Source organism: Myxine glutinosa, chromosome 5, assembly GCF_964187855.1.
Source record: "Myxine glutinosa chromosome 5, kmMyxGlut1.1, whole genome shotgun sequence".
Lineage (NCBI taxonomy): Eukaryota > Metazoa > Chordata > Myxini > Myxiniformes > Myxinidae > Myxine > Myxine glutinosa.
The window spans coordinates 73,390,702-73,462,790 of record NC_136265.1 but is presented as its reverse complement, the minus strand read 5'-3'; the positions used below and the strand labels follow the sequence as shown (position 1 = coordinate 73,462,790).

The following is a 72,089-nucleotide window of genomic DNA, read 5'->3' as shown; positions in this document are numbered from 1 at the left end:
TTTCCTCACAATAACCATTATTTATTTATTGAAAAACTTCACGTAGGTGAATTCTGATGGATATAATTTCATCATTGAAAGAAATCATCCGATTATCTTGATCGGTTATCCTAAAATTTACTCTGTATATGGTTTTTCATGACACAGGTAAATAGACAAGATTTTTTGGTTCCATATTAAATTTATAACCAATCGGGGTTGAGTATGCGCTGAATAAAAATATTGTATTTGTTCTTATTCCATCGTTATAAGCACCATCAATCAAATCACAATGAATTAATACCGAATTTATACCGGAGGATATTTGAATGACATTATCACTGTAAACCGTCCCGTTAGTTTCAATCTTTTTTGAAGAGAAACCCAATAGCTCTCTGAACGAATTTTCAATCGTGAAATCAACTTTATAATTATTTTTAAGTTTAATAGTTGATTTTGAAGTGTGTTTTTGAATAACTATTACAATATTTTTTGGTTCATCACCTTCTTCTTTCATAAGGCGAGAGACTTCAGAAGATATTTGAGAAATCTCGTAAGCTCCGGGTGAAACGGTTATAGTTTTATATCCACTTCCTGGATTATAACTAAACTTGTTGTTTTTCTCTGTGATATTAAAAAGGGTATTGTAAGTTTCCATTGACAACAAAGAAGCCTCATATTCTTTTGTGGGGTCAAGTTGTAGTGGGTAAGGGAATGAAGCTGTTTAATCGCTCGTTGTGAAATTAAAACTAAGAATTGTGCTTCTCATCTTATTTAATATCTAATAAAATATCTTTGTATTGACATTTATTAATTATTTTCATATTCATCAACTGATCTAAAATGGCTGAGGATTCATTAAAACAATTGTTGTTTCCAGCCTTCTTACTACCTAACAACAATAATAGCCTATTAACTAATTGTGATGGGTCATTTGGAAGAAAACTAACACCTGAACCAAGCTTACTTAAAGCATCAATAATATGTTTCTCCTTCTCATTCTTCTTACTTTTACCAGCAACAGAAACTCCATAATCAAGTGCATTTAGCAACTCAATATATACCCTATCTTCCTCTCTTTCCAGATCAAGTGGTTCCTCAAAATATTTTGAACCGCTGAATCCGGGGTTTGTTAGAAGAAACATTAATCTTGGAGTTAATTTGACATTTGGTTGAGTAGAACTCAAGAACATCAATTCATCATTAAATACCAATACCTTTTCTTTCACAAGATGAAACACTGCTGGTTCTTCTGTTGGAATGAGACCTGCTCTGGTTTTTGAATCTGCCAAATATTCATTGTTTTGAAGAGCTTCCACTACATAATTAGGGGGTTGATTTACCTCCTCAAGTTTCTGAAATAATTCTTCATCATTATATTCTAATTTTCCAAGTTCTTGTTTTGTTATCTGACTAAAATCTTTGAGCATTTGAAGTTTTTTCGGAGTAAATTCTACCATGGGAACTGTAGGGTGTTGAGTTTTTAAAAGCGGTTTAAAAAATTTCTCTTGTTTTCTTTCAAAGGCTTCTTCACCAGTTAGTTTCTGTCTCCGTTTCTTCTTTATCTCTTCCTGTTGTTTTACAACTTTTGAAACCAACTCTTGATGTTCTTTAAACTTTCTTGCTCTTTCTTCAGTATTCATTTTCTGTATTTATTTATTGAAAAATATCATTTAATGAATTGTAAAGGTCAATGGGAAAATTTTCCTTTTCTTCATCATTATAGTAAATGTGTTGAAATAAATCCTTTTCTTTAAATATTTCATCAAATTCTTTATTGGTATTAATACGAGTTGTTATTTCTTCTTCACTAATACTTGTATCTCTGCTTTTCATACGTTTGCGTTGAGTCTCCTCATCGATATCAAAACCGAATGATAAAATCTTAACTCCATCACCACACAAATGTTTAATAATTTGTCTCATTCCTTCAGGATTAGTTTCTAAAATCCCAAGACCATTAGATTTTACTTTATTTAACTCACTCTTACAATGTGAATATTTTGTAGAACCAAGAGAGACCTCCTCAAATATTTGACCTTCGTTCCTCAATCGCATATGTTCCTCCATTGAAATGTAGTAATAATCTTTCCCTTCTACTTCTCCTGGTCGCTTTGCTCTGGTTGTAGTACTCACAAAACGAATCATAGGGTGTTTTTAAAAAAAACTTACAATCTTTTCATTTTTACTATTCAAGAGTTTAGATTTATGAAAGTTCTTTCCTGAAGCAGATTTACCCACAAGATTAATAATAATAGTTATCATTTATATATGTAATTATGTTTAAAATAAAAATACATCCTTTAATATCTCATCTTGTTTCACAACAATATATACACAAAGAATTAAGTTAAGCACCCCTACACAACGAATTAAGGTAAGCACCCCCTAATATATATTCTTTGTGTATATGTATACATTGGCATATATTCTAAGGTATGTGAGATCAAATAATGATTGGTATGACATTAGCAATTATCCATTGATGAAATGCAGATGAGTGCACTCATCTGTGACGCCCATCGCTCGTGCAGCACGTGTTATCATCCACGTGGTCGTGATTTTCTGTAAATGCACTATCATCACGGGTTATTGCAAGTCACGCCTGAGCTCGTGTGGGGGTTACATGGTCATTTTCTCGTAATGGTGGCTCGTAGACGGTTGTCGGACGGAGAACGATGGCGGATAATAGGCATGATCGAGTCCGGAATGTCCAGAAAAGCTGTAGCTCGAACGTTTGGTTACCACCATTCGGTGATCAGTCGGTTGGTGCAGAAACACCAGGAAACGGATGCGGTGAAGGACCGCCCAAGGTCTGGAAGACCTCGCGTGACAACAGTCCGCCAAGATAGAGCGCTTTTGAGACTGGTGCGACGATATCCCTTCGCCTCGAGCCATTTCCTGAAGGACAACTGGCTGCCCAACAGAAGGCTATGTCACCGTACCGTGAGGAACCGCCTGAAATCGGCCGGTTTAAGGTCAGGACGAGTGATCAAGCGTCCAAGGCTACTCGAACGACATCAGAGGGAGCGTTTGGCATGGTGCCTAGCGCGACGTGGATGGAACATCCGGTCTTGGAGGCGAGTTCATTGGTCGGATGAAAGCCGGTTCTTGCTGTACGTGACAGATGGGCGTGTTCGGGTGTGGCGCCACAAAAACACCGCGTATGCACCTAAAAACATTCAACCAACGGTACCCTTTGGTGGTGGCTCGATTATGGTCTGGGGATGCTTCTCCCATGACTGTAAGTTGGACCTGATAACTGTGCGAGGTAACCTCAACGGAGAGCGATATGCCGAGGAAATCCTGAATACCACCGTAATCCCGCACTTCGATGACCACACCCTCGCCAGCAGACCCATCTTCATGGATGACAACGCCAGGCCTCACCGTGCTAGACGCGTCCGAGCCTTGCTGGAGCAAGGTGCTGTGACAACCATCCCCTGGCCTGCGTACAGTCCTGACCTGAACCCCCTCGAGCACGTTTGGGACATGTTGGGACGACAAATTGCGAAGATGGTCCCTCCAATAGCCAATCTGGATGAATTGGAACGTGCATTACATCGGGAATGGAACAACCTGCCACAGCAACGCATACGACGGCTTACAGGGTCTATGAGACGTAGGGTTGAGTCAGTGATCCGATCACGTGGGTCCTACACACGTTATTGACGCAAAGATCGCTAGAGGTCTTCTCAGAACAATGACTGTACGTTAGAAAACATAAACGTCATCCACACTGTCCGTGATGGACCTATAGCTCCATACTTAAATTGAGGTGAAAATATGCCTAAAATTCCCAAAAATTTTCACCTTAAATTATTCAGAATAAAATATTGAAAACGGCATGATTGTTATGTTTTTATGTGACCATAATATCACTTCTCCAGAAAATATAGCAATATCATGGGTATATTACACTGTTTTGACGACAACAAACTTGTAATGTGCGAGGTTGTAAAAAAACGGGGGGGGGTGCTTAACTTAATTCTTTGTGTATATTTATATTTTCCAATCGTGTTTCATATAATTTTCAAATTCCTTCTTACTACATAATGTAGAACAATTATCTCTCCAAAAATTATTTACATCTATTGAATTTAACTTAAATAAAATAAAAGTATTAGCATTGTTTCTTATTGAGCGCCGGGGGAGTTGAAAATATGACTGACTAAGATAAATACAATTACAAGAAGAATGTCTCCCTCTTGTATAGTAGCTATCCATTACTGTTTGGTTTCTCTCATTAACACAATCATCAAAGATAACGAGGTTCTTTTTTGATTTATCTAAATCTTGAGGTGAAGGTATATCATCCGTATTATCACTGAGAATACAAGTAATGGGTTTCGATTTTGATTTCTGTGTATCACAAAATAGTTGTATTATATCCTCAATGTTATAATCATTTAGTTTGTTTTGAAGTTTAAATAAACCGATAATGTCTTCCTTTTTAAGACCCGCATTAAAACCTTGTGATAGTAGTTGATACTCAGGTTGAAAACTTGACTTTGTAAAAATTATTAAATTATTATAATCCAAAAAGTTTGGGGTAAGGAGCATCTTTAAAAGTAAACAGGTTTTTCCACATCCACTTGAACCAACTATTAGACATCTCAATGAATTTGGAATGTTTTTATGGTTATTAAATTTTATCTTATTTTCCCAAACGGGTAAAAAATCATTCATTTATATATTTGGAAAACAAGTCATCTAACTTTTTTTGAGCTATTTTAGAAACTTTATATCTTAACCTGAGTTCAGGTTTAATTTTATAATAATCCATTATTTTATTTATATAATATCTTGTATTAACATTTCCATTAAAACCACTTTGAATAATAAATATCATTAAACCCTTATACATTTTCTCAATATAAATATTATCTTCCCTTGAAAGAAATGGGGTTTTATCACCATAATACTTAATATTCATTCCTCTTATTAATATTGTAAAGTATTTCATTTTTGGCTCTAATTTTGAATTGTTATATATATTTTTATTTTTTTTATTATCATTAATTTGAAGATAATCACAGAAAATACATTGTTTATATGAATCCTCATTATTAAGTCCGTTTCTATCACAAGCCGGACATTTCTCAAATTGATCATATGGTGAGTCTGGAAATTCTAAAGGCCCTTCAAAATCTTTTTCTTCCATATATTTCTCTTTGTTTAATTTACCATAATGAAAGGCAGGAAATTTTAACTCTAGTTTATGATTTTTCATATTTATATAGGAAATCTTTTCTTAAACTAAAGTACAAGTTTATTACCTAATAAATATAATGTTTCAAGACACAAAAGACAAATTTCAATCAATCTCTACGTCAGTGGAAGATATAGAAAAATATGTTAAAGATGTTAAATTAAACAAAGATAAATATGGGAATTTTTGGATAAAACCAGTTATGGAAAACAACATGAGTTCGTCTATTTCATTTAAATGAAGAGCTCTAACTATGATTGGAAAGACATCCATTAAAGTAAACCTAACGAAAGTTTCCCCACTACTCCTAGCGATTTATTCAAAGCTTGAAAGTGTAATTGATCATGATATTTTGAAAAAGAATGATAAGACTATCAACAGCTCTAGAGGAAACATTTGTATATTCTTTAATAACCCAAAGGATGTAGATCTAAGTAAAATGAATGATGTTAATATTTCTGGAGAAATGTTATTTCGTTCCATGATAGTTAGAGATTATTTAAAGATAACCTTTGATATTAAAAATGTAGAGATTGAATCTGTTAATGAAAAAAAATATATTGATATTGATGGAAATATTTTTCTTGATAACTAAATATGAGTCATTACAGCAGTTTAGGTGATAGTATAATGGACTCAGATAGTGATTATGATGATAGTATAATGGACACAGATAGTGATTATGATGATAGTATAATGGACACAGATAGTGATTATGATGATAGTATAATGGACACAGATAGTGATTATGATGATAGTATAATGGACACAGATAGTGATTATGATGATAGTATAATGGTCTCAGATGACGATTCTATTCTTGAATTTTATAATGATAATGATTTTATAATTAAAAAAAGTGATTTACTTTAAGTATAATTTTCCTATATAAATATGAATAAAGCAACGTATTGCGACGTTTGTGAAAAAGAATATAAACAATACAAAAAACATCTTAATACTGTTAGACACACGGTTAAACTACTTCACCTACTATCTCCTATTCAAAAGGAAACAACGCACTGCTCTACCTGTAATAAAGATATCCTCAAGAAAGGCTTCAAAATACATCTTAAAACTAACAAACACTTGTCAAAATTGTTTACTATTAAAAATACTGATGGTGCTTTCAAAGGACATATCAGGATTCGAATCTTTAACTTTCATCCTCCTCAACCAAAGTCTATAGTTGATGCTGTAGAAATAGTTAAACCCGCTGTTCAAACGTTGATTGAAAAAACACTAAAAGAAATGAAACCACTTAAATTTTATATGGGGGTAAAATTAGAAATGACAAAGGATGAAGGAGTTATAGATACACCATACATGAGAACTGAGCCACACTTTATATCTTCATATCAAGATTTTAAAACATCAGGAGTCTATGATGAACTTATTAAACAAGAGCAAGATGTGGATAATTCAATCGTAGGAAGTGGATTCAATATAGGAAAAATTATTTACATCGATATTCATATTCTTAAATCAGATCCTCTAAAAGCTTCTTCTTACATTGATTTACCCAGTGTTATCAAAAATAGAAAAGCAGTTATCAATATCAAAAATAAAGACAATAAATGTTTTCTCTGGTCTATTCTAGCACACTTACATCCTCCACATTTTCATGATGAAAGAGTATCTCATTATAAAAAATATGAGAATACATTAAATACGAAAGATCTAAAGTTTCCTATGACTTTAAATGATATTCCTAAATTTGAAAAGATGAATAATTTATCAGTTAATGTTTATGGTCTAACAGAAACAAGCAACATTCAGGTTTTAAAGCTTTCTGACAATTGTAAACAAACTCATATTAATCTTCTATATTTTAATTCAGAGAAAAATTCACATTACACATACATCAAAGATATTGCTAAATTAATAAAACCACAAGTATGTAAAAGAACAAATAAAATATATATTTGTTTACGTTGTCTTAACTTTTTCCATTCACAAGAAAGATTGGATAAACACTCAAAGTATTGTGGAGAACATAAATCAACGGTAATCAAAATGTCTAAAGAAGGCTCAAAGATCTCATTCAAAGATGAAAAGAAAACAATAAAACATCCATTTGTTATATATGCTGATTTTGAAAGTATTTTAGAAAAAATTGATACTGCTTCTCCAGATCCAAAAGAATCATACACAAATAAATATCAAAAACATACTCCTTGCGGATTTTGTTATTATATCAAATCATCCGTTGGTGATGAATATAACAAGTTAAAGGAGTATAGAGGCTCAAATGCCCCAGAGGAGTTTGTGAAACGACTAGAAAAAGACTGTGTTCGATTAACCACGATAATGAGAGAAACCAATAAACCAATGTACTTGACGAGTGAAGAGAAAAGGGAATTTAGAAAAAACAATGTTTGTCATATTTGTGAGAAGAAAATTGGTGAAGGTCTAAAGGTTAGAGATCATTGTCATCTCACTGGTAAATATAGAGGACCGGCACATCAAAGTTGTAATATTAATTATAAACTCCCCTCTTTCATTCCTGTCTTTCTTCATAACAACGCTCATTATGATACACACTTGTTTATTAAAGAGTTGTCAAAGACTCCTGGGAGTATCAGTGCTATTCCAAGTACAGATCAAAAATACATCTCCTTTACAAAGATCATTCCAACAAGACCAACTACAAGAATTCGATTCTTGGATACATATAAATTCATGGCTAGTCCTCTTGCTAACCTAGTTAAAAATTTGAAAAAATTCCCATGTTTGGAGAGTAATTATGAGGATACGGAACTCCTAACACAAAAGGGAATTTACCCGTACGACTATATGGATTCATTTAAAAGATTTGATGAAAAGAAACTTCCTCCAAAAGAAGATTTTTACAATATTCTAAATAATAGCAATGTTTCAGATGATGATTATGAACATGCTAAGAAAGTTTGGGACTTCTACAATATCAATAATATGGGTGATTATCATGATCTCTATCTCAAGACTGATGTCCTTCTTCTAGCAGATGTATTCGAAGCATTTAGATCCGTGTGTCTTTCTGGATATGGCTTGGATCCTGCTCATTATTTCACAGCACCGGGTCTTGCTTGGAGTGCTATGTTGAAAATGACTAAACAAGATTTGGATTTGATAACCGATGTTGATATGCTCCTGATGATAGAGAGAGCAAAGAGAGGGGGAATTTCACAAGTCTGCTCATCAAGATATTCAAAAGCAAATAACAAATATCTTCCAGATTATGATCCAAAGAAAGATAGTTCCTATCTCATGTATGATGACGCAAACAACTTGTATGGCTGGGAAATGTCTCAAGCTCTTCCTTATGGTAAACTAAGATGGGTAAAGGAAAAAGACTACAAAAAGGTTTTACAAGATGTATGTATCTCTACACAAAAAGAATTGGATGATTCAAAGGTCGGTTATTATTTTGAGGTCGATTTTAAATATCCCGAAGAACTTCATAATAAACATAAAGATCTTCCATTTGCTTGTGAGAAAGAAATTCCAAATAAAGAATGGTTGAGTGATTATCAACAATCGTTTGATGTAAAAGGTGAATCAACAGAAAAATTACTTACTACATTATATAACAAGAAAAATTATGTTCTACACCAAAGAAATTTGCGACAATATTTATCAAAAGGTCTAAGAGTAGAGAAGATCCATCGGGTTCTAAAGTTCAATCAAAGTCATTGGTTAAAGGGGTACATTGATTTTAATACACAAAGAAGAACAGAGTCAAAAACAGATTTTGAGAAAGACTTTTATAAATTGATGAATAATGCGGTCTTTGGTAAGACCATGGAGAATGTGAGGAAAAGACAAAATATCAGACTATCAACATCTTGGGAACAAGCATCAAAATTAATTAATAGACCGAGTTTTATAAGAGCCGAAGTCTTTACTGAGAACTTTTGTGCGATCCATTTGGTTAAAGAGAGTATTGAAATGGACAAACCTATTTACATTGGTACCTCAATACTTGATTTATCAAAGTCCTTGATGTATGATTACTTTTACAATAACTTGAGGAAGAAATATCAAAATGATGTTAATCTACTTTATATGGATACAGATAGTTTTATTTTGAAAATTAATACTGATGATGTTTATTCAGACATGAAAAAGGACATTAATATCTATGATACAAGTAATTACAGTCCAGGGAGTGAGTTGTTCTCTTCTAAAAATAAAAAGGTGATTGGAAAGTTCAAGGATGAATTAGGAGGAAATGTTATGAGTGAATTTGTTGGATTGAGGTCTAAGGCATATGCTTATAAATACATTGTGAATAACGTTGAAAAGACTGATAAGAAGTTAAAAGGTGTAAAGAAAAATGTTATTAAAGAGACAATAAACTTTAAGGATTATTATAACTGTTTAACAACAAAAAAAGAAGAGTTTAGAAAGATTAATGGAATAAGAAGTTATAAACATCAATTATATACAGAAGAGATGAATAAGAAAGCATTGGGGGCTTTTGATGATAAGAGGTTTATTTTAGAAAATGGAATTGATAGCCTCCCTTATGGTTATATAAGATATATAAGTGATAAGATATATAAGTGATAAGATATATAAGTGGTAATATATATACACAAAGAATTAAGTTAAGCACCCCTACACAACGAATTAAGGTAAGCACCCCCTAATATATATTCTTTGTGTATATGTATACATTGGCATATATTCTAAGGTATGCGAGATCAAATAATGATTGGTATGACATTAGCAATTATCCATTGATGAAATTGAGTGATCAAAGTGAAAAAAAGTGATTGGTTGAGTCAGTGATCCGATCACGTGGGTCCTACACACGTTATTGACGCAAAGATCGCTAGAGGTCTTCTCAGAACAATGACTGTACGTTAGAAAACATAAACGTCATCCACACTGTCCGTGATGGACCTATAGCTCCATACTTAAATTGAGGTGAAAATATGCCTAAAATTCCCAAAAAATTTCACCTTAAATTATTCAGAATAAAATATTGAAAACGGCATGATTGTTATGTTTTTATGTGACCATAATATCACTTCTCCAGAAAATATAGCAATATCATGGGTATATTACACTGTTTTGACGACAACAAACTTGTAATGTGCGAGGTTGTAAAAAAACGGGGGGGGTGCTTAACTTAATTCTTTGTGTATATATATATAAGTGATAAGATAATGGGGTTAGGGATTTTAACGGGCTACCGCCGCCTTTTTTACTATTATATAAATGATAGAACCAAGTACCAACCAGACTAAAGAGTGGAGGTGTAATCAACCTTGGTATATAAATGGTAAACATAACGAATGTGAAAAATATCAAATAGGTATAATTGAAAAGGCAACTGGTAAAAAAGTTCACAAAACAAATAAGAGAATTAATTTAAATACCGGTGAGTTGGGTAAAAAGGATGGAAATATTTTTGAGTGGACTGAAAACTTTGATGGTTGTCAGGAAAATATATACTTTAATTTAAAAATGGTGTGTGGAGCGGGAGGCGCTCAGACAAGAACATTGAGGGAGGTTTATCATTTTATCTTATCTCAGTTAAAATATCTTAATACAGAACCAAACTCAAACATCTTCTTTGTCAATATATTGGACGGTGAGGAGAGTTGCAGGAGAATTAAATTATTTCCCACACATAAACAAATATTCGTAGGGTCGATGTTTGAGTGGTCTAATGAACAACATTGTGGATAGGTGCTATAGTCAAAAGGTTCGTGGGGAACAGGGTGGGAGAAATAGAGGTTCATAAGGGATCATAGGTCTATAAGACCAAAGGGTTTGTAAATATTAGGGTGGGAGAAATAGAGGTGTTAATGGACAATGAGAGTGAGAGGAAATTAACATGTAAGTCAATGGGAAAATGAGGTGTCCCAGAAGCAACATATCTCTCCTACTTATATAGTTTAAAACTTTACTACAAAATTATATATAGTTTAAAACTTTACTACAAAATTATATATCGATGAAAACTTCAATACAAAATTATATATATTGATTAAAACTTTACTACAAAATTATATATACGTAGTTTAAAACTTTACTACAAAATTATATATACGTAGTTTAAAACTTTACTACAAAATCATATATAGTTTAAAACCTTACTACAAAATTATGTATAGATGAAAACTTTAATACAAAATTATATGTAGATGAAAACTTTAATACAAAATTATATATATTGATTAAAACTTTACTTCAAAATTATATATACTGGACATTAAAACTTTAATACAAAATTATATTTGGTTTAATACTTTAATACAAAATTATATATGGTTTAAAACTTTACTACAAAATTATATATCTTACTATAATTCACCAAATGTCTGTCCGTCTGTCTGTTCGAAGGTACCACAAAAACAGCTGAACCGATCGCAACGATATTTTGGGTGGGTAATCCTGGGAACCCCAGGAGTAAAATAGGCTATTTAATTTTTCCAATTTCAGCTTTGGTCTCCAGCATTCTCAGGTTTGGACTCCGCATAACATTCGCGTTCGCATAACGCTCATTGTGACGATGTTTTCATTGTGACGATGTTGTTTTCCCGGGTGCCGCACAAACGGCTGCACCGATCGCTGCACAGCTGCACTGATCGGACTCGGTGACCTCGGACAAAGACCTTTTATAAGGACACGGGTTGAATCCCTGCTTGTGAGAATTCCAACCCCCTCCCCGCCATCACGGCCGTCTCTCCAAGTCACATTCCCACGACATATGCGAAAAGGACGACCCAAAACCAATATAAACATCATTAAAAGTAAATAATGACCTCGGCCAAAGTTCAAACAACGTTTAATCTCCACATGAGAATTCCACATAGCTATTTGGGTGGTGTATACGCTAAAAGATCGCTGTCTCCATCGATCTTGCCAAGGCCGTAACACCTATCAGCTCAAAATCCTTTTAACTGTTGATTTGGTAGTTTTTACAATGAAGGAAACACGTATCGGGAGTGCATACAACATCGGGAGTACGAACTGCACGCTTCTTCAGTATCAAGCTTCAAACTCTCGTGGTGGATCTGAAGAGGGGAATGCTTGGAGAAGTGGTGAGCCCTCACCCCTTTTGAAGATATAATTAACAGACTCATTAAATTAAAACAAAAACAGGTTTTATCCTTGGTCAGCTTGTGTTCACACAAAAACAGGCTTTATCCTTGGTCAGCCTGTGTTCACCTCAGTGGTCTCAATCTGCCATTTTGTTTCCACCTACAAAAAAAAGCCTTACTTTTGAAGAGGTCGTAATGGTTTCTGTACAATAAAGAGCTCATCGGATACCTAATCTTTTGAGTGCTATTGTTCGATGTTTCTTAGTTTTCACCTATTTGTGCAATCTGCTTTCATTTACGATGTTATTTCATTCATTAGGAGCTTGGAACAATGTTATCTTGTAAATAAAAGCAAATGAGACATTATCATTATATTTTAATACTTTTAAACAGTCAATTTCTCGTAATTCATAACTTTTGAACACGCAAGCCACCTGTTTTGGAGCAAGGAGGTGGTTTGAGGAGGGAGGGAAGGGGGTTGTTGGATAGGAGATAGGGGAGGGGTGGGAGTTTGGAGGGGGTGGTGTGGGAGTAAGCATAGGATGAGGAAGGGGAAGTGGCGGGAGGAGGGAACCGGCGTTGCGGGTACGTTTGCTTGTCTAATATATGAAGTAGAAAGTGTGTTTGTTTGTTTATGCCTTCAAACCCTGCAAGAACCAGTGAAACCAAACTTTGCATTGCCCCATCTTTCATCTAGAGAAAGGCCACAGGGCTATATGTTTGGATGAAAAATTGATGCCAGATAAAACCAGATAATTGGCTTTCAGGCCTCGATCAGGTCTTGTGCTTATACACTGCGTGGATTTTCCCAGGAATGATCGAGTAATATGTATTGTGAAGATCATATGTTGAGTTTGTTGTGATTTGTTGTCAACACAAATTCAAGCAGCGTGTTTACATGTGCACCTGTTACTAAAAAGATTGCTTTCCACACTGATAACACCTCCATATTCAGGCCTCGAGTGTGTATGTTGCTTATACACCACCTGGATTTTCCTTGGAGCGATCGAGACGTATGTTTTGTGAAGACTGTACATGGAGGTTGTAGTGATTTGTTGTCAACACAAAATTATTATAACATTTCACTGAATTTCTCAAGGCTTAATCTCAGCTCTCAGGGCTGGTTAATGAAGCTAATTGGAAATATTCTTGACAAAAGAAAAGCTTCAAACAATGAAGGAAAAAAATGATTTAATGCAAACAACCAACACATTTGTTAAAAGGAGTGTCACAATAGCATCATAAAACCAAACGACAAGTTTGTACGAAGAACTAAAAAAACCTTTGCTTCAGTCCGGTTTGCTTTGATAAGGGAACAAGTGTAATCTTAAATCTTTCATCACACATCACTTTAAAACCTTCATCCCCATTCCCCCCTAAAAAAAAAAAAACCTAGGCCTCACGTGCAACACAATACATGCAAACACCAACCTCAAACAGGGTACAAACATCAGTGCATGGGAATCATTCGCATTACAAGCACATGCAAAATAATCACTTCAAGTGTGGTTTTTCAATTTTTGCTACAATGTTATGTTTCGTCAAGTACATGTCACCTGCTCCTAGAAAAGTCAGGCCAGAACATAAGCAAATGGGAGGGGATAGCTATGAGCATGCATAAGGGACCGTGATGGGTCTCCGTGGGTGATAGCCACAAGCGCCGCCGGTTCTGGTCCGGTCCGACACAAACAAACCAAAAAAATGAGGCTTGACTGGAACTGACCGAGCCAGGCGCCGTTCCTTCAGGGCTGGACAAAAAAAAAAAAAAGTGAAATTCAATCAGGTAATTCAAATAAGACCCAACAATCTGGATCATCGCATACTATCATGCCTAAAGCCCGGCAAACCAAACACAGCGAGGCCCCAGCCGGCCCAGATACGGCCACAGGCCTGGGTAGGAAAGTTGGACGCCCCGTTCGCTTCACCGAGGCCACACTGCACCTGCAGTCGTCGACATCGTGGAGGCCTGCCGGAACTGCAGGAACGCCCGGGTGTCGCGTGGCAGAGCCTGACAGCACCATTAGGCTACTCGTGCTCGGATTACAGGCCCTCAGGTGTGGGTATTTGCCTTGCGACGTCGAGTGCTACGTTTCCCATGTGGAGCAGGTACCTGGTCACGTCCTCTCCTGTGCTGGTTGTTATCTGTAACGGGCAAAGGAGGATTCATCATTGCGGTCGACAGCCTAGATTAGATTACATCTCCAAGAGCGCAGTCAAAAAAATTCACGTGCACAAATTATTAACGAAGAAAACAACAAAAACTAGTACGGCACTTGGTAGGGTGCATACCTCCACCAGGCTGTACAGTTTATGGGTTTGTATACTACTGATAGACTGGATCTGCATCCAGACCTGAACCCCAAATCTAATCGGCTTGTTCTTGTCACCGACCCAACTTATCCACCAAGTTTTGTCATAATCCGTCCACAACTTCTTGAAATATCATGTTACATACAGTCGCATTACTCAATGGTGAACAATGACTTTAAAAAATTATTGCATCCGGATCCAGATATTCACCAAAATCTAATCATTCGTCGATTTATTGTGACCAGTGAGGTACCTGTGCTACGTACGGGTGGGAGGCCAGAAGCAAACAGACAATGCAGAAACGGCGAATGCTAAAGCATGAAACCAATAAATTCCACATTCCTGTAGCAACTTCAATCGCACCTCAGACATGGACAGCAAGTTCGTGAAGGACTTCCATGAAAAACGTACCCGTTGGCACACGGGTACGGTACGTTTGTTCTCTACCCAGTCAATGGCGAATTTGCATATGGTGATCCACGAATTCACGTTTAGAAAGTAGAAACCGTCACGTCATTTCGTCATTAACTTGAACTCGATATCTCTCTTTCCATTCCAAACAGCCTAACTCCAATCACAAATTAAATAACTAATATAAAAAATAAACTTTTAACAACATTCGTGACATAAACAAATATTTAAATCCTGATGTGAAGTTCCGTACGATTGCGTGAATACAATTACGAATTCAAAATCGTAATTGTATTCATTGAATTCCAATCATCAATTGATACTTCAACAAAACGATTAACATGATTAACGTTTAAAGATTTAACATTACGATTGAATGATGGTTGTATTTGGATATTTTCAAACCCGCGCATTGCCGTCATCTGTCCACTTCCGCATTCGCGGCAGGTTCATAATTGTCATCAAAATCTAAACAGTATTTGTAGAATTTCAATAAAAGCCACATCACTGTTCATATCGGTAAATATTATTCCATCGTGTTTGGAAAAACTGGAAAATTGGAAAAGACAATATAGCCTATTTTACTCCCAGGAGTCCCAGGAATACCCACCCTAAATATCGTTGGGATCGGTTGAGCCGTTTTTGCGGTACCTTTGAACGGACAGACGGACATTTGGTGAATTATACAGACTTGGCATTCAATATAGAATTTTTTTTTTGTGGGGGTGAACTTCCTTTTCAAGATGTCTTAGAACCAAAAGTTCATAGGAATTATGTTGAAATTATTCTAGATTTTGTTAATGTGACCTTTAAAAGGAACAAAACCCACACTTGACATTTCGAAACAAATAAATTGATCCTTGAAAGTGATGTAAACTGATATCGAGTCTGTAGTAAGATACACCAAGTTTCTTCCGTATCCGTCATAACCTTTTGAGATGTGCTCACAGACAGACAAACAAACAAGACAAACAGGGGTGAAAATATAACCTCCAGCCACCTTCGGTGACGAAGGTAATAAATGACCGGGGAAAAAAATCACATTGTTAATCCACATTTCATTCTCAATTGGTTGTAACAAAGAGAGGTGCACCGATAGCATCTGCAGTTTTGTAACTTTGCATGATGAACATTTAACCAAAGAAACCGATTACGGATGGTCTCGAACCAAAGTAACTCTGCAATTTGCCAACAGACGTGGTCAGTGTCCTTTTGCAGTGTTCCACAACAATTTTCGGACATGTTCCAGCTTCTACTCATTCTGTCGCATTTGGTCCGAAATCTCGGCTCTCTGCTCACCTTCACTCTTTCATTCCTCTTTTCTCCCGCCTCTGGAACAAACTCCCACACTCACTTCAATCACACTCCTCCCTCCAGGTCTTTAAAACAGCTGTTCACCACCATCTCTTATCTTCCCCCATCCAAAACCTTGATCTTTTCTACCCCCACTAATTCACCCCAGATCCACCTTGTTTGAAATTCCAACTTCTTTCCTGGAAGTCCTGGCAGTGTCCATATGTTTTATACCTCTCCCACCCCCACCCTTCCCATGCCTCCACCCCAAAGCCCTCTCCCTCCCACAGTTCTCTCGATGTCTCCATGTCTCTCGGTCCCTGCTCTCAAATGTTGTGTTTGTGTCCTTCCCTCTCTCTCCCCATCTTGTCTACCGCTCCCGATGTTATTTGTTTTATGTGTCGGTTTGTCTTTCTGTGTGATTAATGTTCGCTCTTTCACGAGCCTCGATCTTGTATACAAAAAAAAAAAAAAAAAAAAAAAGAGCCCAAAGACCCCAAACACCCAAAATACCCCAAAGACCCAAAATACCCCCAAAGACCCAAAATACCCTGAAAGGCCCTTAGGATCCAAAAGACCCTGAAGACCCAAATGGCCCCGAAGACCCAAAAGACCCCAAACACCCTGAAGACCCAAAAGACCCTGAAGACCCAAAAGACCACAAAGACCCAAAATACTCTGAAGACCCAAAAGACATCGAAATGATCAAAGATGCCTATCCCTCTGAAACGACGTTTGGTGAGGTGCGCGGAGTGTGTCGTGTCATGCTGGTCATGACAGTACAGCAAATCAAATTCAGTCAGGTAATTATTCTCAGTTTAAACAAGCCCGTGCCTCTGTGACGACGTGTGGTGAGGCGAGCGTAGCGAGTGGATTCACGCATGCATTGCAGGGTGGGGTAACCGGTCAGAAGCTGAGGCACGAGATCGAGCACTCGATATTGCACCAAAAGGCATAAATGGAGAGCATTTCAGGGATACGGATAAAGACGTCGGTGGACGCTTCAATATGAGGTGCCCGAGATCGGCGTAATCGGCGTGCTTCGATTGACACCGTACGATAAAAGCCACACTTCGTCGGAGTACATACGTGTGCTAAATGCAATTTTAATGGATCAGGATGGTCATGGCAACATGCAAGTGGATTCGGTTCTGGAGAAAAAATACGAGTTGTTGCACGACTTCAATATTTACACTGACAGGATATTACAGGCACGAAGACCAAATGTACTGTATTAAAAGCGGACAAAGAAAGGAGGTGCACAACAAGAAGAGATATCGCGTGTATCTGAAAGGCCATGAATCTGAAAGGAAAAAAAGACTGGGGATGGCCAAGTTGTCGGATATCAAGACAGAACTACAGAGAATACAGTGATCATCAATAGACATGAGCACTCACCATGCACGTGTGTGCACACACACACACACACACACACACACACACACACACACACACACACACACACACACACACACACACACACACACACACACACACACACACACACACACACACACACACACACACACACACCGAGCTATAACAGGTAACGAAGGACCCACGACACCAGGTCGCAACCTACTTCGCAATTCTTGGGTCGGTGGTTCTGGAGACGAGTCGGCGTAACTGGGAACGTCTTCACACTCTGAAAGGAACTGCATGGGTTGGTGAGACAGAAAAATGGGTGTTAGGAACAACTTGATGGACTTCGATTATTTTTGTCAATTGATGAACAAGATAATTTTGTGGTGGGGAGAGGGCAAGCTCTTCGGTGTGGTTTCAGGTGTTGATCATCTTGATCATCATCAACATGATCTTGATGAACGACACCTGTTCAATCACACTTATGGCTTCAGCTTTGAAAATGACGGAATGTTAAATGTTCACCAGAGTAGTTTGGTCAAAGGTGCACACAGTTCTGGATCATGCGTTTTGGGAGTGAAAGTGACAGTTAAGTGATGAATGCTACATTTGTTCCGCATCACGGGTTTGCGGGGTTCTTACACAGGAAAGTAAATAAATCCCCAAGTCCACGAACTGCCTGTAGTTGGTGAAGACAACGCAAGCACACAACGGTGGCTGGAGCAGAGCTCCAGCGGAGTCGTCCGCCAAGAGATTTTCAGCAGTCACGTCGTTGCGTCGAGTACGCACACACACGCGAGAGTCAAATTCCGTTACAAACAACCACGACCTGGCTTCAAATGATGTGCGTGCACTACGCAACGTACGCGTATCTGTCAGAATGAAGTTCTTCAGTCAGGATGAAGAAAGGAACGCCGATTGGCAGATTGCATTACCAGCATAAGCAACGCGAGATCGAAGCAGCACCCGGTTTTACGATCTCCATCCGAGGATGAGTTCGTGTCGGGTTCGGTAAGGCTCGGAGGGAGAACGAGGCGTTATTTGAATGGGGAGACTGACGTGTATCTCGTCGTTGATCGCAAGCCTGTGGGGCATGCCCGAGCGTTGCAGTCCAGCGTTTTAGCATATCGGGCTTTAATATAACTTCAGTAGGGGTGTGTGGTAGGTTGGGGAGCAGCGGGAGGGAGCTGGGGGGAGAGAAGGGGCCGATATGGGTCCGCAAGGTGCTCGGTAACTGCATTACTATTAGATACCGCATTTTGCATTAGCCTTGATGTTACTATTCCAAAATCTCCTTTGTTACTGTTGTAGTGCAGAAGGTGCAATACCTTATCGCGGGTTGGGGTCCAGCGAGCATAGGCCACCATGCCATACAAACACAAGAGTGTGATCACTGCCTGTGGAATGAGCACAAACAAGCAAAAACAAAAAGAAATTAACGATCAACTCATTTTTACAAAACCCGCTTGCTTACCACCTTACCCGCTTGCTTACCACCTTACCCGCTTGCTTACCACCTTACCCGCTTGCTTACCACCTTACCCGCTTGCTCGTCTTCTCCAATAAGATAAAACAAAGTGATGGAGAACGTTACAATAGGATAACATCCTCCTTACAAACCCTAAATAGACTCGTTACCCACCCTGAGAATAGCTCGGGTGTCTGGTCTCCCCTCTGGGCTGCTTGCTCTGGTTTCAATTCCCAAACTAACTATAAACTGCCACCCTGGTGGCCCAGCAAGCAAGAAATTGTATCAACGACGGCCTTTGGAGGGAGGAATGCTTAAGCCGACTGAACCGTCTACTGACAATCGCTTATGGAGGTTAATGATGCCACCGGACATTTCAAAAAGACTAGGCCTTTATGTGCCGGTATCCTGGCCAAATGTCCAATTACCGTCTGGATCGAAAGGGCAGAAACGGGGGTTTCAGGTGGCATCGTGGTAGCCACATTAAATTATGCAAACCGGTCAGGAGTTGCATTAGCCTGGGTGAATAGCCGAAACCGCCCTAAAGCATTTAGAGCCGCTTGTTTCTGGCTTGATTAAATTTAAATACATCTTCTTCATCTTCGTTTTAAGAAGTAACAATGACAAGTCAACATTTGCATATGTATAAACCACCTTTAGAGGTTTGCATATGTATAATGAAGACAAAATAACAATTCATTTTTCAAATCTGTTTTTAAGTTTTTGCACCGACTTTGTGACCAAACATTACAATTTATACATGTACTCCAATACAACAACTACAGCACTTCATTAAACTGTAGAGTTCACAGGACACGATACCCGGCCGCGCGGTGTTACTTAAATTTTAATAAAATAGCGATTTTAACAATTGTTTGAAAAAAAAAATCTGAAAATTTAGTGCTATTGAAGTAGTCCAGAAGCAGTCCTGAACACCACCCTTATACACCTCCCTATTAAACGTTTATTTAAATCGAGGAACTGCAAAACTGTAGGGTGTTGGAAGTATTATGAAAGACGATTTGCGTTCTACAGTGTTGAAGTACATAAAAAAAACCACCTTTAGAGGCCATTTTTCCCCGCAAGCGGGGGTTGGCCTTTTTCGGGAACCGTGGTAGTTGTTGTTTTTCGGTCCCCTTTTTGAAGCAATGTTTTACGGCCGGATGCCCTTCCTGACGCCAACCCTTTTTGCCGCCTTTAACGACAAGCAGGGAATTACCAGTGAACTGGTACTCAATTAGCCGACCTCGGAAGGATGACAGGCTGAGTCAACCCCCCTGGCGTTAATTCAGCAATCGACCGGGTTTCGAACCCAGGATCCTAGGATCCTAAGCTGACACCCTAGCCGCTAGCCCAACACCAGGGTTAACACCAGGGTTTAATTATGTTGAAGTACATAATTAAATTTAAATAAAATAAAGATTGTAAAATGCGTATAAATAAATTAATTCCAGAATTTACTGCCATAAAGCGAGTAATAGTTAGGCAGTTAAGAGGAAGCATCGTTCATTTTTTCAGGAAAGCACCAAATTTGACACAGATGTAGTATGGACCTATACAATTGTTTTCCTGAGGGGCGCCCAAAAATTCAAAAAACTCAAAAAATCCAAACAAATGTCCTGGATGCCGTGAAAAATGGGAGAAAACGGGTATTGATTCGAACTGCAGATTCTGATATTGTGGTCTTGGCAATAGCACACTACTTTCCCTACCAGTCACACGGTGTGGAGGAACTCTGGATTGCCATTGGCATTGGTAAAAGCTACCGCTACCTTGCCATCCATAAAATTGCCACCGGCCTTGGCCGCAGGAAGTCCGAGTCTTTGCCATTATTTCATGCCTTCACTGGCTGCGACACAGTGTCATTTTTTGCCCAAATTGGGAAAAAGACAGCCTGGAAGGCTTGGGAGGCATACCCCAGCATCACGCAGACCTTTCATGCTCTCGCTTACAGGCCATCTGTGGACGCTATTACTATGGAACTACAGAGCATAGAAAGATATTGTTGCGAATATGGAATTTGGCCTCCATATCCGCTTGTAAATATTCCCCTATTTCTCCAATACTCCCCAACTTTCCCCAATCCCCCATTCCCTAGTCCCATTGCATGTAAATAACACTCAGTAGAGCCGACCTTCCCCTTATTCCCCCATTAAATGTCGTGCCCAGGTCCACCGCACCACACGTAGACAACTTTCGGACATCTTGCTAGTTATTCTTAATCTATGTCAGTTAAGGCCTCGTCTCCATTAATTATGACTCTTCGTTGCACCAGAATGTGATTATATGGCATCAGTAGTGAGTTTAGGACCTTTCCCATACCTCCTTCCATCTTCCCATACCTCCTTCCATCTTCTTCCCCAACCAACTATGGCTGCAGCAACGGAGGGGATGGGGGCGGCGCGGCGGCGCGGGGGAGGATGCGTCCTCACACCGGCTCGATTAGCGCCATTGACCACGCGCTCCACGGGGTTACCAGAGGGGCTGGCTGTCAGCTCCTCGTCAAGGGCGGAGCCTGGTAACCCCCCCCCGCACCCAATCAGAAGGGCGGACCGATTCCATCTGGGGCGGAGCTAACGAGCCGAGGGCGTGTCACTCCCCGCCGGATATACGTGGCGACTTAGCGGACGTGACGAGAGATGCGCCCCCAGCTGGAAAAAGAAGGACCTGTGAGCGCTGAAACAGATGCGCCTGAGTTTGGAGAGGCCTGAGAAAGACCCGCCTGAGAAAGAACGTCACCTTTGAGCGCTGCGACGAGACCTCCCCGCATCTCTGGACCGAACCGTGTTGATCCTGCCCCGAGCCCAGGTGCACCTGGAGCCATCGCTACCTGGCCTTTCCTAGCCATCAACCCCCGTGTGAGTCAGCCTTGTCCCGTTTACCTGTCGTCTGTCCGGGGATAATATAAGATTGTGTCTAAGTGCTTGTCTTTCTATGTTGTACCTCTCGTCCCTGTAATCTGACCTTCCGTAACGAATATAATCTCCTCCGGAGGTCTTGAGAACCGTATCCCTGGTGTCGTCATTTTATAACCCAGCCGGGTGTCTTCTTTTTCTTATTGAGCCAGCGTAACGCGACTTCGTCAACGTCGAGTATAGTCGGGTAATTTGTGCGGACACGACGGCCATTCCGCTCGGCCCACTTTAACATCAAAGTCGTGTCTGTAACAATATGTTGCCATCCTCTATGACCGGACTACCGAGATAAAGACAGTGAATTACATGCGCCGACACTTGTTCACGAAGAAGGCAAGAACAATTGATCACATTCCTCCAACAGCAGACGCCTTCGAACAACACCTAAAACGTGCATGTTTTCAGGCTGGACACGTATGGAGTCAGGCACTTGTGCCCTACCCAGAACTTCCATCACCAGCTGATTGGGGCTGGATGAAAACAGGGACTTCTTGGACACCAATTTGGACCACAATACCACTGATACAGGAGGCATGTTCAGAGCTTACAAGCTGCCATTGTAAGTCGGCCTGTAAAGGCAACTGTAAATGCTCCAGGGAAAATCTGCCCTGCACATCACTGTGTGACTGCGATGGACAGTGCTTGTAGTACTACGCGTCTGTGCGAGAGCCTCCACCTTTCAAGTGCCCACAATATTTTAAGTTAAAACTGCAACTGTGTGTAACTTTGATTAATTAATACCATTCCATTGTTATCAGAGACCAATAAAACAATGTGTTAAAACAACTTGGGATTGAAATTTTACCTAAAATACTATGAGAGATTCAAGGAAAATGGAAACACCATGGTGGCCATCTTGAAATTAAAGATGATGGATGCCAATCTTTATGCAATTGATCCCATTGGATTCAGAGACCATGAAAACATGGGGTAAGACACTGGAACTGTGCTGTTATCGCTCATAGTATAGAGGTTATTGAGGGAAATAGGTCACAGAGGGCAGTCATGTTGAAATTCAATATGGCGGCCACCAGGGGTTCTGAATTTTTGGGCGCCCTCAGGAAAACAATTGTATAGGTCCATACTACATCTATGCCAAATTTGGTGCTTTCCTGAAAAAATGAACGATACGCCCTATTTTTCGGCCTTAACTGCCTAAGTATTGGGCCAAATTCAGAGACAAAGTGATTGGGCCAAATTCAGAGACAAAGCGATTGGGCCAAATTCAGAGACAAAGCAATTGGGCCAAATTCAGAGACAAAGCGATTGGGCCAAATTCAGAGACAACGCGATTGGGCTAAATTCAGAGACAAAGCGATTTGGCCAAATTCAGAGACAAAGAGATTTGGCCAAATTCAGAGACAAAGCGATTGGGCCAAATTCAGAGACAAAGCGATTGGACCAAATTCAGAGACCAAGTGATTGGGCAAAATTCAGAGACAAAGCGATTTGACCAAATTCAGAGACAAAGCGATTGGGCCAAATTCAGAGACAAAGCGATTGGACCAAATTCAGAGACCAAGTGATTGGGCAAAATTCAGAGACAAAGCGATTGGACCAAATTCAGAGCCAAAGCGATTGGGACACATTCAGAGCCAAAGCGATTGGACCAAATTCAGAGACAAAGCGATTGGACCAAATTCAGAGCCAAAGCGATTGGGCCAAATTCAGAGACACAGCGATTGGACCAAATTCAGAGCCAAAGCGATTGGGCCAAATTCAGAGACAAAGTGATTGGACCAAATTCAGAGACAAAGCGATTGGACCAAATTCAGAGACAAAGCGATTGGGCCAAATTCAGAGACAAAGTGATTGGGCTAAATTCAGAGCCAAAGCGATTGGGCCAAATTCAGAGCCAAAGCGATTGGACCAAATTCAGAGACAAAGCGATTGGACCAAATTCAGAGCCAAAGCGATTGGGCCAAATTCAGAGACAAAGCGATTGGACCAAATTCAGAGCCAAAGCGATTGGGCCAAATTCAGAGACAAAGAGATTGGACCAAATTCAGAGACAAAGCGATTGGGCCAAATTCAGAGACAAAGTGATTGGGCCAAATTCAGAGCCAAAGCGATAGGGCCAAATTCAGAGGCAACGCGATTGGGCCAAATTCAGAGACAAAGTGATTGGGCCAAATTCAGAGACAAAGTGATTGGGCCAAATTCAGAGACAACGTGATTGGACCCAATTCAGAGACAAAGCGATTGGGACAAAGTCAGAGACAAAGTGGTTGGGACAAATTCAGCGAGAGAGCGATTGGGCAAAATTCAGAGACAAAGCGAATAGGTCAAATTCAGAGCCAAAGCGATTGGGCCAAATTCCGAGCCAAAGCGATTGGGCCAAATTCAGGGACAAAGCGATTGGGACAAATTCAGAGACAAAGTCTTTTGCTCAAGGTCATCTGCCAGCATCCTGGAAATCAGCTAACATTACCGCTTTACACAAAAAAGGTGCAAAAACAGATCCTTGCAACTACAGACCAATCAGCCTGCTCCCAATTATCAGCAAAGTCATGGAATCCATCATTGCTTCGGATATGAAATCTTTCCTCTTCTCCAATGGCTTGATCTCTGATCATCAATTTGGTTTCAGACCAGGTCACTCTACTCTGGACATGCTGCTTCTGCTGTCTCAACAATGGATGGAGGTCCTCAATGCCAAACAGGAAATCAGAGCCGTCTCCCTTGACATATCACATGCCTTCGATACGGTCTGGCACCCAGCTCTGCTCACCAAACTCTCCTCCTATGGTATCCATGGAAATCTCCATGCATGGCTTGCGGACTTCCTCTCTGGTCATAGGCAACGCGTGGCCCTGAATGGATTTCTCTCATCTCCCCTTCCTGTTCAGGCTGGAGTTCCCCAAGGCAGTGTGCTGGGCCCTGTGCTTTTTCTGGTCTTTATCAATGATCTCTCCGACTCTCTGGAAAATCCTCTCTATCTCTTTGCTGATGACTCCACTCTCTGCCGCTCCATTCCTCTTCCCTCAGATCGGCAGTCTGCAGCCTCCTCACTCTCTGAAGACCTGGACAAAATCACAGACTGGTCAAACAAGTGGAACATGTCTTTCAATCCTCACAAATCTCACTCTCTTACTATGTCTCTCCGAAAAGATCGACTGGACAACCCTCCCATCTACTTTCTCAACAATCCTCTCCAAGAAGTTCTGTCGCTCAAGCTTTTGGGTCTCACGATCTGCCATGATCTTTCTTGGGAAAACCACATTTCCAAGCTGGCCTCCAAAGCCAGTCGCCGACTGGGCATCCTCCGTCGTGCGAAGTCCTTCCTCGGCACACCTGAGCTCCTCACCACATACAAGGCTTTCATCCGCAGCTCAATGGAATACTGTTCTCCCCTATGGGCTGGTGCTCCTGCCTCACATCTGGCTCGGCTTCACGCTGTTGAATCCAAAGCTTTCAAAATCATTGGAATCTCCCGCGATGAAGCTATCTCTGAGGGCCTTTCACTCACTCACCGCAGGCAGGTCGGTGGTCTTTCTGTCTTCTACCGACTCCTCTCCGGCCTTGCTCCCCCAGCTCTCTCTGTGCTCTGTCCCCCAAATATTCCTACAGGTCGCACAAGATCTGCCAGCAACCCTCTGATGGTTAAACTGCCGAAATCTCGGCTCTCTGCTCACCTTCACTCTTTCATTCCTCTTTTCTCCCGCCTCTGGAACAAACTCCCACACTCCCTTCAATCCCACTCCTCCCTCCAGGTCTTTAAAACAGCTGTTCACCACCATCTCTTATCTTCCCCCATCCAAAGCCTTGATCTTTTCTACCCCCACTAATTCACCCCAGATCCACCTTGCTTGAAATTCCAACTTCTTTCCTGGAAGTCCTGGCAGTGTCCATATGTTTATACCTCTCCCACCCCCCCGCCCCCCCTTCACATGCCTCCCCCCAAAGCCCTCTCCTTCCCACAGATCTCTCGATGTCTCCATGTCTCTCGGTCCCTGCTCTCAAATGTTGTGTTTGTGTCCTTCCCCCTCTCTCCCCATCTTGTCTACCGCTCCCGATGTTATTTGTTTTATGTGTCTGTTTGTCTTTCTGTGTGATTAATGTTCGCTCTTTCACGAGCCTCGTCTTGTATACAAAAAAAGAAAAAAAAAGAAAAAAAAAAGTGATTGGACCAAATTCAGAGACAAAACGATTGGGCCAAATTCAGAGACAAAGTGAATGGACCAAATTCAGAGACAAAGCGATTGGGACAAAGTCAGAGACAAAGTGATTGGGACAAATTTGGAGAGAGAGACCGATTGGGACAAATTCAGAGACAAAGCGATTGGGTCAAATTCAGAGACAAAGTGACTTCCTCTCTCGTCGTCGTCAATGTGTGGCCCTGAATGGGTTTCTCTCATCTCCTCTTCCTGTTCAGGCTGGAGTTCCCTAAGGCAGTGTTCTGGGCCCTGTGCTTTTTCTGGTCTTTATCAATGATCTCTCTGACTCTCTTGAAAATCCTCTCTATCTCTTTGCTGATGACTCCATTCTCTGCCGCTCCATTCCTCATCCCTCAGATCGGCAGTCTGCAGCCTCCTCACTCTCTGCAGACCTGGACAAAATCACAGACTGGGTAAACAAGTGGAACATGTCTTTCAATCCTGATAAATCTCACACTCTTACGATGTCTCTCCGAAAAGACCGACTGGACAACCCTCCCATCTACTTTCTGAACAATCCTCTCCAAGACGTTCTGTCGCTCAAGCTTTTGGGTCTCACTATCTGCCATGATCTTTCCTGGGAAAACCACATTTCCAAGCTGGCCTCCAAAGCCAGTCGCCGACTGGGCATCCTCCGTCGTGCAAAGTCCTTCCTTGGCACACCTGAGCTCCTCACCACATACAAGGCTCTCATCCGCAGCTCAATGGAATACTGCTCTCCCCTCTGGGCTGGTGCTCCTGCCTCACACCTAGCTCGTCTTCACGCTGTTGAAACCAAAGCGCTCAGAATCATTGGAATCTCCCGCGATGACGCTATCTCCGAGGGCCTTTCACTTACTCACCGCAGGCAGGTTGGTGGTATTTCCGTCTTCTACCGACTCCTCTCTGGCGTTGCCCCCCCAGCTCTCTCTGGGCTCTGTCCCACAAATATTCCTACAGGTCGCACAAGATCTGCCTGCAACCCTCTTATGGTTAAACTGCCAAAATCAAGACTCTCTGCTCATCTTCACTCCTTCATTCCTCTTTTCTCCCGCCTCTGGAACAAACTCCCTCACTCTCTTCAATCCCACTCCTCCCTCCAGGTCTTTAAAACGGCTGTTCACCACCATCTCTTATCTTCCCCAATCCAAAACCTTGATCTTTTCTACCCCCGCTAATTTCACCCCAAATCCACTTTTTTGAGGTGACTTTTGTCTTCTTCCCTGGAAGTCCTTGGTGTCCTTGCGTTTTATACCGATCCTGCCTCCCCCCAGGCCCTCTCCCTCCCACACATCTCCCGATGTCCCTGCTCTCAAATGTTGTGTTTGTGTGCTTCCTCCCCTTCTCTCCCCATCTTGTCGACCGCTCCCCTTTTTATATACTTTGTTTGCTTGTTTGTTTGATTTGTTTGTTTGATAAATGTTAGCTCTTTCACGAGCCTCGACTCTGTATACAAAAAAACAAGAAAAAAAAAAGAAGTGATTGGGCCAAATTCAGAGACAAAGCGATTGGACAAAGTCAGAGACAAAACGAATGGACCAAATTCAGAGACAAAGCGATTGGGACAAAGTCAGAGACAAAGCGATTGGGACAAATTCAGAGACAAAGTGATTGGACCAAATTCAGAGACAAAGTGAATGGACCAAATTCAGAGACAAAGCGATTTGGCCAAATTCAGAGACAAAGCGAATGGACCAAATTCAGAGACAAAGCGATTGGGACAAAGTCAGAGACAAAGCGATTGGGACAAATTCAGAGACAAAGCGATTGGGACAAATTCAGAGACAAAGCGATTGGGCCAAATTCAGAGACAAAGCAATTGGGCCAAATTCAGAGACAAAGCAATTTGGCCAAATTCAGAGACAAAGCGATTTGGCCAAATTCAGAGACAAAGCGATTGGGACAAATTCAGAGACAAAGCGATTTGGACAAATTCAGAGACAAATTGATTGGGCCAAATTCAGAGACAAAGCGATTGGGCTAAATTCAGAGACAAACCGATTGGGCCAAATTCAGAGACAAAGCAATTTGGCCAAATTCAGAGACAAAGCGATTGGGCCAAATACAGAGACAAAGCGATTGAACCAAATTCAGAGACAAAACGATTGGGCCAAATTCAGAGACAACGTGATTGGACGAAATTCAGAGACAAAGTGATTGGGCCAAATTCAGAGACAAAGTGATTGGGCAAAATTCAGAGACAAAGCAATTGGGCCAAATTCAGAGCCAAAGCGATTGGGCCAAATTCAGAGACAAAGCGATTGGGCCAAATTCAGAGACAAAGCGATTGGACCAAATTGAGAGACAAAGCGATTGGGACAAAGTCAGAGACAAAGCGATTGGGACAAAGTCAGAGACAAAGCGATTTGGCCAAATTCAGAGACAACGTGATTGGACGAAATACAGAGACAAAGTGATTGGGCCAAATTCAGAGACAAAGCGATTGGGCCAAATTCAGAGGCAAAGCCATTGGGCCAAATTCAGAGACAAAGCGATTGGGCCAAATTCAGAGGCAAAGCGATTGGGCCAAATTCAGAGACAAAGCGATTGGGTCAAATTCAGAGACAAAGCGATTGGACCAAATTCAGAGACAAAGCGATTGGGACAAAGTCAGAGACAAAGCGATTGGGCCAAATTCAGAGCCAAAGTGATTGGGCCAAATTCAGAGACAAAGCGATTGGACCAAATTCAGAGACAAAGTGATTGGACCAAATTCAGAGACAAAGTGAATGGACCAAATTCAGAGACAAAGTGATTTGGCCAAATTCAGAGACAAAGCGATTGGGCCAAATTCAGAGACAAAGCGATTGGGCCAAATTCAGAGACAAAGCGAATGGACCAAATTCAGAGACAAAGCGATTGGGACAAAGTCAGAGACAAAGCGATTGGGCCAAATTCAGAGACAAAGCAATTGGGCCAAATTCAGAGACAAAGCGATTTGGACAAATTCAGAGACAAATTGATTGGGCCAAATTCAGAGACAAAGCGATTGGGCCAAATTCAGAGACCAAGCGATTGGGACAAATGAAGAGACAAAGCGACTCGGCCAAATTCAGAGACAAAGCAATTGGGCCAAATTCAGAGACAAGCTACAGTAAAATGAAAGACTCCTCTATCTATTCATGTTCCAATTCGTGTTCAGAATTAACATTCAATTTAAACAAGCTGTTCCTCGGTCACAATCTGACGATCATAAACTGATAAGACAGACAGATGGACGGACATTAACCAATTGTTTAACTCCACTTATTCGCTTCTCGTGTGCGGGGTAACTACTTCAAGCATTTTTGTGGGGACGGCGTGATACTTTATGCATTCCCACCTTTCGAACCGACTGACAAGGCCAGACGTGGGACTCGAGTTGATATTGGCAGGAATTTGGAATTTGATATTGGTGCCGGCGATAACTCACATACTCTTCATGAAGGACACAGTGGAATCTTTAACGTCCACTAACTAATGCAGATAGACGCGACACCCAGTGTAACGTCCAGCCAAGGGACGGCACAAACATTTATGCCTTGCAAGGCCTGCGTACCATCAGGACGACAGTTTGTCATCGGGTCGAGATTCAAACGCAGGCTGGGCAGCTCAGAGGTGAGTGCGCGACCTCTGCATCATCCTGTCAAGAGGAACGGCTAAACACGTACATTGTACGAGTATTATAGGACTTTTGTTGCTGCTAAGTCTTACGAAGAAATCCCGAATGAGATCCCAAAAAAACTCTCCTTTGACTGGACATCTCTGAAACAACATTCTCTTAAGGTCCCTTTCCCGTTCTTTTTCCACAACGTCTAGGGTGCGCGAGAAAAGTTTTTACAAAAGTTTCGAGATGAAGAGAAGCCCGTGAGGCAATCGTACCATGCAAATGAGCCAGAGAAGGACTGAGATGACCTGCGTCTTGGAGAAAAGGTCAGAGCCAAACTTCACGCACACCGCCGCTTCCAAGAAAGAGATGGCACTGCGAAAGAAAATGCAACAAAGTGAAGCCAATAATGAGAAGAGAGATGCAAGGTGAAGGAAACGTGGAATGGAAGAGGTGGTACCCGCATATGGTTGGAGAATGGGAGATGGAGAAGTAAAGGCAAATGAGGGACGGTGGAAAATGGGACAAAGGAGGAAAAGCGCGAGGAAACAGGGAAGTGCAGACTGGTTTTGTGTAAGGTAATTGCATGATGAGCAGCACACCTTACCCAAACACCCAGCACTGGGTCCCGACACGTTTGCACTGAGTGTCAGTCAGGTAAGCGTAGTATTGCCTGCACATTGGGGATGGGGAAGGGGCATGGGGGAGTGGGCGTTGGATGAGAAAACAAATTACATTTCCGTTTGGGGGAACATACCAAACAGCAGGACTGAGGGGAAAATATAGGGAAACTTGGAGAAATAAGGGATGTGAGGAAGAGTGAGGGCAAGGGCGGTACACAGGGAGGACAACATTGATTGAGCCACAAACTCTCGATCACATAAGTGAAAGGAAAAACTGAAAACCTGGAAAGAGGTGGGATGCTGAAGTTAATTGGGGTAGAAAAGATCATGGTTGTGGGTGGGTGGTGGCCCAAGGTGATGGTGAACAGCAGTCTTGAAGCCATGGAGGGAAGAGTGAGACTGAAGAGACTGAGGAAGTTGGATCCACAGGCGGGGTAAAAGAGGAACGAATGAGCAGAGGTGAGCCATAATTCCGGATTTTTGGAGTTTCACCAGAAGGGGATTATTGGCAGGCTGCACATGCTCTGCAGAAAGCTAGGAAGGACAAAGCACAAAAAATGGCAGAGGGTGCAACAGCAGAAAGGAGGTGGTAGAAGCCTGAAAGACCACCAACATGTCTATGATGGGAAAGTGATAGGCCCATCGACTCAGCTTCATTAGGAGAGATTCCAATGATCTTGAAGGCCTTGGCGTCCACAGCGTCAGGCTGGGCGAGGAGTGAGGCAAGGGAGCCTGCCCAGAGGGGAGAGCAGCACTCAATCAGGCTGCCGATGAAAGCCTTGTAAGGTGGACAAAAGTTCAGACGTGCCAAGGGAGGCCTTTGTACGATGGAGGATGCCCAGGTGGCGGCTGACTTTGGAGGCCAACTTTGAAATGTGGTTTGCCCAAGAAAGATCGTGACTAATCAGGAGACCCAGGATTTGAATGACTGAACTTCCTCAAGAAGATTGTTAAGAAAGTAGATGGGAGGGTTCGCCAGATGGTCCATTCGGAGAGAGACATAGTGGGAGTGTGGGAGTTGTCAGAATTGAGACATTTTCCAAGTGTTTGACCGGCTCGTGATTCCATCAAGGTTTGAAAGGTGGGGAGAGGTGCAGCCTCCCTATCTTAAGGATGAGGGATGTCACGGCAGAGGGTGGAATCAGCAAAGAGATTAAGAGGATTTTCCAGAGAGTCAGAAAAAATTATCATTTTCGGTTCCCACTTCCTTACGCACCCTAATTGATGGGCCACACTTCCCATTTCCACATTCGCTCACAGACAAGCTCACACAAAGGACACCTGGCGGACGTTGCTGCTCGGCGCCCTTTTTTCCTTGAAGCAAATGCGATTTATGTTGGTGGGAAAAGAAAAAGACAAAAGGTTGCCAAAGATAGAGATTTTGTAGAAACAGTGCAGGTGAATGAAGATGGAGAAGAACAAGGTCAATGTGATGAGAGCAGGAAGAGAGATGAGGAGTGGGTTAACTTACATTGTTGGAACTTTGGTAAAACACGAGAAACAAAAAAGTTACTCAACAACACGACTGAAAAGACGAAACATTGTCCATCGTTTGAAATGAAATTGTGCATCGTCAGTGGTAATGGGTTTTAAAATAAGACATCTGGGGGTGGGAGGAGGAGGGTGTATTTATATATATATATATATATATACGTTATGATATGATTGGTATTGGCTCGTACAGTGCCTTCAGAAAGTATTCACACCCCTTGACCTTTTTACATTTTGTTGTGTTGCAGCCTGAATTTAATTTATTTTGGGGAATTTTTTACAAATCAATTAAGAAATGAAAAGCTCGTCTTGAGTAAACATATATTCAACAACTCCTTTGCTATGACACTCCCAATTGAGCTCAGGTGTATCCAATTTCTTTTTATCATCCGAGAGATGTCTCTACATCATGATTGGAGTCCACCTGTGGCCAATTCAATTGATTCGACATGATTTGGAAAGAAACACACCTTTCTCTACAAGGTCCCACAGTTGACAGTGAATGTCAAAGCAGAAACTCTACCATGAAGGAACTGTCTGTAGAACTCCGAGATATAATTGTGAGTAGTCATAAACCTGGGGAAAAGGTATAAAACAATTTCTAAAGTGTTGGAATTTCACAAAAGAGCACAGAGAGCTCCATCATTAAGAAATGGAAAGAATATGGAACTACCCAGACTTCCTAGAGCTGGCCGTCCCACCAAACTGAGCAAGGATCTTGATCAGGATGGTGATCAAGAACTCGATGACCACTGACATAACTACAGAGTGCCTTGGCTGAGATGAGGAACCTGCCAGAAAGACAGCAATCTCTGCAGCACTTCACAAATCTAGGCTTTATGAGAGTGGCCAGATGGAAGCCGCTCCTGAGAAAAAAACGCACTAGACAACAAGCCTGGAGTTTGCAAAAAGGCAAGTGAAAGACGCAAAATATTCTACGGTCTGATGAGACGAAAATCGAACTATTTGGCCTGAATGCAAAGCACTACATCTGGCAGAAACTGAGCACAGGTCATTACCCATTTAACACCATCCCTACCATGAAACATGGTGGTGGCATCATCATGCTATGGGGATGCTTTTCAGCGGCATGGACTGGAAGACTTGTAAGGATAGAAAGAAATAATGAATGGAGCCAAATACAGACAAATCCTTCAGAGTGCAAAATACCTTAGACTGCAGCGAAGGTTTACGGTCTAACAGGACAATGACCCCAAGCATACAGCCAAAGCAACACTGGCATGGCTTCAGAACGAGAACATGAAAGTCCTTGAGTGGCCCAGCCAAAGCCCAGACTTGAATCCCATTGAGAATCTGTGGAAAGACTTGTAGATTGCTGTTCATCTAACTCCCCATCTAACTTGATAGAGCTTGAGCAAATCTGCAAGGAAGAATAGGAGAAACTCCCCAAATCCAGATGTGCAAAACTGATACAGACATACCCAAGAAGACTCGAAGCTGTAATTGCTGCCAAAGGTGCTTCTACGAAGTATTGACTCAGGGGGTTAAATGCTTATATAAATTAGATATTTCTGTATTTAATTTTTAATCATTTTGTAAAAATTTCAAAAAAAAACAAAATTCGACTTTGACATTAGGGGGTATTATGTGTAGATCAGTGACAAAAAAAAATCTCAATTTAATCCATTTTAAATTCAGGCTGCATCAACAGAATGTGAAAAAGTCAAGGGGTGTGAATACTTTCTGAAGGCCCTGCAAGAGTATTTATACAAGAGAGAGAGAGAGAGAGAGAGAGATAGATTTACTGTATACACCTGAGGTTGATAAACATAAATAACACTGAATAGAATACTCTCATTTCGCTAACCCTACGTGTTACCTTCTCTGCACCCGACCGCTCCGCAAAAAAATGAAACATTATCCAAGAAATAAGATTTCTCAACCTAACAAACCCAATATTTTTTGCTCTGAAGTGGGGGAAACAATTATTTACTTTTCCCTGGTCTAGGTACTGAATCTCAGCACTCGCATTCCACCTGATGGTTGGTGCAGTGATGATACCGATGAGGAAGATACGTCCGACACTGAGCGGGTGACCAGCTTGGAACACAAATATGTGCTTCAGAAAGAATGTGTTCAACTCGGTAAGCTGCAGGGCAAGGGAAGCATGGGATTGACATGATGTTTTGCTTTTTTTAAATCCATAACAGCGGGGCTACAATGTGGTAATTCGGCCTAAGAACATCAAAATGTTTTTCATAATCAAAACCATCCGTGAATCAAGGACATCAGTTGGAATAATCAATGGACGATACGCATTCAGCACAGCACAATGGCATGTCGAAATTACGGGATACTGCGAGTCTTAAGATGCACTGAAGAGGATCGCTCACCAATCTAACGTCAGATAATGTAGTCGTGTCAAGGTGGTAATAGTAATAAATTAGAACGGCACTCGGTAGAGCACATACCTCCCTCCGCCAGGCTGAACAGTTTATGTTTTGTATCCCACTGAAAGGCCGGGTCTGGATTCGGACCTGAACCAAAAACTAATCGGCTTGTTCTTGTCACCAAACCAACTCATCGACAAAGTCTCGTCATAACTCGTCCACAACTTTTTTTAAATATTATGTTATATATCGCTTTTAGCCCTATCTCTCAATGGTGAAGAATCACTCAATAATTAATTAATCGTCTTATCCAAATCAACACCAAATCGGATGTCCCTGCTCTCAAATGTTGTGTTTGTGTCCTTCCCCCTCTTCCCCCTCTCTTTTGTGTCCTTCCCCCTCTCTCCCCATCTTGTCTGCCGCTCCCCTTGTTTTTTGTGTTTTGTGTGTCGGTTTGTCTTTTTGTGTGATTAATGTTAGCTCTTTCACGAGCCTCGATCTTGTATACAAAAAAAAAAACAAAAAAAAAAAACAAAAAAAAAAAACACTCAGATCTTCCAGAAAATCTAATCGATTAGTCCTTGTCACTCACACAACCTTTCCACCAAGTTTCGTTCAAATCCATCCACAACTTTTTGAAATATCCTGCTATGTATCGTTGTTGGCCCTATCTCACAATGGTGAAGAATCACTTTAAAATTCTTGAGCCAGATCCGAATCCGGATCTTCACCAAAATCTAACATTTCGTCCTTGTCACATACACTACCTCTCCACCAAATTTCGTCCGAATCCATCCACAACTTTTTGAGATATCTTGTTCACAGACAGACAGACAAACAGACAGGGGTGAAAACATAGCCTCCGTCCACCTTCGGTGGCGGCGGTAATAAAGGAGGAAACTGGAGGAACCATAATGAGGGGAAAAGAACACGAATCGCCATAACAGCACCACGTACAACAACAAGGACTCTTCTTCAATCGGCTGTGAACTATGGCGAAAGTGAAACAACATGGGAACAACTAATTGATGCAAAATTGGGTTACGTGGTCGAGGTTGTGCACCTATGGAATTCCCTCCCAGTACCTGCCAAAAGATCATGAAAAGGTAGATCCCAGCAACGCGCTGGGTGGATGAAGTCGGATCGAGCCAGCGCACCGACGTCCAGCTGGCCGGAGTGAATTGGAACACGGCACGTTTAATTTTGCCGGTGGTAGTGTGTATGGTCCTGTGAGAGACAAGAAGAAGAAGTCGAATAAATGAAGCAAGGTGAAACCATTGGGGGCAAAAGCTCTCACCTGCAATAAATGAACAATGCCAAAACTACACACGTGTCGGTATCGAAAAATGAGAATAAACATTCGAGGGATGAACATAAAGGTCGACGAAAAGATATATTAAAGGTTGACCTGCGTAGCTGAAGATAGCTATTCGCATGAGACGAGTGAACTGTGTGTGCTAATACATTTGAGCGTAGGGACGCACACGGCAACCACACATTGAGATAGCAAGCGGTGCAGCTCGGTGTTGAGGGATATCCGAGAAAACCACACGACTTACGAAAAGCAATTTGGGGAATTTAGGGGAGGAAGTTGTAATTTGTTCAGGGTGCCAGCGATTACTCACCTACTCTTTATAAAAGGTACAGTGGGATCTTTAATGTCCACTGGCTAATGCTCGAAAACTGTACGACAGGATGGCGCACTTCGTGATGCAACTTCCTGCCTGCAAAGCGCCAATCAAACCGAGACTAGAAAGGCCACAGATAGGTACACGACCTCTGCACCATCCTGTCAGACAACACTCACAGCAGCGACAGTTAAAGATCACACGCTGTCGTTCGAGAAGAGTAGGCGAGCTTTCTCCGGCACCCTGAACAAGTGACAACTTCCTGCCCTGACTCCCTGAGCCGGAGTGGCGACCCGTCCACGATTGTTGCTTAGTAACTGCATCGGCATCACCAACACTGTGCTGCATAGGGTACCTGTCCAGATATTACAGATATAACAATTAGTTTGGCAACAAACCACATGATGCCTTTGCAACTGGGAAATTCCATTCACCTGCCGACCTGCACGGAGACATTCTGCCACATGGCTAACTAGCAATGCGGAAATTCTCAACTACCAACCTGGCATCAAGCCAAGTGAAGAATCATTATAAATTACCTTTAAACAGGTAAATTTACTAACTCGTGCGGCACACCGCAGTCGATAAAATGGCAGCGCTGCTGGGCTGATAGGGCATACCGCAGGTTAAACGTTCAATGAATGGTTCATGTAATTATAGGGTACAAGTTGTTGACGTAGTTCTCTGTGCAGGCGGGCAGATGAATAGACATTCCCTGTTGCTAAGTAACCACATTAGTGGTGTGCAGCAAACTCTTGTGTGCACTAAAATCAACACATTTATACCACATTGTCGAATCCATAACTAGACCGGCACTTGTTAGAGCGCAAACCTCCACCAGGCCGAACGGTTTACGATTTGTATCCCATTGATAGGCCCGATCTGGATCCAGACCTGAACCAAAACATAATCGGCTTGTTCTTGTCATCAAAGCAACTCGTCCACCAAGTTTTGCATAAACCCACCCAAAACCTTTTTCAAATATTGCATTCTGTATCATTTTTGGCTCCATCTCCAAATTATGAAGAATCACTTTGAAAAGTAAAAAATTCTTCAATCCGGATCCGGATCTTCACCAAAATCCAGGCAATCGGTCCTTGTCACACAACCAACATGTACACCAAATTTCATCTGAATTTGTCCACAACTTTTCGAGATATCATGTTGTCTGTTTGTCTGACAGACAGACAAAGAGACAGGGGTGAAAACATTCCGTGGTGGAGGTAACCAGCAAGTCAAGGTACATCCAGGAGACGTCGCTGAGATTATCTGAACAGATCAGTGAGATTACGTTCTCGCGCATGACCGACAAAGAGAGTGTTAAAAAAAACAACAAAACTCGAGCCTCGAGCACCATCTATCCCTCATTTCCTCCGTCCTCCAACAAACCGACGCACGCAGACCTGGTTCTCCTCCAACATGATTGCTCTGCCTTTGAGAGCACGTGACCAGAACCCCATGTCTGTCGTCTCGTCCTCCTCACTTCAACCTTTCAAAAAATTATCTTCCACTCGTGCTCATTTTTTCCCAAATTTGTTCTTCTCCGGGACATTCTTACTCATTTTTTGTGTTATTCCTCTATGGAAGTCCACCATACCCTTTGGTTGTTTTATAAAACTGCTACCTTTTGTCATTTAACTCTACTACGAGTCCCTTGTACATATTTTAAAAAACAAGATCCAAAGTCTAACAGTGGCGTAGCCGTAGTACTCTACTCGCTGCAACGTACAGCTGTCCGTGTGTAAAAACACATGACAGAGACGACAGCTTCGACGACATGTTCAGCCTGTATGGCATATAAATTAAAATGTCAGTCGGTGGAGTTGAAGTCAGCAGTCTTATACCATCGTACCCTATAATGACATCAGAGACGTAATGACGTGGTGTGACGGACGGACACAAAACTGCTGCTACTTTAATATATATATATATATACAAGCCAAAAGCACCCGGCGTTGCCCGGGTTCTTTTTGAATGAATTTACTACCATAATTCAGCTTTTACTCGTGGCCGTAGAAGATTGACGACTATAATTCAGTCCAGCTTTTAATTGCGAAATGGGCCCAGCCCGGCCGAAGCGGCCTTGACCGGCCTCGCCACCTAGCCTATAACCTTCCCGGGGCCCATCCCGACATTTTTAGTTCTTTTTGAATGAATTTACTACTATAATTCAGCTTTTACTCGTGGCCGTAGAAGATTGACGACTATAATTCAGCTAAGCTTTTAATTGCGAAATGGGCCCAGCTCGGCCGAGGCGGCTTCGACCGGCCGAGGCGGCCTCGACCGGCCTCGCCACCTAGCCTATAACCTTCCCGGGGCCTGTCCCGACATTTTTTGTATCAGAGGTTTCCTCCTATCTTTCACCATTCAGGAGATTAGCGCGTGCAGACAAACAAACAAAAACTTTCTTTTACATATATAGAAGATAGATAGATAGATGATATATTTTCACCTCCAGTAACTTTGCAGTCGCTACGAAGGGATTAGTGTTACGATTAGATTTACTACAATATTAATGTTACGTTATCATTATTACGAAAATATTACTGTAAAAAAACCGAGGCTAATTCCTTATTTCCACGGTTATTTGTACCGTACAACGCTTATCATCGATTCATGAACCATACACCGCTTCAATCTAGAAACTTTGCAATAACGATAAAGGTTATGATTGCAGTTATCACTATATCGTTACTATATCACTATATCGTTACTGTTACTATATCGTTAGTATTAGCTCTATTATTATTATTATGAAAACAATACTACTGTATTAAGAAACCTGGGCTAATTTGTCCGAAGCGGCCTGAAGGCACGAAGCCTAAGGCCTATACGTACCGTGATGTTGGAAGAGCCGTGACGCCATTGCTTTCGATATTTGATGGTCATATTAACAATCGGTTTGTTTGTGTTTCACACTGAATGAAAAACGTAAAGGTAGAGCATGGCGATTGTGATATATGACAGGTTCGACGATATGTTCGGCCTGAACGACATTGGAATCAAAATGCCGGAGTGTGGAGTCAGCCGTTGTACGCCGTAATGACATCAGACGTAATCACATCACCCTGTCATGTGACCAGATCCTCAGCTCTGATTCGTATACGTTTGAGGGGACATACATACTGTACATGCATACATACATACATACATACATACATACACTGTTCTAGACGGCTTTGCCCTATGGGCTACGCCATTAAAAAAAACCTTCACTACCATTCACCTCTTAATAAAATACGGTACTTTACGCAGAACCCGAAGGTACCAAAGCATTCCCAACTATTTCATAAAAAGGTTTTTTTGCTTGAAAACAATGAAAAAGTAAAACTTTTGCTTGAAAACAATGAAAAAAGAACCTTCTGATACGTCAATCAAAAACCTTAGTGGTGGCCCTGCCCAGAATGTAATGATCTCTGTTAGCTCTAGTTGAGGCATAAAAAAGCAAAGGAAGCTAAATGATGTGAAAGAGCAAGCAAGTGAGATACAAAACACAGAGGGAAAGAAATGAAAGGGAAGTGGAATAAGAAACCACGCTGCTGACCGAACACTTTCCCAATGGTAGGTACGCATTTCCAGGAAGCGACAGGTCACCATGCCAAGCCAGATGCCACCACCATTGCAGAGCACAATGTCAAGAAGCACTTGATCCCACCAGCATTCCGCAAAGTTTGGCAACAGGTGCATGAAAAACAGCTGCAACATAACCACAAACGCACGTTCCCACAATTTGGTCCGTCAGAGTAGTCGATTCAAAGCCGCATTCCATCGAGCAAATTCACCTCGGTGAGTTCCCACGTGATGGAGATGGTCCAGCACAGGCCGAAGCTGCGTATTAGCAAAGCCTTCATGCCCCAGCCCCAAAAATGCCCAAACGCAAAGATGTCAAAGTGGCTCGCAATCCGCTCCAGGGTGATCACGTGACAGTTCACGGCGTACTCCTGTGTCCAAAATATAAGAAGCACAGATAATTAATTTAATTATTAGACATCCGGTTATTCCAATTGACCAAGTTCCACATCTGCCGACAACGAGCACATTAAAAGCTGCAGAAATAAAAGCAGGACGATAAGCCTTTAAATAAATAAAGGTTTGGGGTCGAGTGCGTGTGGGGCGGCAGTGCGTGAGCTCTCTGTTATTGCTCCAATAACTATTCCACCGTATGTGCGTTTACCAGGCCTGCTTTAAAAGAAAAGGAAGAACAAACAGGAGAACCAGGCTGGAAGACAAAATCTTAGCAACTGTATTAAATGTGAAAGCCAAGTGAATGGCCTATATATTAATAGGTCGAAGTTTAGCGAAATGGAGCTGGGGGCAACTGCATCGGAGCTCAGGTCACGCACGGTGGTTTTCAGGGCCTCCCCAATTTCATACGCCACTTCATAACACCCGAGCTTCACTCGCACCCTTTATGCAGGTGTACATATTGCGTCCATCGAGGCTAGGCCTACACGCCATCTACAAAAACCCCATCACCGAAGCTCCATGGATGCTGACGCTAACTGTCACCCAGTGCAACACAGAGCTTCACGTCGATAGGCATGCCTAAACTAGGACCCGATATGAACGTTCAATGCCAAGTGGGAAATACAGGAAGTAGGCAAGATCCTCGAAGGCCGCACAATCACCAAGAAACCACTTGACACTATCGATACAAACCATGGTGGTGTATCAATTATTAATCCATCACAATTAGTCATCTTTGGTGCATCAGTACAAGCAGCGGTGTGACAGGCCAAAAAGCGTTAACTATCCACATGCGACAGATCATTACCATTATGTCAGCCTCACGGGTGGCATTACGGAGCGAGGGGTCAAGCCAGTACATGACCGCTTTGACCTGGTCAAAGTTCAAGAAGAGGGTGAACACCAGCAGAAGGAAATACAACACGCTCAGGCCTGTCGGGGAGAAGATCCCATGTTATAAGGGAAGTTGGGGGAGAGGAAAGAAGAATGTGCAATAAAAGATCGGACGTGCCAAATGATCAGTGGAACTTTCGGCAAAGTTTGGAAATCATCGTTTTTGTTAATTTTTTCAGGAAGTGGGAAAAGAACATGCATAATCCAACCCGGAGAAGCGTGACGTCAGGAGGGTGCACACACACACGGGCCTACACTTTGTTTTTTATGACAGTGCCTCACAATTCTATTTATTTAATGAACTGGCTAATCCTAAAACAATGTGTGTACAGTAGCATTATAATTGAAAAGATTGCTGTAAATTATGTTAACTTCACAACACCTGATATATTCAACCTTATTTTAATTTTAAATCTCAAAATAGTTCCTTCACCTAAAGGAATTATACTTGTAGAGGAGAGCGTATAGATATGTTCTGCATTTTTTCCCTTAACGTGCAAGCGATTGATTGATTTCCCGACTGTCCACATTACCATTCTTCGTCGAAATTTCGATCCTCTCAGGCGAAAACCTCTCCAAATGCCGGCCGGACGGACGGACGGACGGAGACAGACAGACGCACGCACGCACACACACACACAAATTGTGAAACACCAACTACACCACAAACCAACAATGAACGTGTGGTTGGTATTTAACCATTTATACCTAAAAATGCAATAATGTTTACCATACCCATTGATACCATTATTATTCCACACGTGACATTATTGGAACATTGAGGTTCGGGGAAAAAAGAAAATAAATCCAAACGATACGTCCACCCGCACCGCCGCCCTCTCAAACGTATACCCAATTATTACTCCCCAGATCCACTCCTATCGTGGCATATTGTGCGATTACGTAGGTATTAATTTCAAATCTATGGATGCCGCTGCACCAGGTAAACGAGGGAAACTAGAACACAAGAGCAAAACTGGCAAAGAAACCACAATGGTCAACCAGCGTGAACTGTGGTTGAAAATGTTACAACAAAATAAGCGTTTCTACCGGCAACAGACAGGTCCAAGTTAAGCCACCGGATTATTAATTTATTTAATTTTTATACCCAAGCTGCAATAAATACTCTGACAAACTCGCATCGTTAACAAAGCAAAACTTACCAAACACCATTCGCCACACGGCAGGATGCGGACGTGTAAAGGGGCCTGGCAAAGACAAGGTCACACCGGTGAAGCGGTTACACCAGGCAAGGGATTACACCATCACAACGTTTTACCCATTCAACCCAAAAAAATATGTGGAGCGCTTGGAACGGCACGACGTCAAAACAAAACACCGATTCCACAGGGGCAGCAAAGTGTCGGGCGTCCCATGCGCATTAATTTATTTATTTCCTTACTGTTTTTGAAACAAACTGACCATTGGGAAAGGCCATTATGCTGATGATGAGGAAGAAGAAGACCACAAACATACAGCCTCTGCAAATGTTGTCTTCCAGGCCTGAATCATCCCTTGGGTTATGGGAATGAAGAGTTAGCTGGAAGCTGGAAAATAAACGATTTTAAGCGACAGAGGTATAATTGAAGGAAGAGTGCCCGGAAAGTAGGCCGAAGTTAAACCTCGAGCGAGATACAAGCAAGCGCAGACAAAATAGGAGGTGTGGAGAGAAAGAAAAAATGAATGAGGGAAGAAGAACGAGGAATAGAGAAAGTTACCTTGTGAAGGCGAAGTACATGAGGGCCACGATGGTGAAGGACAACAAGGAGATTGTGTGCGGCTTGTAAAAGAACTCCAGGGTTATGTCCTCCACCTGCTGCTCGTTCACCATTCTGAAACGCTGGCTCGTCGCTTCCTTGTTGAGAGTCGAATGTCGCGAGCCTATGCCAGGAGTCATTTCCTCGGTTCACGGATGGGCAGAACGATGGAGAACCTGGAGGACATAAGGATCCTGAAGGATGAAGGGGGTGGACAGAATCAAACAAGATTATAATAGACGTTTGAAGTGGGTGAGAAAATGATAACTCCAAGGTAGTGGGAATTGCGGAGAGTAAATAAGATGGAGTGAACATTAGAGGGAAAGAGGTGTGATAAGGAGAATTAATTAAATACTTGAAGAGGACATTGAAAGACATTGTCCAAAAATTTAAAGTGGAACAAAAGAACAAAACAATCTACACTTAACCCTCCCAAAGGAATTTTTTATTTAACAAGACTCACCTAGGCCTGACGCTTTAATAGCCGAGGGCCTAGACATATGCAAACCCGCTTCTGAGCTCTCTAGCCTACTTTTGAATTCCGACCCAGCTGTAAACCGTCATCCCGGTATCTCGCAGGTAGGGTGAGGCATCAATGTGTGCACAAGCATCCATCGGAGGGTCGTTCAAACGGTAGAGGTCGTAGTCATGTTTCTCCGAAACAGATCCATAGAATTTTTTTTAAACATGGCTCATTGTGAAGTACTCCCCATGGGAAATAAGATATATTCATGACGTCATCGGTGCCTTCATTATGACGTCATATTTTGACAAGTACAACGCTTGCTCTGATCAGTATGAAAAACAAATTTCTCTGCAATTGTTGGTCCGATGGACACGAAATTTTGAACATAGGAGGGTCTCCTCCGGTAGAATTTTAAAAGATAATTATGACGTCATTGGTCACGTAGTACAGGCGCCATCTTGGAAAAATCGAAAAACGTTGCACGTTGAAAAACGTATCGTGAAAACCGCTCCATGGAAAAAATTGAAACATAGCTCATTGTAAAGAACTCCGCATGGGGAATAAGTTTTGTGAACGATGATGTCATTGGTGCCGTAATCTTGACGTCATAATTTGACAAGGACAACGGTTTGTCTGATCAGTTTGAAATTTATTGAGCGTGATCTTCACAACAATTGTATTAGAGAATATAAATTTATGACGTCATCGCTCACGTGGTCTGGCAGCCATATTGGATCAAAACAACAAACAAAAACAGGCATTTTAAGGCCATTTTCCCTGCTAGAGTGGGGGTTAGCCTTGCGGTCCCCATGACAATCTTCTCCATTTTGCCCTATTTTCTGCATCTCTCCTTGTTAACCCCCTTGCCCGCATTTCTTCTTCGACCACCTTTAGCCAAGTCTTTCTCGGTCTTCCCCGTCCTCTACTTCCTTCTACATTCATTTCCATCACTCTTCTCAACCAGTCACTTTCATCCTTCCTCAACACATGACCAAACCATCTCAAACTGTTTCTCTTCACAGCATCAATCACAGGCTCTATTCCCATCATCTTTCGCAATTCATCATTTGTCTTCCTCTCTCTCAACGATACTCCACACATCCACCGAAGCATTCGCATTTCCACCATTTCCAGCCTTCATTGCTGCTTCTACGTTCATTACCCATGTCTCGCTCCCATAAATCATAACACTTCTCACACATGTAGCATACACCTTTCCCTTCAGCTTCAACGACACTCCCCTCCTCATCAGCACGCCACTCAGTTCCCGAAACTTCTTCCATGCACATCTCACTCCAGCAACCGTTGCCGAGTCTGATCCACCTTCTCCATTCAGCATGTCTCCTAGGTAGCAAAATGTTTTCACACCTTCCAGCTTCACGCCTTCTCCTTGATCCAACTCAACATTTCCTCCATCTGCAGCTCCCGCTGTGCACACCTTACGCTTGAATGTAGCTGCCACACTGGTTAATGACCCTCTCAGACCACTACATTTTTGATGAACCCACTCAGCGCACATTGTACATTGAATGGAATTCACTCCGACACCCTTCCTGCACACAGCACAGGGCCACTTCCCACTTCTTTCCACCTCACCACATGCTTTACCACTTGCCATCACCTTCATTTTTCCCATATTCACCTTCAGACCTTTTGTCTCCATACATTCCTTCCACTTGTTCATCTTCTCCTTCAGTTCATCCATACTCTCCCCAATAAATACCAGATCATCTGCATACAACAACTCCCACGGTAAACCCTCCTTTACATTCTGAGCCAGCACCTCCATCACAGCTACAAATAGTAGTGGACGTAGTACCGACCCCTGATGCACTCCCACCTTCACCTCAAACTCACCACTGTTCCCGTCCTTCGTCCTTACAGCTGTGCGCGCTCTTTTGTACATTGCCATCACGACTCTGATCAACCATTCCTCCACTCCTAACTTCCTCAATGCCCATGTCACTACTTCGCGTGGAACCCTATCGAATGCTTTCTCCAGATCAACAAACCCAAGAAACAACTTCTTCCTCTTCTCCATGTACTTCTCCTGCAACTGCCTCACAATAAAAAGCGCGTCTGTCATTCCTCTTCCTGGCATAAATCCATATTGGATCCATATTGGATCAAATTTACAATATTCCATATTGGATCAAAGAAAGAAAAAAAACCTTCCAAAACAGAAGAGCTGACTCGCACCAAGTTTTTTTTTTTTTTTTTTTTTTTTTTTTTTTGTATACAAGATCGAGGCTCGTGAAAGAGCTAAACTGCGCAGGGTAAGTATTCTGTGAATACCATCTAGTTAGTATATTGAATACTATCATTTTGAATACTTTATAGTATTTTGAATACTACAAGCAACCACTCCTCACAGTAACGGCCAGGGTGTTATGTTATTGTCCTTATTCAAGGTTGTAATTCAAAATACCTCTTGCTGCGTAATCCAAAACATCTCACTGGACTGGAAAACGTGGGGACAGGAATACTGTACTGTCGAGTGGGGACTTGTAATACCCTCTCCCACCTTGAGGCGGCACTACACGATACATGTTTACATAGAGGATTTGCATGTCCACCCGCCCTCTCCGCCAAGACCACCGGCAAAGATTAAAAAAAAACCGCCTATACATTAATTGGGGTCATGCTGATCCTATGTAGCAAGTCTGGATGTAATCGGCCCAGAACTGGAGGAAGAGTAGCGCAAGAAACAAACAAACAAGCACCGGTCTATGAATTATAGTGAGGATGAGTAAAGGCGTTCCAGGTTTAAGCTGTTTTTGAGGATTCAGCCTCCTTCAGCCATTTAAAGGTCTTCTGTACATTGTTCTTTGGTTGAAGGAAATAAATGTTGGATTGATTGATCGATTGAAGTCAAAGACATCTTCAGAGCTGTCGTATTCACAATCGCCATGCCGTCCTTATAAGTGTTCACTTCAGTGTAAAACGACTAAGGGATGCCGATAGGCATCATGGGCCTTTTGAAGATAGGCCTGAGCCAACGAGACAGCGGTCTGTGGCCTTATACACCGCTCAAATAGCTATGTGGCATTCTCTCAAACAAGGCTTAAAAACCCATGTCATGAAAAGGTCTTTGTCTGAGGTCATTATTTACTTTTAAAGATGTGTATATGTATCAGGAGATAAGGTGTGGAGGAGGAGGTTGAAGACTTTGGGTTGAGGTGGGGGAGGGAGGGAAGGAGAGTGAAGATGGCACAAAATTGGGATGGGCAGGTTGAGGCTTTCGGGGGAGGGGGGTTGACGAGTCATGGTGGGAGGGGGTTTGAAGACGGAGTGGGGAGGGGATTGTTGCCTCAGGGTTGGGGAGGGGAAGGTGAGGTTTGGGGGAAAGAAGACAGCAAAGTTGGGACATAGTTGGGGGAGGGAGGTTGAGGCTTTATTGGGGAGGGGGGGGGAGTTGAGTACTTGGGGTTGGGGGGAGGGGGGGAAGAGTGATGGGACAGATGTACTTTGGGTTGGGGGGGGGGGATGAGTGATGAGACAGATTTGGGGGGGGGAGGTTGAGGCTTGGGGGGAAGGTGTTGAGGACATTCGGTGGGGAGAGGGGTGGTTGAGCAGTTGTGGTGGGGGATAAGGGGGGATTGAGGCATTAGGGTTGGAAGGGGAAGCGTTAGCACTTGGAGTTTGGGGGGGAGGGGGGGGGTTGGGGAGGAGAGTGAAGATGGGACAGAATTGGGAGGGGGAAGTTGAGGCTTTTGGGGGGAGGGGGGAGTTGAGTCGTCGGATGGGGAGGGCATTTGAAGGTTTGCAGCGGGGAGAGGATTGTTACCTTGGGTTTATGAGGGTGGGGTGGGAGAGTTGAGAACTTGGAACGCACATTTTATATGGTGTGGATGTTCCGCGGGTCCCTGTTAATTATTATTATTTAAGATTCTAGAACAATGTTTTTACGCATTTATTATTTTGGGTTTTTTGGGGGGAGGGGTAGGGGAGAACACGGTTGCAAGGTAAGGAACAAACACAGTTACTGCATTCACCTTTTAACAAGTTCCTCTCACAGATATCACAATCATGACACAGGTATACAATCACCCATCCGTACCTCTGATACCTACCATTCCCACCAATGTCCAACCTATGCAGTGCTTCGAAGTGCAAATACCTTTCCAGGGAGGCCATTCCATGCATTTAATACTCTGAGTGAAAGACCCCTACCTTACTACCACACAAACTATCCTTTACTCTGCACTCTGAAACTTATTTTGTCTACCTAATACTTTTCATCGTCTTAAACACTCTAAGATTGACTACGAGAGGCACGTAACGTTTCAAAGCCAACACAAGATCCTGCCAAAATCACCTTCAGTCGAACTTCAGCCAGCCATGTTTCAAAAGATACTTTGGTCAAAACTTCCTCACAATATGGAGGGGGTTTTTATGAAGTCTACCAATACGTCTACCTTCATGGTCCCAATTGATCCCACCTTCCAGTGGGGTCGACCCGATGGGTTTTTCCTCTCCTATCCTGAGCATCCTCTCCCTGCACCACCACTTCCCACGTTCCTCTAGAGCACCTAAATACCAGGGTGTGTCCCTTCTCCTCCTGCCAACTGCGTCCACGTGAAAGAACTGCCTGATGGCATCCCAATCCTCTCTCCTGAACGCACAGGAAACCATATCAGACGTTGATAGTTGATAGTAGACCTCCGAAACATTACTCTTTTGCTCCGACGAAGGGTTACCGCCAAAGCGCGAGCTTTTCCTTCGTCAGATCAACATTCTGTCCATTCCATCCTTTAAACGAGAAAGGCACTTGGTAGAGCGCGTACTTCCAACACGCTGAACGGTTTACGTTTTGGATCTGGATCCGGATCTGAATCAAAATCTAATCGGCTTGTTCTTGTCACCTGCCCAACTCGTCCTCCACCAACGTTTTGTGATATCGTGCTATATATCGTTTTTGGCTCCATCTCCCAATGGTGAAGAATCGCTTAAACAAATTTTAAAATTCTCGTATCCAGATTTAGATCTTCACCAAAATCGAATCAATTCGTCCTTGTCACGCACTCAACCTGTCCACCAAGTTTTGTCCAAATTCGTCCACAACTTTTTGAGATATCCTGCTCTCAGACAGACAGACAGACAAAGGTGAAAACATAATCTCCGTCCACCTTTGGTGGCAGAGATAATTATCTCCTCTCAGTGTGTGATCTGACCTCCTCTGTGATCTGATCTCGGTGTGTCCTGAGCTCTTTTCTATCATTGATAAAACCTTTGAAATGTCCCTCATAAGACCATCAGTCGATAATGCCAAGAAGCGGCCCTTACCAATTTAGGTCCAGTTACTCAAGTTCTCCAACGCACTATCGTCACCGAAGTTGGGTGTCTCAGGAAGGTCAGGTCGTGCTCTCAGGAAGGTCAGGTCATGCTCTCAGGAAGGTCAGGTCGTGCTCTCAGGAAGGTCAGGTCGTGCTCTCAGGAAAGTCAGGTCGTGCTCTCAGGAAAGTCAGGTCGTGCTCTCAGAAAGGTCAGATCATGCTCTCAGGAAGGTCAGATCGTGCCCTCAGCAAGGTCAGATCATGCTCTCAGGAAGGTCAGATCATGCTCTCAGGAAGGTCAGATCATGCCCTCAGGAAGGTCAGATCATGCTCTCAGGAAGGTCAGATCATGACCTCATCTGACCTTCCTGAGAGCATGATCTGACCTTCCTGAGGGCATGATCTGACCTTCCCTGAGATCTGACCTTCCATGGTCAGATCATGCTCAGATCATGCCCTCAGGAAGGTCAGATCATGCCCTCAAGAAGGTCAGATCGTGCCCTCAAGAAGGTCAGATCGTGCCCTCAGGAAGGTCAGATCATGCTCTCAGGAAGGTCAGATCATGCCCTCAGGAAGGTCAGATCATGCTCTCAGGAAGGTCAGATCATGCCCTCAGGAAGGTCAGATCGTGCCCTCAGGAAGGTCAGATCGTGCTCTCAGGAAAGTCAGGTCGTGCTCTTAGGAAGGTCAGATCGTGCCCTCAGGAAGGTCAGATCGTGCCCTCAGGAAGGTCAGATCGTGCTCTCAGGAAGGTCAGATCATGCCCTCAGGAAGGTCAGATCATGCTCTCAGGAAGGTCAGATCATGCCCTCAGGAAGGTCAGATCATGCCCTCAGGAAGGTCAGATCATGCCCTCAGGAAGGTCAGATCATGCTCTCAGGAAGGTCAGATCATGCCCTCAGGAAGTTCAGGTCATGCCCTCAGGAAGTTCAGGTCGTGCCCTCAGGAAGGTCAGGTCGTGCTCTCAGAAAGGTCAGGTCATGCCCTCAGAAAGGTCAGATCATGCTCTCAGGAAGGTCAGATCATGCTCTCAGGAAGGTCAGATCATGCTCTCATGAGGGCTATGAACTAAAAGGTATTGTTACACGACTCCATCTTCGCCTCGACAGAGCGTCACAGTTTATACGTTTATGTTATGACGGAGTTTATACCTTGAATTATACCAAGAGCCTTGGTCTTTTAATTTTATACAATCTTTGCTTGGCCAGACCTTCTTAAAACGCTGTAAACTCATGTGTTACTAGGCAAGGCCGCGGTCAGTTTGCCTTCGCAGATTCATTTGCAATCCGCGCAACAAGCTAACATGGTCGTCATGGAAACCGTCATCAATGGCCATTCATTTCCATGCCAACCAACGTACAGTTCGCGAATCACCGATCAAATCCACTCGTCCCAACGTCAACGATCGATTATAACAAGGATATTTGAACATCTCCTTCTTACGCTAATCCCAATCGTTTGATCACAAATCGAAACCGATAGTCAGGTGCTGTACACTACTTGTACATTGGAAGACGACGGTACAAACAACAAAACACGTTCAACTCACTCGGAAGTCACATTTTGTTCTTCGGAAAGTTCGTTCCTATGAATGAATTGCAGTTTTAAATGATTCACAAGCACACAAAGTGACGCGCTTTTCGCGCCATTCCCACGGCGGTAAAGAGCCGTTGCTTTGTCGGGATGGAGTAGAAAACCCGAAGATCACGTCATTGGCAGATTGATTTATCGGATAATGTACAGAACGAACCACCGAATGTACAGAACGAACCACCAACTACTCGTCTTTCTTTCGTATCCGTGTGTGTGCGTCGCGTCGCACAACTTACCAGCTCGAAACCATGACCGATTCAGTTTCCTTCGATGGGAAGGGAACTGTATAGACTCGTCTTTCACTCCTTCCTTCCCTTTCTTCGCCTCCTTCACTCCCTTTTCCTTCCTTCACCCCCTTTCCTCACTTCCTTCACCCCCTTTTCCTTCCTTCACCCCTTTCCTCGCTTCCTTCACCGCTTTCACTCCCTTTCTCCTTCCTTCACTCCCTTTCCTCGCTTCCTTCACCCTCGTTCAGGCCCCTTTCTCGCTTCCTTCCTTCACTCCTTTCTTCGCTTCTCTCCTTCCTTCACCACCTTTCTTCGCTTCCCTCCTTCCTTCACTTTCTTTCTTCGCTTCTGTCCTTCCTTCACTTCTCTCCTCCTTCACTTCTCTCCTTCCTTCACTACCTTTCTTCGCTTCTCTCCTTCCTTCACTCCCTTTCTTCGCTTCTCTCCTTCCTTCACCACCTTTCTTCGCTTCTCTCCTTCCTTCACTTTCTTTCTTCGCTTCTGTCCTTCCTTCACTCCTTTCTTCGCTTCTCTCCTTCCTTCACCACCTTTCTTCGCTTCCTTCACCACCTTTCTTCGCTTCCCTCCTTCCTTCACTTTCTTTCTTCGCTTCTCTCTTTCCTTCACTACCTTTCTTCGCTTCTCTCCTCCTTCACTTCTCTCCTTCCTTCACTACCTTTCTTCGCTTCTCTCCTTCCTTCACTACCTTTCTTCGCTTCTCTCCTCCTTCACTTCTATCCTTCCTTCACTCCCTTTCTTCGCTTCTCTCCTTCCTTCACTCCCTTTCTTCGCTTCTCTCCTTCCTTCACTTCCTTTCTTCGCTTCTCGTTCTCTCCTTCATTCACTCCCTTTCTTCGCTTCTCTCCTTCCTTCACTCCCTTTCTTCGCTTCTCGTTCTCTCCTTCCTTCGCTTCTCGCCTTCCTTCACCACCTTGTTTCGCTTCCCTCCTTCCTTTACTCCCTTTCTTCGCTTCTCGCCTTCCTTCACCACCTTTTTTCGCTTCCCTCCTTCCTTCACCACTTTCTTCGCCTACCTCCTTCCTTCACTCCCTTTCTTCGCTTCTCTCCTTCCTTCACTCCCTTTCTTCGCTTCTTGCCATCCTTCACTCCCTTTCTTCAATTCCCTTCTCTCCCTTTCTTCGATTCCCTTCTCTCCATCCTTCACTTTTTCGCTTCCTTCTTTCACTCCCTCTCGCGCTTCGTTCACCCCTTCGCTTTCCTTTACTCCTTCCTCCTCCACCCTCAATCAGATTTACTTTTAACCCTGCACTCTTTCCAATGACACACCATTTCCATCAATCTGTAGTTGAGTGTTTTTATGTTTATTAATGCGTTTCCCTTTCCTTCTTGGTCCTTCGTTCTCTTCCCTAAAATGACGATTAAAACGAAACCGCCCCTCCCCTCATCACTCGCAAGGAGACGAAGCGATCACATCACATACCGTGGATCCAGCATTCCAGCTCCAGCTTGTGAAACCACGTGCTCGTTCAACCCACGTGATCCATTAATCGCGTGAAGGCGGTTTTCTCTCAAACTACAATAAACCACTTTCATCTATCCGACTGCAAACAAATGTAATATCCTTTTGATGTAATAAAATACTTTATAAAATACTTTATTCTCAAAAATACACAGTGCATGCAAATGTAGCCTCCATTTACAGTAGGAGATTGTACAGTGGATTCCCTTATTCCGAAAATCGAGAAAAAACGTTTCCTCGGTTTATCACTTGGGTTTTGTCGTTAAAATTAAGTGAAACAAAATTATATATCGTGAAAATCAGAAAATGCTTCCAGAAAAAGAAAATTTGACGGTATAGTGCACCAGCCGAGCTAAAGCAACTCCCTATATACACCGCGACTCAAAGCTCCATCATACAGTTATAATATTAAAAGTAACGAAACCAAAAAGCTTAATAAAAATTAAACAAACGAGAGAAGTTTATTTAAAGTATAAAACGATCAAAATAAAAGTGCCAACAGTGATTAAAAAAAAAAAACTGGGCTAGGGATTGCATGAATGAACCACCCTGCCTGTGAGGAAACAGGGGGAGTTTATAACAGCTGGATCGGGATTCGAACCCCGCTAATAAATACCTCCCAACAATAATTATCATACCCTTAGTGCTGCGGTCGAATTGCGAAATATACAGAGTGCGGTGACGCGATAGTTGTGCTTTGTCCGTGCCATGACGTCCATGGTGTTGTCGTTAGCTGCTGTTGCTTATTTTGCTCTCATGTTATCGCTCCGCAAAATGTATGATCTGTTCCGTGCTACTTTGGCGGCTTTCACGATCTCTGTAGATATGAATTGTTCCATCTTGAGTGAAAATTTGGTCTTCGTTCACACGTGGACGATGTAAATGATAATGATTTGTCAGCGTCAGCGTGGGGGTCACGGCGGTGTTTACGCTTTGAGTGGTCGGTGTTTGAGTCATGGACTTGAGGGTATCAGCCAATAATTTGCGTCATGGTCTTAATCGGATGGGTCGTTTCTTGCAGTGATCAGTCGTCGTCTCATTTAAGGTTCTCATGGTAACCATGGCGTTCCCATGGACGAGACTGGGCCTCCGCGGCGCTCGTTGCTTCCTTGGTTCGAGCAGAGCGACGGGTGGTGTCTCCCCTTTGGGGGATCGTCTGCTCGGTTTTGGTGTGGGTCACCCGGCCAAGGGACGTCGGGGGCGCTTTGTCACGACCATCCCTCCGGATGTGGGTGGGTCCGAGGTTGATGTAGCATCTGCTGGAAACCTGTCAAGTAAGTGATGTTGACGATCTATATTTCTACCTCTTCTTCATCATTATTCTTTATCTGCTTCATCATCATCCTTTATCTTCTTCATCATCATCACCAGCCCTCTTCATCTTCACCATCCTTCTTCTTCTTCTTCATCATCCGTCATCTTCAGCATACTTCATCATCCTCCATCATCCAACATCAACATCATCATCCTTCTTCTTCTTCATCATCATACATCATCATCAGCATCATCATCATCATCATCGTCGTCCTTCTTTCCTTTTTCTTCATCATCATCATCGTCCTTCTTCCCTTTATAAGGCTGCAGTCCAATGTAAAATCTCCCTCCACACAATGTCAAAGGTATCGTAGAAGATTAAACCCTTCTCTTTTGGCATGATCAGTGTTGCAGGGTAATGAGGTGGACAACGTGCACAAGAATGAGGTGGAGGAAGAAGACTACGAGGCAGAGGAGGAATTGGGGTTGGTAAAGACCCAGCTCTTACCCAGTTCAGCCTCCAGCTTCCGAAGCTACGTGGGTCATTCGGAGACTTTGCAGAAGCTCATTCAGCTTGGTGAGAAATTAGCACCCTGTCCACATCCATCTCGCACCTCGTTATACTCCGCATGTGTGACGCAACTCGATGTCTCTCTCTTGCTGTCATGCCAGGTGTGGACCTTTGGCGGGTTGAGCGCAAAATCCCAGCAGCCAACATATTGCTGCGGTTGTCTCTAGAAAAGGATGTGCAACCGCGGCTTGTGCTCCTCCAGAGCTTTGGGGTCCCAGAGGATCGGCTCGGCCGCGTCCTCACTCGGAACCCGTACTTGCTGAACCCCAACTTGCTCGAAGAAAAACTGCAAGCTCGGTAACGGAGTGCTCACATTCCAGCATCGGCACAGGTTGCGTTGGACGTTTCTCTTGGTGTTTGTCCTTTTATTTACTTTGACAGGATCGAAGGTTTGTAGTGGAGCTGGCACGCACACATTTCACACGCATGGACACACCGACGGATATGACGCAACACAGCCGCTGAGCTTGGGGGGAGTCTTTGTTATGACTCGGTCGGGGTTCAAACTACCGACCTCCCAGACTCAGAGCGGGCACTCTATAGACTAGTTCCTACTCTGGCATCATATAGTCATCTAAAAATTCAAGCAGCAGGAATTCTTTGCCAAAATCTGGCAACCACCACTTTTTTTTTAGAAAGGATTTTGGCCTGCTGAATCCAATGAGCCTGGTTGCCAAACTCTCCGACCTCGTTTTTATATCCAAAATGGCCGTTTTGAGATTGTTCTCAGGATACTGACGTGTTCTTGCTCCTACTGGCTCGTTACGGGAACCTGCACTGTGATGGACTATGGCTCAAATGTGTGACCCAGAGTAAACCTATTCCTGAAATATGGACTGAGTTCACACGATCTTACCCTCAAATCACACCTAGCAGAATTTCAGACTTTCATGCCTTAACGGGCTGCGGCACGGTGTTTTATATATATGGGCAAGGAAAGAAGACTGCGTGGAGCACATTTCTCGAGAGCCAGGACCTACTCGCTAACCTCGGAGAAGGTGATCTTGACCAGGGCAAAATCGAAGCGGGTGAGCAGTTCCTCTGCAAGTGTACAGTAGTGGTGCTGCAGGGACCTGTGATGGCCCCCGTGTAGTGCTTTTTGAAAAGTGTAGGGCAACTGACCTTTTGCCCGCTACAAGCGATGCCGCAAAACTGCACATACAGCGGGCTCATATACCAGAAAACGGAACATGGAGACAAGCCATTGGGGTCACTCCAGATTTCCCATCCCCTCTTGACTATGGATGGATTGAAGTTGAGGGCAAGTTGCAGCCCAACTTCATGACACTGAAGCCTCGTGAAAGGCCACACAACCCAAATCACATGTTGTTGTAAAGTTGCTTGCACGAACAAATTTGGTTGTACGAAATATGGTCAGAAATCTATGGCACGTATAGGGAAGGGGGATGTATAGGGAAAAATCTATGGCACGTATAGGGAAGGGGGACATATAAGGAAGAATCTGTGGCACGCATAGCGAAGAGGGACGTATAGGGAAAAATCTATGGCACGTATAGGGAAGGGGGGCGTATAGGGAAAAATCTATGGCACGTATAGGGAAAGGGCACATATGGGGAAGGGGGACGTAAAGGGAAAATCTATGGCATGTATAGGAGAAGTAATGGTCTCTTGAGATATGTTCTCCATGTATGATAATTTAAACCAAGCTATTGAATACACACTGTCACACATAGTGATTCTTCACCATTGAGAGATCAGGCTAAAACGATATATAGCAGGATATCTCAAAAAGCTGTGGACAAATTTGGACAAAACGTGGTGGACAGATTGGGTGTTTGACAAGACCTGAATCGATTCGATTTCGGTGAAGATCTCAATATGGATTCGGATACGAGAATTATTTCATTTTAAAGTGATTCTTCACTATTGAGAGATAGGGCTAAAAACGATACATAGTAGGATATCTCAAAGTTATGCACGGATTTGGACGAAACTTGGTGAATAAGTTGGTTTGGTGACGAGAACAAGCCGATTCAATTTTGTTAAAGGTCCCTATCCAGATCCTGCCTATCAGTGGGATACAAAACGTAACATGTTCAGCCTGGCGCGGGTATGCGCTCTACCGAGTGCCGTTCTAGTTTAGTGTTTAATTATAAAACTACAAACTAGTTCCCAACTATTCGGACTGAAAGATTTTAAATGTGTACGAATAGCTACCAAGATCCTCTTTCCATCCTAGCCCTTTCAAAACGATGAGGGTTTCATTAAATTTGCTTGCGGCAATGGCTGCCATTTTGATTCTCAGGATGATCTTGATGTCGAATCGTCCAAACCCGTATTGTAAACGATTCAGAATAACAAAATCAGTACAAATAGCCCCCAAGTTTGTCTTTCTAGCCGTACCGATTCAAAAAGCTATGTGATGTTTCAAAATGTTATTTTTAGTAAGTATGGCGACCCTAAAAATTGGCCATTTTGGAGATAAAAATGAGGTCGGAGAGTTTGTCAACCGGGCTCAATGGACTCAACAGGTCAACATCCTTTAGAAAAAAAGTGGTTGCCAGATTTTGTCAAATAATTCCTACAACAATGCTAAATGCCAGAGTAGGAGCTAGTCTACGAGCCCGGTTTGTGAACTCTTGGAGCTCTTGTGTCACAGTGAATGTTGACGAGGTTATTGTTGTCATTGTGAATACCGGGACAAGGAATAGCAGACTTTGTCGATCTAGAATCGTTCTACTTCGGTGGACAATTCCTCTACTAGATTTTTTATCATCTGGAAGTTGACAAAAGTATGCTAACCACCGTGGAAAACAAAGCCGAGCTGCCGTTTTGGGTGTGGGCCCATCATCGGAGCAAGAGAAGATTGTCCGATGAAGGACAAGCACCCGAAACGTCATCTCTGCTTTGATTTCCTGTAACTGTGTTGATGACAATTGTGTTTTGGTGGACAGGGTTGACTTTCTGCTCTCTCGTCACTTTACCCGTGAAACGGTTGGTCGTATGATCGGAGCCGCACCGTTTTTGCTGAGTTTGAGCGTGCAGCGACTGGACAACCGCCTGGCCTTTTACCAGAACGAGCTTGGCCTCACTCCTCGACAGGTTGGCTTTATTACTGGAAAGGGAATTTACATACAAGTAAATTTACATTACCCCCCCCCCGCCACCCCAAGTCTTATGTTTCTCCTTCTTGGTAGTTTGTGGCTATACTTCCTGGTGTTCTCCCATAACCCCCAAATAAAACATGACCTCCATCCACTCTAAGCAACTTACAAATCCGCCGCTCCCCAACCAAGTTTCTGGAGTGTGCACACGGTCCACCCTCTTCTCGTTAAACTCCCAAAATCCAGGATGACTGCCAATCTTCACTCATTTGTTACCTACGCCACCGAGGGTGGACGGAGGTCATGTTTTAACCCCTGTATGTATGCTTGTCTGTCCGTCTGCCGTTGAACAAGATATCTCAAAAATTTGCGGAAGGATTTGGGCGAAATTTGGTGAACATATTTGGTGTATGACCTGCTGAGAATCCCGAGGTGCCAACTGGTTATGGAGAGAAGCTGCAAGCTGCAAGATGCGATTTGCCAAGAAAACTTGCAGCAAATAGTGAGGGACAGGAGCTCCAAAGTAATCCTCTCCCAAAAAACAAGTTGTGGGATTTCCCAGCCTGTCCTCATGAAAGGTTAAAGTGAGAATGTCAGACATGTTTCCAGAAGATGAGTAGTTTCTCATTTTCTCAACTTCAAAGTTGGCAGAGATTGATGTAATGTTGCTGCAGTCTGGCCTGGTGGAGTCGAGAGGTATTCTGCTGCCTAGAAGGGAATTGTCCACAAAATGATTAAACATGTTCTAGCAAAGGAGAGCTCACAACCAGGAACACGATTCATCCCACAGAGTCACCTCGAGCGATGCTAGTCTCTGGAGCTCGAGTACGTCATCCAAAACCATATGGTACTTCTAACCCCACGGGAAACCTGATAGGCCAGAAAGGGACCCTGGATACCATGAGCTGACACCTGTTTATTTTCTAAAATAATATTTTTAAATCTGCATTCTCTTGTCCGGTGCTTTTATGTTTTATTAATAAATGTGGAAGAAATTCTCGGATTTATCGAGGAGTTTGAGCAACTTGTTGCAATCAAAAATGTACCTCTTTTTTGATTCGGTACTTGGTTTTCCAGACTCGAGAACTCACAAGCCGACTGCCGTCTCTGATCACTGCGAGCCTCGCAGAGGTGGAGGAGATTATGAAGGTGGGTAAGTTCTTGGTGACATGAGGGTTGTTTTTGTTTTTAAATTCATTTATTTACAGAATTATGTTTTTATTACCCACACAACCAAAGGTAGACCGAGGTTATATTTTCATCCATATCTCAATCGGATATCAGGATATCTCAAAGTTATGAACTTATTCAGACAACTTGGTGGACAGGTTGGGTGTGTGTCGAGCACTAACTGATTAGATTTTGGTTCAGGTCCGGACCCACATCCAGTCGATCGGTGGGATGCAAAACGTAAACTGTTCAGCTTGGTGGAGGTATGCGCTCTACAGATTGCCGTTCTTAGTTTTTAGCTCACCTGCAACTAAGTTGAGGGGAGCTTATGCGATGGCACGTCGTCAGTCCATCAGTCCGTAAACACTTGCAACTTCTTCTCCGAAACCGCTGATGGGATTGTGACCAAACTTGGCACAAATTATATTTGTTGTGGTGTGACTAAAGTTTGTTCACGGCATTAAAAAAAATCGGGGTCTAAGGGGGTTTACCGGGGGTCCAAATTCCAAATTTGGTACAAATTTGGTACATCACAGGGGATGAAGGTTGTGGTGAAGTTTCATCGAAATTGTGTTTGTAGTTTCAGAGGGATAAGCAAATACCTATTTTGAGGGGTCAAACCTGGACCCACTTTGACCCCCCTCAAAATAGGTATTTGCTTATCCCTCTGAAACTACAAACACAATTTCGATGAAACTTCACCACAACCTTCATCCCCTGTGATGTACCAAATTTGTTCACGGCACTAAGAAAATCGAAGTCTAAGGGAGTTACGGGTGAGGGGGGAGGGGGGGGGGTCAAAGTGGGTCCAGGTTTCACCCCCCAAAATAGGTATTTGCTTTCTTCTCCAAAACTACACACATAATTTCAATGAAACTTCATCACCCTTGATGTACCAAAGTTTGCTCAAGGCATTAGAAAAATTGTGGTCTGACGAGGTATAACGGGTTGGGGGAGGAGGGGGTTGCCCCCCAAAGTAGGTATTTTATTGCTTGTTTGTTTAAAGTCTTATGATTATGTTAATATGATTCTGCATGGTGCCCTGTCTTCTAGAACCCATTGAAATTGGTTTTAAAATACCTTTAGTCAGTGCAGTATACTGTTTATTCTATCAGGTGAGCGCCAGGGGTATTGCCCCGATGTTTCTTTTTAAAATGCAGTTTCCTGCTAGTCTGTTGTACAACACCAACGTACAATTTCACAACAGATGGAATCAACAGAAAAAAATTATATATATATTTATCTATCTATAATTCCAGTAGTGTGTGTGTGTGTGTGTGTGTGTGTGTGTGTGTGTGTGTGTGTGTGTGTGTGTGTGTGTGTGTGTGTGTGTGTGTGTGTGTGTGTGTGTGTGTGTGTGTGTGTGTGTGTGTGTGTGTGTGTGTGTGTGTGTGTGTGTGTGTGTTTGTCTGTGACCGCTGTTTCTCGACAACTACTGGTCCGATATACTTGAAACTTGCCAGGTATATTGCTGGGGACCTGAGGATGTGCCTTTTCAAGGTTTCATATTAATCGGAGAAGTAGTTACCGAGCTATGGCGATTTAGCCGTTCGCCGTTCGCTGTGCGAATGGACCAAACCATTTCATGTAAATAGAGGGGGGGGTTCTACCGTACTCGCAAGCCGTTCGCTTTGGCTTTGCGAATGGACCAAACCATTTCATGTAAATAGAGGGGGGGGGGGTTCTGTGGTCGTTACTGCCACGTGGTTTCAAAGTTTTTTTTTGTTGTTGTTTGCACGCATGTTTTTTTGCACCCACGTACGGGCACGCCCTAGTATATATAATCAAAGGATGGTAAACATTGTGGAGCGTAAACCCTTTGTCGGAGTGAAAGCGAGAGGCTCTTTTGCTTTGATGAAGGCTTTATGCCTGAAAAGTGCACTTCTCGCTTCCCACAGCGGTTAACAAACTTCGATCAATTTCATCAATTTCATCATTAATTTCGTGTCTCTGTCCACCGATTCCGAATGACTCTCGCCTTCATGATTAAGACTATTTTTTCATTATATTATGAATTGACAAAGATGTTTTGAAAGAAAAGTTTAGGATTTGGTTTCGTCTGTTTTACGGGGCTGGCAGGATAACTTTGAGGTGTGCACCTGTCTACCTGGGTTGTAATCTCGATCCAGCTATAAACTGCCACCGTGGTGTTTCTCAGGCAAGCAAGGTGCATCAATGTGTGTGCCTTCCCTCGGATAGACATTAAACTGTAGGACCCGTCTGCTAGCCGTTGTCATTGGTGAATGTTGAAGATCCGTGGTGTCTTTCGCCAAGAGCAGGCAAGTTATCGCCAGCACGGTGAGCAAATTACAAATTCCTGTCCCGACTAACTGTTTGATGGATATCGCCACAATCCAAAACCGCCCGGCGCGAGTGCAATCCCAACCGCCCGGCGCAAGCGCAATCCCAACCGCCCGGCGCGAGCGCAATCCCAACCGCCCGGCGCGAGCGCAATCCCAACCGCCCGGCACGAGCGCAATGAAAACCACCCGGCACGAGCGCAATCCAAGCCACCCGGCACGAGCACAATCCAAGCCACCTGGCACGAGCGCAACCACCCGGCGCGAGTGCAATCCCAACCACCCGGCGCGAGCGCAATCCCAACCGCCCGGCGCGAGCGCAATCCCAACCGCCCGGCGCGAGCGCAATCCCAACCGCCCGGCGCGAGCGCAATCCCAACCGCCCGGCACGAGCGCAATGAAAACCACCCGGCACGAGCGCAATCCAAGCCACCCGGCACGAGCGCAATCCAAGCCACCCGGCACGAGCACAATCCAAGCCACCCGGCACGAGCGCAATCCCAACCGCCCGGCACGAGCGCAATGAAAACCACCCGGCACGAGCGCAATCCAAGCCACCCGGCACGAGCACAATCCAAGCCACCCGGCACGAGCGCAATCCAAACCGCCCGGCACGAGAGCAATCCAAACCACCCGGCACGAGCGCAATCCAAACCGCCCGGCACGAGAGCAATCCAAACCGCCCGGGACGAGCGCAATGAAAATCACCCGGCACGAGCGCAATCCAAACCACCCGGCACGAGCGTAATCCAAGCCACCCGGCACGAGCACAATCCAAGCCACCCGGCACGAGCGCAATCCCAACCGCCCGGCACGAGCGCAATGAAAACCACCCGGCACGAGCGCAATCCAAGCCACCCGGCACGAGCGCAATCCAAGCCACCCGGCACGAGCACAATCCAAGCCACCCGGCACGAGCGCAATCCAAACCGCCCGGCACGAGAGCAATCCAAACCACCCGGCACGAGCGCAATCCAAACCGCCCGGCACGAGAGCAATCCAAACCGCCCGGGACGAGCGCAATGAAAATCACCCGGCACGAGCGCAATCCAAACCACCCGGCACGAGCGTAATCCAAGCCACCCGGCACGAGCACAATCCAAGCCACCTGGCACGAGCGCAACCACCCGGCACGAGCGCAATCCAAACCGCCCGGCACGAGAGCAATCCAAACCACCTGGTGTAACCCTTGCCAAGAAACTGCCTTAGTAGCGCTCACATTACCACATGGCACAAAGGTGCAGTATCAGCAGTATCATTATCGAAACGGGAAACGATCAAATTTACTGTTTTTCAGAACTTCATAAAAGACACAAACAGCAAACACGTACAACTAATGTCACGTGTTAGATAGGGTGATGTAATAGACTGTGGAAAATGGCGGTAAAACACTGAATTAATTTATTGATACACCTTTAAACCTCTTTGAATAACAATCTTGAACACTGGAGAACAAAAATCGCCTTCATAATACTTCCAAGAACCACGCAATATGTCGATATTATAACATGAGAGGACGTGCCACGTGAGAGGTTGCATATTGGGGTGAAGAAGAGGTCGTCGATTATGGTTATGTACGATGCCGAATGACGCTGCGTTCTATGGTGATCAATAAAGCCTCCATCTCCTAAACTGCGACTGTCTTCTTAGTGTGGTGTATAAGGTGGTGTATAAGTGCTTCAGTAGCGCTAAACTTCCGCATTTTAAAAAATGATCTTTAAATGCATTGTTTTTAACTCAACTGGACTATGTCCAGCTGAGTTTTTGTCGACACCCAGTGTCTGTCGTCTGTCTGTCTGTCTGTCGTCTGTAAACAATTCGACGTCTGCGCTCTAAAAGTCACAAATATTGATTAAATTTGATGAAACTTGTTATGCAGCATCTTTAAGACAAACAAGTTTGGGATTGCATTTGGGCGTTGCACGCCCAAAAATGGGCGCGGCAGGGCGGCCATATTGAAAAATCAATTTTTCTGATTTTTCGTGTATGATTTTATTTTTCTGATAACGGCCATATTGATATAGACCAGTTGAGTTCAGATTCCCTGGAACCTCCAGTATTAAAATTGAGGTATATACAGTACTTGCATTTAAACACTGCATGGGGTGTCGTGCTTTATGCTTGTACAAGGTTTGTGCTTGATGCCGGTGTATATGGTAATTGTTAGCTAGCAATCATGTACTTGTTAAATCCAAATATGGCAGAATTCTTGATTGTCACCCTTCCAATGATACAATGAAAAGTTGTAAAATTTCTCCCAAAATGTTGCTCTGAAAATGACTGAGAACGGATCGCATTGCGGCTGTGCAGACGATGATGGCGAATCTTGGGTTCCGAAGGGCTGAGCTCAGGGCCTTGGTAATGAAGGTTCCTCGTATCCTATTGGCCAATCGTGGGCGGCTCATCAGGACGTTTGACCTTTTGCACAACATCATCGGAATTCCTCACCACTTGTTGGCCGAGCACCCGCAGGTACGAAGAACTGTCGAAGGCATTGTGGGTACGTGCTCAAATTGAGTAGTTATGGTAGAAACAGCCATTCGGGTCCGAGCAACCAACAACACCTATGTCCTAAAACATTGTGTCAGATATGGTACTCTTCCAGGAATATAACATGCAGTTAAATTAATTTAGGGATGCAAAAAAGGTAATTTCCTGAGTTTAAAAATCTCTCCTGGCCCCTGGCTTTTAGTCACAAGTACAAGACTCAAATTATTAAATGAAATGTACATGGCCTTCAGAAAGTATTCACACCCCATGACTTTTTTCACATTCTGTTGTTGCAGCCTGAATTTAAAATGGATTAAATTGGATTCTTTCTTTGTCACTGATCAGTGGAAATTTTTTTTATTTTTTTTCAAATCACTAAAATGAAAAACAGAAATATATAATTTCGATAAGTATTCGACCCCCTGAGTCAATACTTCGTAGAAGCACCTTTGGCAGTGATTGCAGCTTCGAGTCTTTTTGACTATGTCTGTATCAGCTTTAAAAATCTGGATTTGGGGAGTTACTCCCATTCTTCCTTGCATATTTGCTCAAGCTCTGTTAAGTTGGATGTGCAGCGTCGGTGAACAGCAATCTTCAAGTCTTTCCACAGATTCTCAATGGGATTCAAGTCTGGGCTTTGGCTGGGCCACCCAAGGACTTTCATGCTCTTGTTCTGAAGCCATTCCAGTGTTGCTTTGGCTGTATGCTTGGGGTCATTGTCCTGTTGGAGCGTAAACCTTCGCCGCAGTCCAAGGTCTTTTGCACTCTGAAGGATTTGTCTATTTGGCTCCATTCATTGTTCCTTCGATCCTTACAAGTCTTCCAGTCCATGCCGCTGAAAAGCATACCCATAGCATGATGCTGCAAACACCATGCTTCCCTGTAGGGATGGTTTGAGATGGGTGATGAGCTGTGCTCGGTTTCCACCAGCTTTGCATTCAGGTCAAGGAGTTCAATTTCCGTCTCATCAGACCACATAATATTTTGCCTTCATGCTCTCAGAGTCTTTGACGTGCCTTTTTGCAAACTCCAGGCATGATGTCATGTGCCTTTTTCTTCGGAGTGGCTTCCATCTGTGGCTTAGATTTTTGAAGTGCTGCGCAGACTGTTTTTCCTCTGGTAGGTTCTCCCATCTCAACCAATGAACTGTTGTTCTGTAGAGTGGTCACTGGGTTCTTGGTCACTTTCCTGACCGGGGTCCTTCTTGCCCGGTTGCTCAGTTTGGAGCGTCATAGCAAAGGGGTTGAACACTCCATTGACTCTAGACATTTCAGCATTTCATTTTTAATTATTTTGTAAACAAGAATTCAAAAAAACAAATTCCACTTTGACATTATGAGGTATTATGTGTGGATCAGTGACAAAAAAAATAATGTCTTTAATCCATTTTAAATTCAGGCTGTAACAACAAAATGTGAAAAAGTCAAGGGGTGTGAATACTTTCTGAAGGCACTTAGGCTATGAGCCGAGGGGTCGACCATGCTCAATCAGAGGGAGGATGGCTAACAGTTATTTTTGGCAAGGCCAAGGTCCCTAGTGCTGAAAAAAATGTGATAGCAGTGTGAAACTCTTAGCCGTATCTGTGTTATCATCACATTTGTCAGATCACCCATTTATCGCTTTTCGGGTCATTTTTCCCGCTTAAGATTTAGGGGGTGGGGTTAGTTTTTTGGCTCTCAAATAATATCACGTGTATATATCAGCTAGTGTGGTATATCAGGTAAAAGGTTATTGAATTACCTTTCAAATGATGTATAGAAAGTGCCTGTGTGATCTATAGTAACCTCTTTATAATGATTATTAAAACATAATTATTTCCACCAACTCTCAAAACTTCATCACAAAATCCCCAATTTTAGGAACAAAAATAGGCAAAAATCAAAAGGTATGTAAAAGGTATGTTTCGATTTGAGACACACATACAGTATAATTAGAGTCAATATCCTCACACATATGATCATGATGTGCTATGAAATTCAATGCAATATGTGTAGACATGCTAATACGAATGTTGTCATCAATGTCAATATTTTCATTATATTTTAGGTGATTTGCAACCATGACAGCGGTGCACGACATCTAATGTATTTCTCTTTGTAGATTTGTTGGTGCAGAATACATTTTTAAGCAACTATAGCAACTGATGCTAATTTGTAGTAGTGGTGGTGGTGGTGGTGGTGGTCTCATTCGATATTATGTGTCTTTCCAGGTGAGACGGTGGTGGTGATATTGGTGGTGGTGAAACAGAGTGTACCGCAGATAGACAATTGAACAAATACTTGCAATGGAGATTGCGATCACTCAGAAAGTTCCCAAGGACGTTTGTATCATTCATAAGCTATCGTTAGATGTCAAACCATAAGATCCGCTCATAAGCCCTCAAACATTCGATTCGTGGACTACATTGCTGGATGCGGCCAAAATACGGAACCATGCACCCATTCTCGACCTTGCTCAGTCGCTGCCAGAGAAGGAGATTCCCCGAGTATTCTACCACAGGCAGTGCAGGAGCGTGTTCACCATGAAGCGAGATTTGGAAGCACTGAAACGAAAAGCTGAATCCAATTTAACCGACGATGCTGCTGCAACATGTTCAGCGAGCAAGAGACAAGCCAGAAGGGCATCTTCGGAATCACGCATCTATGAACCGGATTGTATATTCTGTGGAAAGACCAAGTGGTGCAAGGGAACGTCATCCCGTGAAAAGTTGAGCAAGGCTGTTGATCTGAGAGCAGATGAAACACTGCGAAACAGCGCCGTGCGTAAATGTGACACGAAAATCATGGCTGCCACAAGTAGAGACATTGTGGCAGCTGAAGCACGATACCATTTCTCTTGCTACAGAAGTTACACGAGACCAAGCACTAAAGATGCACATGACAGAAACACGGCCGCCACAAACGAATATGACTACACTGAAGAAGAAGCATACAATGAGTTGCTAGTATACATCCGGAACCATATAATCCCGAATAAGGAAATTGTTAGGATGACAACGCTGGTAGAGCACCTACAATCGATAATGACATCAAGAGGGTTGCATGGGATAAGAACTGCTACAAGAAAAAACCTCGCACGGAAACTGGAAACTGATCTTGGAAATAGCGTTCACATCTTTCAAGACAACAGTGGAAAACTGATTGTCGTACCTGATAATGTAACACTACAAGATGCTGTCAAAGAAATACAAACACTTAAACAACAACTGAGCATTTGGAAAGGGAAATCATCAAACATGTCCAAAGTCATTGATCAGACATCGACACACATCAGATCGATGATAAGGAAGGATAACAAACCAACTCCATGGCCCTATCATCCAGCCGACGTCGACAATGACTCTTTCGTCGTTCCCGTCTATCTCCAGCGCTTTATGCTTGGCCTCTTGACTGGAGATCCGGAAAACGAGCTTCCATCAAACAGGGTCATCATGCTGATGCAATCTTTCAGCCAGGACATTATCTATGCAGTGAGCTGTGGACAACAAAAGCCTCCGAAACACATGTTGCTCCCATATGCAGTTAAGACTCTCACAGGGAACGTAGAACTAATTCGCACATTGAACCATCTTGGACATGCAATATCCTACACTCAACTGGAGGAAAATGACACTGCACTATGTCTTCAAAAACTTGCAGCAAACTTAAATGAGCAAACAGTCCTACCAAGCAGCATCCAGCCGTATGTATTCACAAACTTGGCATGGGATAACATTGATAGACTGGAAGAGATGCTGACCGGGAAAGGAACAACACATCGAGTCAATGGCATTGCAGTGCAGGCCAAAATGTATGGACCACACCTTCCAAAGGAGCCACTTCCGAAGATCGAGAAGCTCAAGCAAAGAACAGTCTGCATAACAGAAGAAACACTGCCTGTCTACATTGCAGGTGAACGTGTTGGGCCTCATCCACTACAAACATTATCAACAGCTGCAGCGGAAAACAAGATGGCTATGGAAGTTGCTCAAATCAAGAATCTTCTTTGGGTCATTGCCCGTCAGGTGGACCCAGTAACACAAAAAACACCAAGTTGGACAGGATTCAACATCACCGTCAGGGCATCTATCAGCGTCTCTCAGGATATTGTTAGATATATGCCTACAATAAATGCACCAGCTACAGAGATGTCCACAGTCGCAGAAATCTTGAAGCAGTCTGAAAGCGTCCGACAGATCCTACACTTGCAGGACATCGTCGTCGTCATGGATCAGGCCCTGTATGCTAAGGCTGCCGAGATCGTCTGGAAACACACAGACACATATGCTAACATCGTACTTCGCCTCGGCACGTTCCACACAATCTGCAATGTGATGTCGATTCTTGGTGCTCGTTTCCAAGATGCTGGTCTTAGAGACTTTTGCATCGAAACAGGAATCGTCGCAGAAGGCTCACTCAATCGGGTTATGGAGGGGAAGATGTACAACCGAGCAGTCCGTGTACATAAGAGCATCTACGAAGCATTCATGAGGCTTGCGTGGATTGAATTTCTCCCTTGGTTGGAAAAGATGCGACCAGAGGCAACACAGACGGTCACTACGTTGTTAGCAGAAGTTGCTGAATTGGGACAAGATGAGAGCCAGTGGAACAACCTGTTGGAAGATCAATCGTGTGAAGAAGTTCAGGCTGTTTGGAAGCAATTCCTGCATCACCTTCGTCATGATAATGGTGAATTGTCGTCATTCTGGATGTCGTACGTGGATATCGTTGAAACGGTCTTGCTTGCTCTACTGCGCGCTTCCCGAGAAGGTAATTGGCCATTACATCTATCTGCTATCCAAGCCATGATTCCTTGGTGCTTCGCATACGACAAAATCAACTATGCACGGTATTTATCAGCATACTACGCACAAATGACAAACCTTCCAACGCAGCACCCTGGCATCTTCCAAGCGTTCTCGGATGGGTACTTCTCAGTTCAAATGTCAAAAAGCAATCCGTTTGGACGCATTCCAGTTGACCAAACTACTGAGGTCACTGTCAACAAAGACACACAGACACCAGGTGGCACTACCAGGTTCAACTTGAAATCTGGAGCAGTGAAGCGCTACTATGTCACATCCGAACACAGGAGTGCGTTTCTCCGCCAGATGAGGGAAATGGTGAATGTGAGCAACACACACGTACAACACGCGGATCTGCAGCAAACACGGATCAAGAAAGATGAGGACGCTGTATCATCACTGATAACTCTGATCCAGAGTTGTGCACAGACATGTGCAAACTCACCACATGTGACAACCAGAGAGTGTATGGTGAGAGTGATCACAGTTCGGCAGAAGACGATGAAGAAGACGACGACGATGACGAGGATAACTTCTGAATTGTAGAACTGTATGGAGAAAGATCATGTACATATGTGTAACAAATATGGTGTACGCTGAATTGATAACTCGTGTACTTTATGGTATGATGTCTATAAATATATGTTGCTTAAATAGAAAGTACATTGTTTTCCTTTGGTTTACTTTATGTATAGCTGGTAATATAAGAGAACCATACAACACTACAAGACTAAAAACGTTTGCATGAATATGATGTAAATTATCTCGCCAAGTTAGGGTACATCAGGATACATACATATACATGGAGTAGGTTAATCATCACATGCATCATACGTCTGTGGTATATTCAAGAACACCACATACAGTTTGGTCATAATGCCTTCATATTTTTAGAATTAGACATTTCTGACACCAATTTCAGTACTTTTTGGCCTATATATGGCTGACATCCCAATATTATACATACTATTTTTAGACCAATAATGGTATACAAACTATATACATGCTGTCGGTCAAAAATCGTAAAATGTAAATCAATATATCATAAGAGCGGAAAGATATACATTTATGGATTTTAGGTCATGGTTACAGCAACTACTGTATATTGGATTTTCTCATCTTTATCAAGGTGTATGAGATTTAAGGCCCAAATTTGACTTTAATCATACTGTGTGTTTCTCAAATTCAAAAATTCATTTAATATCCGCCAAACTGAATTTTTGCCTAATTTTGTTTTCATTGGGGATTTTGTGATAAATTTTTGAGGGTTGGCGGAAATAATTATGTTTTAATGATCATAAAGAGGTTACTATATATCACACAGGCACTTTCTATACATCATGTGAAAGATAATTCAATTACCTTTCACCTGGTATACAACACTAACTGATACATATAGGAGATATTATTTGAAAGCCCCAAAACGAACCCTACCCCCTAAATCTTAGGCGGAAAAATTACCGAAAGCGTTATTGGGGTGGTTTGACAAATGTGATGATAACACAGATACGGCTAAGAGTTTCACACTGCTATCACATTTTTTTCAGCACTAGGGTCCCTGGCCTTGCCAAAAATAACTGTTAGCCATCCTCCCTCTGATTGAGCATAATGTTGAAAATTTGAGGGTCTGGCTCATAGCCTAACTGTATTTGGCAGGTGTGTAAAGATGTTAATTTTTAAGATGCAGTTGAATTTGTAATATACCAGGACTGCTAGTAAAGTTTAGAGGTATGTGCACTCACCTGTGAGCCGTCCAGCCTGGGTTTGAATCCCAACCGAGCTATAAACGGCCATCCCAGTGTTTCAATGTATGTGCCATCCTTCAGATGGCTGGTCTCCTTCGAGAAGAATAGGTGAGCTATCTTTGGCACCATGAACAAGTCACAAATTCTAACCAAAATCAACTCTTCAACATCAGGCCTGGCCAGCCAGTTGGTGAAAGACAGGTTAAAATTTTCCTGGGCCCAGTGACCCCACAAGAAGCTGGGAATAACTGGGCGGCAGTGCTCTCTGGATCTCGGGGAAGGAATTTGTACTTAGTTCAGGGTGCCGGCGATAGCTCGCATACTCTTCTCGAAGAACACCTTGGGATCTTTAACGTGCCCTAACTAATGCCAGCATATGTGACGCCCACTTTAACGTCCATCACAGGGACAGCACGCACATTGATGAATGACCCTGCCTGTGAAACACCAGGGTGACAGTTTATATATGGGTCAGGATTCAAACCCAGGTGAGTGTGCGTACCTCCAGGCCCTCCAGCCAGTCGTATTACAAGTCGATTATTGTCCTCACGGGATGAAAAAAAATCCACCTTTAGAAACAGAGTCCAATTAGAAATTTGAGGTTCTCACAGCACCTCTTTTGGAATTAGTGGTGAATCAGAATTTACAGGAAATTACAAGGTTTAGAGAATTTTATGAAAAATGGGGGATTACTTGAGATGGTGGTGCACTACCTGTTTGAAGCGATGGAGGGAAGAGTGGGATAGCATGGCCTCTGGAATGCAGTTCCACATATGCGAGAAGTGAGGAACAGGAGTCGAGAGGTGTGCGGAAAGACTTTGTTAGTGCGGGATAAAGGGGGGGGGGGGAAGGGAGGGATAGGTGGGGGTCACTGGAGGAGCTGGGGAGGGTCAGAGGGATGAGATAGGAGAGGGAGAGTCTTGTACAGCAGACATTTTGTCCACGCACTGTTCTCTCATCAAGGCTTAGTGTATTTGCGAACACTGAAACACATCTCTTGTGTAAATTTCACTTTGGAAAAACGAGTGTAAATTGTACCTGGGACGTGATGTGAGCAGGTGTTTCGCACCAAGCTGCAGCGGATCCGAGTCCGGGATGCATTTCTGAAGAGCCGAGGCCTTGCCAACTACGACCCTGCACATCCACCCAGCGTCTCTCTGGAGCGTTTCGCTGCCCTACCTGACGAGGCCTTTTGCCAGGAAATCGTGGGGGCAACTGTGCAGGAGTTTTTGGCCTTTCAGAAGACTATATGATTTTATCGGACAGGTCTGTCAGGTGTATTTACTTTGAAGAGCGGTGGGACAGGAGTGCTTAACTATCTCTTGGAGATTAAACATTTTGCTCCATCTGAGGCATTCACACCAAAGTGTGACTGGCACAATGTTTCAGCAGGGATATTCAAGACTACCTTGCAGATGGGAAGTTTGGGATGTTGGAGCGGCCGTGCACGCTGGATACGTCTGAGGACGTCACTTCTCATTTAAATAATTTCTCCGTTGGGAGCCTGGGCTTCTCCAGACTCGGCCCCCTGGATAGGAGGCTTTGGAGTGTTTTCATAATCAATGGTGAATTTACAAACTCTTCATGACCAACCTCGTGGTGGAGATTGTACACCTCACCTGTTTGCACGACAAGGGCATCGGTATACCTTTTTGCATCACAACGGACTAGTCTTGCTGATGACAGGTATAACAATATTTGATCGAGGAATGCCAACCTCTGTGGGAAGATTGAAGCTCATGTTTCGGGCATCAACCCTTCAGCGCTCCATTTTGGTCCGATGAAGGATTAATGCCCGAAACGTCGGCTTTCTGCCTCCCACGGAGATTGGTACACCAATGTTCTGTTCATTTCATCCCTTACTTTTTTATACTAGTTGATGTGGAATGAAGGAATCTCTTCTTGTAAACGGTTTGTTAATCCAAGTCATGAACCATGTGCCTTGGGGTCATTAAAAACATTTAAGGCCTTATGGGATAAAAATGCACTGTAATGTAAAATTTCTACGAATAAATGCTGCTCGATGTGGTTTATTTGAAACTCGCGGACATGAATGTTAACGATAGACGATGCGACTTCTATATGATGGGAAGGCCATAGAACAATACAAATACCGTGAGGGAAGTGCCACCAACTGGAATGCCCTGACGTAATCAGGTTAACTCCATATGCATCACATAATTGCAGGGACCATCATTTGCTGGGGCCGCAGCTGTGCCACTGATGCAGTTGTTAGGAATTTGTAACTTGTTCATGATACACGAAGGAAACCGGGAACTTCACCGGCCAGCAAATGGGACGCCCAGTTTCACGTCCATCCGAGGGATGAATTTTGAATTATGAATCGTGCTGCCTGAGACCAGGATGGCAGTTTATAGCTTGGCCAAGACGAGTGCTTTTGAAAGTGCACTTTTGACTGGGCTCGATGGAGTTGAAGGAGTAAGTAAGTATTAAGGTTTTGAAAATGTACCCCACCCCGGGAGAGCGCATTCATGTATACTAGAATATAACATCCGTCTCTTCGCTGACGGAAATACCAATCTTTGCTGCGATGGCTAATCTATGGGGGAAGTAAAAAAAAAAAAGGATTCCTGGGAGATCCTGCTCTCCGTGCAGGGATAACCAACCGTTTTCACATGCGTACCCATTAAAAAAAAAAAATGGCTCACAAACATTCCTGGGAGTTACCCAAATCCACCGTAGTTGGATTTATTGAAATCCGTTAATCCATTCTCTAGTTATAACACGACAGGCAAACAAACAGACAGACATGGCTCCTTTTATAATATAGATGTAGCATTCTCCAGAAATAATTATTTCTTTAATTTATGTGTTGGGTGGACCTTTGCCCCTTGTCCTGAGGTTTGAAAGAGGAAAAGCGTCAAGAGGTTAGTCCGTGTGTGATGTCTCCCCATTTGCCACTTCCACTTTACCAAACCTCAATTCCACTTTACCATTCACCCCATCGGTCGGTATATTCTCATTATTCGGTCCATTTGAACAGTCATACTCCTCACTTGCTTATTCCCTCAACATTCCGACCATTCACCCTTTTATTCACTTATTTACCTGTCCGTCCATCCTTCCATTCCATGCTCACTTGAACTCCAAATCACCAGCAACCTCCGTCAGAACCTGTACGGGCGAGCGACTCCTTCACCATTAGACAATTGATCCTCCAGACAGGTCGAATTATCTTCTCACATTCTTCCTTCCCTGCACTCCATTCATCAAATGGCACAACGCT

At 43.2% G+C, this 72,089-nt stretch overlaps 2 protein-coding genes across 7 annotated transcripts; one reads left to right on the top strand and one right to left on the bottom strand.

Moving 5' to 3' along the window:
• Positions 1–13,405: 13,405 nt before the first annotated feature.
• Positions 13,406–51,522, bottom strand: PTDSS1 (phosphatidylserine synthase 1). Of its 4 annotated transcripts, none has more exons than XR_013623502.1 (15): positions 51,426–51,498; positions 42,384–42,616; positions 42,088–42,179; positions 41,829–41,873; positions 40,580–40,704; positions 39,588–39,746; positions 39,350–39,501; positions 35,263–35,404; positions 33,824–33,936; positions 30,320–30,385; positions 29,988–30,087; positions 18,936–19,004; positions 17,828–17,900; positions 14,173–14,373; positions 13,406–13,979 (listed from the first exon to the last, which is right to left on the bottom strand). XR_013623502.1 is itself a non-coding variant. In XM_068116933.2 (14 exons), the coding sequence occupies exons 2-14, from the start codon at positions 42,560–42,562 to the stop codon at positions 14,282–14,284; spliced, it is 1,407 nt and encodes a 468-aa protein (XP_067973034.1). In that variant the 5' UTR covers positions 42,563–42,616; positions 51,426–51,522; the 3' UTR covers positions 13,406–14,281. The 4 variants fall into 4 exon arrangements, 2 of the variants coding, with proteins under 2 accessions (XP_067973034.1, XP_078634323.1); XR_010984494.2 differs by lacking the exon at positions 51,426–51,498 and adding an exon at positions 49,994–50,284; XM_068116933.2 differs by having other exon boundaries at positions 13,406–14,373; positions 51,426–51,522.
• A 622-nt stretch (positions 51,523–52,144) lies between these two features.
• MTERF3 (mitochondrial transcription termination factor 3) lies at positions 52,145–70,875 on the top strand. 3 transcript variants are annotated; one of them, XM_078778199.1, is made up of 8 exons: positions 52,145–52,240; positions 52,486–52,738; positions 53,125–53,295; positions 53,391–53,586; positions 56,205–56,352; positions 57,432–57,503; positions 62,135–62,296; positions 69,901–70,875. In XM_078778199.1, exons 2-8 carry the CDS (start codon positions 52,516–52,518, stop codon positions 70,093–70,095), a joined length of 1,167 nt encoding a protein of 388 aa, XP_078634325.1. In that variant the 5' UTR covers positions 52,145–52,240; positions 52,486–52,515; the 3' UTR covers positions 70,096–70,875. The 3 variants fall into 3 exon arrangements, with proteins under 3 accessions (XP_078634325.1, XP_078634324.1, XP_067973035.2); XM_078778198.1 differs by having other exon boundaries at positions 52,235–52,404; positions 52,510–52,738; XM_068116934.2 differs by having other exon boundaries at positions 52,236–52,738.
• Positions 70,876–72,089: the final 1,214 nt, after the last annotated feature.

Excerpts from the sequence above, each read along its gene's own strand:
- PTDSS1 (XM_068116933.2), bottom strand. The coding sequence starts at position 42,562 with ATGACTCCTGGCATAGGCTCGCGACATTCGACTCTCAACAAGGAAGCG. Across the intron at positions 35,405-39,349 it reads TACCATTGGGAAAGTGTTCG|GACCATACACACTACCACCG; the intron begins GTCAGCAGCGTG and ends TGTCTCTCACAG. Across the intron at positions 33,937-35,262 it reads TTTTCATGATCTTTTGGCAG|CTTACCGAGTTGAACACATT; the intron begins GTACTGGGAGGG and ends CTTGCCCTGCAG.
- MTERF3 (XM_078778199.1), top strand. The coding sequence starts at position 52,516 with ATGGTAACCATGGCGTTCCCATGGACGAGACTGGGCCTCCGCGGCGCT. Across the intron at positions 52,739-53,124 it reads ATCTGCTGGAAACCTGTCAA|TGTTGCAGGGTAATGAGGTG; the intron begins GTAAGTGATGTT and ends TGGCATGATCAG. Across the intron at positions 62,297-69,900 it reads TGTTGGCCGAGCACCCGCAG|GTGTTTCGCACCAAGCTGCA; the intron begins GTACGAAGAACT and ends TGATGTGAGCAG.